Here is a 60,948-nt window from a genome sequence, read left to right as displayed (position 1 = left end):
TTTTGTTGGTTTTTATTACTTGGCCATCGCGACGAGACTGGCGCCAACTTAGGGGAACTGACGTAAGATACCGGAAGCAGTGGGCTGTATTGATGGTACTTCACACGAAATACATATCCCTTTCAGAAAACCAGCATCTTTATTTTAGTGGTCATAGGCGATATCATTGTATTCATACACAGGTTCTCATAGATAACGAACTGAAAATGAGATATGTTGAATCTGGGTTTAGTAGTCATATCAACGATGCCCAATCATTTACGTTGATAGGTGATGGCTTGACTTTGGATATGCCAATGGATATCCTTCTCGCTGTCCGATCATGACGCCATTTACATCGATTCAAATTCGCCGAAACGCAGCATTACGCCAAAACCTTTTCCTTTAAAGGCCCAATATCCGTATCTTTCTTATTTTTTTCATTATTTAGAAGAATGTTGAAAAATAATCCTGTTGTTAATCATTCAGAGACAGGACTAAATCGAAGTCAAGATGAGCGATTATGATTCGGAATATTTTGATAAAAATCAAATAAATATTAAACATCGCTAGGTGGGTCCCACTTAGTCAAACAAGCCGAAGTAAACCGACATTGTAACGTCGTTGCCGAGAACGTCATGTGACTACCGTAACTACGTAACGTCTGTCCGAACTTTCCGACTTCCGTTCAGCAATAATCTAACTTCTATGGCGACCAGTTTAAAATGAAGGCATGCTTATATATATCGACTTTCAACAAGTGCTGTTCCAAAGTTATTAAGATATCATTATAAATATTCTTTAATATATCTTAATTTCAACTACATCTACAAATAGTAACAATCTCGGAGTCGAATTTAACTTGAATTTTTGTTGATAGTTACGTATAGTGTGGCTTTAACAGACTTATTAGACGTTACCGAATGTATGTTGAATTTACCACAGGGACCTGGCACGACTTTTTTAAAACTAACAGTATACATATATATATATCATAGTATCAAGGGTTTTTCGGAACGCTTCTCGAGTTTACCGACAAGCACAACATAACATAATTTGCATAATGTAGTCACGATATGTAAAGTCGAGAAGCGTTCCAAGAGAAAAATGAACATTTCGGTGACGGTTAAAGTAAGTGAGCTACACGATGTTTAAATGGAGTTTCTACAAAGTACAGGCGATGACACCTACAAAGGAGATTGTGGATGAACACAGTTATGGATACTGTTTACCACCACAAGCGTAGATTTTGTTATTTTGGCTTGAGGTACCCATTAGAGCGAAGACGACATTTCGACCGGACAGGGAAATGTCTACCTAGCATATTTTTCGTAAATTTCCCGATTCATCAAGCCATAACTTCGTCAATACTTGGCCAATTTTGTTCATCAAGCACTCATTGGAAAGATAAATTATTTCTCTTTAAGGTAAGATATCTGTCAATGTTGTATAGAACCAATTTATTAAAATAATCACCGTTTTAAAAAAAAATAGGTCCGTTTTTCTCGACCACCGAGTTCTTACCCTTGATACTATAATATATATATGTATACTATTGGTTAAAAATTTTCGTGCCAGGTCCCTGTGTAATTTACCAGCTGAAAATTTTCGCCGTTATTTCGCCCTTATTCAGACATAGTAGAGAGGACATGAGTGAGATTATTGTTCTGTGCCTGCCTTGCGCAGCGTAGAGCTGATCTGTTTTTTCACGATAAATGTTTATACAAGTGTGCCTGCCTTCTTACTTTGCAACTTGTACGACACCAATGATCATCCATAATACTGTCGTTTATTCTAGTACACATGCATACACAGGTCAGAGAAATCACTATATTTGGAAATAAACACGCAATCATGTGATCACTAGTTACCCATAATACAACTTCACATTTCGGCCAATGGCATGAATGAGGTACAATGTATAAGCACGTGACTCGTTTTACTACGTTGTTACTACAAAAAAACACGTGTTTTGTACCATTTGGGGGAATATCCCCCGCGGATCATGGTTTCATTTCCAAAGTTGGGAAACAGATTGAATTTCATAAATACATATTTGCATTTATCTTTTCACCAAAGCGTTTGTTATATAAAGGCATAAAGAATTTTTCATTAGGGTTTTAATGGCCGTGAACTATTAATATTGGTTCAATCTTTAGGATGAAAATCCTCCCGGGACGTGATTTTACCTCTAAAGTCGGGAAACCACATTGAATTTCATAAATATATATTTGCATTTATCTTTACACCGAAGCGTTTGTTATATAAAGGCATAACGAATTTGTAATCACGGCTTTCATGTATACACATACATGTATGTATATGAATAACAGTTACACGTGTTAATCAAGTATAAGAAAACTACCCTCTCGAAACTATATATTACCATATTTATTCATATGGATTTTGTAATTATCTATTATGACTGTTTAAAAAGTAATACTTTGAAAAAAATGCCACGTAAAATGTGGATGATATAACTTTTATTGCTGATATTGTCGATACTGAATGCTTTTATACAATTTTAAATCATATTCACGATATGCATCCCTAATAATTCAACTTTTACTGCACATGTGAGGACAAATGAACACGTATACATGTTCCTGGATTTAAGGAATAGATGTTTATTTTGTTGAGGTTATGAGGGTATAATGATAATGATAATTACATAAAATTTACACGGGCTCCATTATCATTATACCCCCATAATTATATTTACAGTTTTTTAAGTAAATGAATATCATTTTTCCCGCGTCAGTTGCATATTTTTTTTTATAAAAATACCCATATTTTTTTGGATTTGTGGATTTGATGGAAGACCTGAACAGCTAGGAGAAAGATTTTAGGAGTGTGATGGACATTCTTTTAGAGGGAAGGCAAAGAACGAGATAATTAGTCCAACTGTTGCCGCAAATTATTATTTATTAATCAAGTCGATTTAGTATTACAATTTTAAGACATTGAATTTTCTTCCTCTCCTTACCCCCCCCCCTCTCTCTCTCCCCCCCCCCTCTCTCTCTCTCTCTTTCTCTCCAAAGTGTTCTTATTTACTATTTAATCATATTTATATATTTCATTACTTTGCATATCATGTTTGTATTCGTTCTGTATTTTGGAAAGGGTGGCAATATAAGTTGCATAAAACTTGTACCCAATCCTTTTGTATATATTTGCAATAAAATATGTTAAATCGAAAATCGAAATCGAAATCGAACCCATATTTTTTCTCACCCGTCATCGTCAACGAATTCGATTGAACAGCTGATTGGAATCGAGTCATTCATATGGTCCCGCCAAAAGTGGGGTGATGACCTCACGTTGCTACGCCATCGACTATTCACGTAACAATAGAATCGCCGCGCGTGTTGTGCTAACATTATACACCGATAATGATAATACTAGAAAGCATGGTTATTGAGCCCATGTCAGTGCAAACTGTAAATATTATGTTATAACACGTGTGCATAATCAGAAGTCACGTTAAACATGAAAATCGAGGTCTCACGATATCTTACGTCGCACGTGCACCATACCTACGTGAGAAAGGTGAGTGGATTTACAGAATGAAAAGAGAGAATGTAAGGAAGGCAACGACACCACTACTCTTGTTCTTTCTTGTCGAGGTACGCGAGTATACATGTGCATGTGCATTTACATGTAAATGTATCAAAATGTGATGATTCTAAATAAAAAGGCAAACAATTAAAGGTACATATATATGTGTTGATTCTTTTGCTAATGCAAAATCAAAGCAATTCTGATATTCTTCAAAGAAATAATTTACTCTGTTGATTGCTATTTATACAAAAATCCATGCTAAAAAATGGATGTGTACCCACAGAAATCTTAGTCAATCTGGTCTCAATTTCGGAGGTGAAATCACTTCCCGGGGGGATTTTCACTCTCTATGTTAAGATATCAAACTTAATTGTTTAACACGTACACTTTGAACTGTTATTTATATGCATACATACATACATTTTGGTATACATGTATGTACATAATACATGAAAGCCGTAATAACAAATTCGTTAGGCCTTTGCATAAGAAACGCTTCGGTGAAAAGATAGATGCAAATATATATTTATGAAATTTAATGTGGTTCCCGACTTTCGAGATATAATCACGTCTCGGGAGGATTTCACCCAAAGATTGAACCAATAATAATTATACATGGCTATTAAAACCGTATTAAAAAATCGTTATGCCTTTATATACAAAACGCTTCGGTGAAAAGATAAATGCAAATATATATTTATGAAATTCAATCTGTCTCCCAACTTTGGAAATGAAACCACGATCCGCGGGGGGATATTCCCCCAAATGGTACAAAACACGTGTTTTCTGTAGTAAAAACGTAGTAAAACGAGTCACGTGCTTATACCTCATTCATGCCATTGGCCGAAATATGAAGTTGTATTATGGGTAACTAGTGATCACATGATTGCGTGTTTATTTCCAAATATAGTGATTTCTCTGACCTGATACAGGTACATGAATCGTGCGTTGTTCACCGCTCTGGCGACACACACATCGCTCGAGTTGTATGATTGACCAAATATGACTCGGACACTCACAGAATATTTGCACATATTAATTATTTAATATTTACATTTACATATTTAATTACTGAAAAAGGCTAATTCTATATATACAATCTACTGTCGGGTTTTTTTCTAAATAAGAAATGCCGTTTTTATAAGATCAGAAAGAAACCTTATGCAAAATGGATCTAAATCGATGAATTTAAAGTAATGTGTATTGATTTTTCAGTATGTATATGGTCATATCCTCTGATAAATAAAACTAGAATAGTGACAATATGATAATTGTTTTTGACAAATACTTTTGCTCTACTAATATCAATTTGCAAATATGAAATGATTGACGCAAATATTATGAATTTAGTGTTTTTTGCAGTGATGTTATTACCTCTTGTCACATTCCATAACGTACCGTGACGGACCAGCCCTGCGGGTAGGGCGTTAGAATTGTACCTGCTGCCCCTATTGCATGATCGTAAAAGGCGACTAAATTTAGGATCTTATCTTTTCTCTTCTTCCTAACTGACTTTATCTTTCCTAATGCCTACCTTGGCACCGCCTCACTTTTGGCCTTGGGTGGAGCGTTCGCCCCTGTGAGGAAGGCTTTGGGTTCTGTCCCCTGGCCGAGACACACCAAAGTCTATAAAAGTGGTAGTTTCTACTCCTGCTTAGCGCTCAGCAAACAGGGAGTGGGACGACTGGTTCGCCCGTTGTCAGTATAATGTGACCGGGTGGGGTGTGTTGCTTTGTGTCTTCGGCGGTATGCTTCAGTGATATAGCACTATAAAAAGGGCAACAGTTCCACTATACAAGAAGACACAACACGAACATACTGCAGTCTCCCAAAACACGCACCACGCACTTCACACACGCTACACACTGCATACATGGGAGGCCGTCCTTACATGACCCTAGCTGTTAATAGGACGTTAAACTAATCAAACAAACAAACAAACAAACCGTGACGGACAATCTGAATTCTTGACACATGGTTTCGACGCTTTGATTGATCTACATTCTGCACGATGAAGGCTGACAATACTTTGGTCTGTTATTGTGTGAAGGCCGTTATGCGTGACACGGACTGAGCATGCGCGCGCCTTCCACGTGTAAAGATGTACCAGTGCACGTATATAAATACAATGTGTTAAAGTTGTATTTCTTGTAATTTTCGCTGTAACGATATGTCGTTTTAACATTTGATATTTGAATATGGACATGTAACTTGATGATTTAGTTCCCCAATACCATATGTCAGTCTATAAGAGAGCCAAAATCTAGGGATCATATATTCCTGGTTGTGAATAAAACGCCTTCTATCTCCGCCATATTCAGTACCTTCGGGTTTTGTCGGAATTCCGAATCGTATCACGTGCCTGACGCCCACTCGTCCTGCACGTGGTGATCCAAGTAACACATGTGTTTGTTTACGTTTTCCTTCTGGCTAATATGAGCAAATCGTGCTGGTTTATGTCCACAGTGCGAGTATTTGAAACATCTAATTCACACATTGCCGTAATTTAATATTGTGTGTATAAAAAATTGTAATGAGCGAGCATTAGTTTCTTTGTAGATCCAGTCTGCTATTGTCGACCACGTGTTTTGTTTACGAAAAATTGTTGACACTTCTCTTGGTTTCACAACTCTCGTGTTACTTCGAGATTGTCGCGACGACGTTCGGAAGAGTTCGGCATCTTTCGAGCCTATTTTTTACGTGTACACGTAAAAAAGTTTTTTTTACTTTTATAATTAAAATACTTCCAGTGCTGCAACTTGATAAAAAGTGGTAAAATTAGAAAGTTTAAACCTCGGACAGACGGAGAAAAATGTGTATAGCACCTATACAGTTTTTACTATGACAAAAAGAGCGAAAGTGATAGACCATACAACTTTAACATGAACACATAAACATGTTGTTTGTGTTTGTTGTTGTTCAATTGCCGGTATTGCTATATTAAAATACGAAGTAAAATGTGTACGACACGAATGAAAATACTTAAATTACAAATATGTAGCATAAATATGCAATAATAATAATTATTATGTAACTATGATATAGGAGTACATAGAAAAATATTAATATTGATTTTGACATAATAGCATAACAGTTTACAAATGATTGACATGCATTTTGTAGTTTTTTTTGGTCGGGGTTATTGCCCCTTTGTATTTCCCCCCTAACGTGTACATATTCGGAATTTCCGAAAGCTCCCGGAGATTTTTTCAAGATATTGCGATAGGTACATGTAATGAATTTTTGATATATCATTAGATCCAAAAAGAACAAAATTGATCTCTTGCAACTTCTGGCTTTCGAATAGTGACAACATGATCAATCTAGTAAAAAGTATCCATGTAACTCAAAATACTGTATTATTAGTTACAGGTGCGTATATTGAAACTGTACTTTTAAATTGTCATTTGTCAACTGCCACTATGATTTTTTTTATATTATGGAGAATTGTCAGTAATGTTAAGGATTGAATATTTGTACTTAAACTTTGGGAGTTTTCTCAGGCTCCTGGTAGTGGTTAAATTTGGAGGTTTTTATATGATTGAAAGGGAAGTTCGTTCGTTGGATTTTGGGAACGGGGTTTTTTCATGTTTAGTTTCAAATGCATCAATCTTTATCTTTGTCAAATCTAGAATGCACTGTTTGAAAATATGTATAATGTTAAGGAGTATTAGGCTTTTTGAAAATGGGTAAAATACTAATTGGAAGCTTGAACTGTCGGGGTCCTGCAAGTGGTTTGGTTAAGAGACGGGATATTTTTCATAGATGTCGATCAAAATATGATATTTCTGTATTAGTAGATACACACAGTGATGCGAGTAAAGAATCGCTATGGAGAAATGAGTGGAGAGGTGATATTAAAATTTGCGTCTTTTTCTTCAAATAGTAGAGGCGTCGCAATTCTTTTTTTAAAATTCATTTGGCTACAATGTAGAAAATGAATATAAAGATCCAAACGGAAACTTCATATTATTAAATATTATTGTCCAAAACATAAAGCTTACTTTATGTGCAGTATATGGTCCAAATGAGGATAATCCTTTATTTTTAGCAACATTCAAAATAGAATTGAAGCTTTTGGGAACGACTCTTTAATAATAGCAGGGGATTGGAATGTGACGCTTGACTATGAAGTAGACACTGTGAATTATCGCAATAAAAATAATACCAAGGCTAATAATGAAATTCATAACATGATTCAAAATTAAGATTTAGTTGACGTCTGGAGAGCATTTAATGTGGACGAAAGAAAATATACATGGTTTGGGCCAAATGGGAAAAAAGTAGATTCGATTTTTTTTTTGTATCTGCTGATCTACAAAACAACATTCTTACTGCAGGTATGGACATTATAAATCTGATCATTCCCCTATTTTTGTAGAAATTGAATTCATTAAACAACAGTGTGGGAGGGGGGCATGGAAATTCAATAAAAGTCTTCTCGGCGATCCCGAATATATATAAACTTAGTTTAAAAATATCATCACGGAAGTCATCTTACAATATAGAAAAAACGAAAATAATGATTTAAACCCCCCAGAATTTGATATTAGTGATAAGTTATTTTGGGAAACTTTAAAACTAATAATAAGGGGAAAAACCATAAGCTATCATCATTTAAAAAAAGAGAACGACAAAAACAGGAAAATAATCTAGAAAACGAACTACATCAGTTATATAACATAATTCACAATTACTACAAGCTATTTCAGAAACGGAGGGTAAATTGAAAATATTACGAGAAAAAAAGTAAAGGGTTTGATCACTAGAGCAAAGGTGCGATGGAGAGTCGAATGTGAAAAAAGTACAAAGTATTTCTGTAATCTCGAAAAACGACAATTTAACGAAAAAATGATCTCTAAACTTATAAATGACAACGGTGAAGAAATAAACAATTTACAGGATAGTCTTCATGAACAATCGGTTTTTTACTCAAATCTTTATAATTCAAAGGGAACTCTGTTTAACAATATTCACAGTGATTCTTTTCTTTTAATGATAATAATCCATTTATTACCAAACTGACAGACGAGCAAAACATTTCAATGGATGGCCCACTCAATGCGGAAGAATTTTTAAAAGTTTTAAAAAATATGAGTAATGGAAAATCACCAGGTTTAGACGGATTTACTGTAGAATTTTACAATTTTTTTTGGTCAGATCTAAAATCTTTTTTAAATAAAATCCATTAATCAATCTCTTACAGATCAGGAAATGTCAATTAGTCAGCGTCGTGACTAAATTAAATGATTAAATGTATTCCAAAACAAGGGAAATCAAAACTATTTATAAAAAATTGGAGACCAATTACATTATTGAATGTAAATTATAAAATAGCTTCATCTTGTATAGCTAACAGAATTAAAAAAGTTCTAGTTGATATCATTAGCCCAAGTCAGTTAGGCTTTGTCAATGGTCGGTATATAGGAGAATGCACAAGAATTATAAGTTACATAATTGAAAAGACAGAAGAGAATAATCAAGCAGGTATTTTATTAATGTTAGATTTTGAAAAAGCTTTCGATTCCATTGAGTGGGCATTCATAGAAAGATGTTTGCGATTTTTTGGTTTTAGTGATTCTATTTTAAATTGTTTTAAATCTTTATATTCAAATATTTCAGCCTCTGTAGAAAACAATGGTCACCTCTCCAACACTTTTCAAGTTACACGCGGAGTACGACAGGGTGATCCTTTGTCTCCATACCTTTTTATTATGTGTATTGAATTACTTAGTGCAGCAATTAAATTTGAACCCGATGTAAAAGGGATAATTATTAATAACTCTGAATATCTTATCAGTCAATACGCTGCCGACTCCACACTGATACTTGATGATGACGCAAGATCCTTAGCAAAATCACTATATTTGATCGACATCTATGGAGAGTGTTCTGGTCTTAAAACTAATTTTTATAAATCACAGGCTGTATGGATTGGGGTGAAACGGGACTGCGGGGAGGAAATTGAAACAGAACATAATCTTTCATGGAATCATCAAGGGAAATTCAAACTTTTAGGGGTTTAATATGATTTATCAAAAGAAAACATTTATGAAGAGAATTTTACTGACAAATTGAAATCTATCGAATCTCTTCTCTCAAATTGATCTTTTAAAAACCTGTCTATTATTGAGAGAGTGACTGTTATCAAAACTTTAGCATTTCCCATTATTGTACAAATATTAACTGTAATTCCTAGTCCACATTTTAAGATTCTAAAGAAATTTCAAGTATTATTTTTTTATTTTTTTATGGAATAGTAAAGTTGACAAGCTTAAGCGAAATCTTTTAGTTGGTGACTATAATGACGGAGGTTTAAAAGTTCCGGATATATTTTCTTACAGCAAATCTTTAAAACTTATCTGGATAAAAAAATGCTTAGACACAAATAATTACGCAGATTGGAAAAAAAATATTAATTGATGACATTGAGCATTTTGGAGGAAATAGAATATGTAGCTTAACAAAATGTGGTCTAGATGAAGTTATAAAAGGCGCAATTTTGGAAAATTTTGGAGCGAAATTTTGTCTATTTGGGGAAATCTGTACGACATCCCAACCAGCAGCCCCAGAAGTTGTTCTCTCCCAGCCTCTATGGTTCAATAAAGAAATAAAAGTTAATAGAAAAACAATATTTTCAAAAATATTACGCTATGAATGCGTTTTCTATTTTAACGACATAATAGACGAAAACGGAAATATTATGTCTTTTAATAATCTTGTTCAGAAATATCATGTAAATATCAATTTTATGTGTTATAATAGTATTATTAGCGCAATACCTAGAGACTGGAAGAGAATGGTAAAGAACTATGGCAAAAATATTAAAAATGTTTTACATGATAATTTAAAACAGATCAGAATACTTGAAAAACCATGCAGATATTTCTATCGCAAAATGTTATCATCGGTGTTTGTCTATCCTCAGCAAACTCATGAAAAATGGCATGTTGTTTTAGATGTTTCCCTTAGTAAAGATCAATGGGAAAGCATTCATTTATAATTTATAGGTGTGACACATGCTGACATATAGTGCTGATATTTTGTGATCTGCTAGCAGTTAGCCATGTTGAGGAAGCTTTGTAAACATGTGTACTTTCACAAAAGTTGACATATGAATATGAGTTGATGTAATAAATATTTGAATTGTGTCAATATGAAATTTTGAAATAAATGAATGAATGAATTATCTAAAGTGAACACAAGTTTAATCATGTCTCTCTGTGGTTTATATTGTCAATTACTGTGATATAATTATATTTTTCTTACCGAGTCATAATAAAGAGATATATATATATGGATTCATAATTAATTTGATCTACAATGTACATTACATTGTATTTATTGACCTGTAGCATACTGGCCATCATGGACTTCAGTTCATATGGATTATCTTGATCCACAATCAAGATTGAAGGGATGATATATTATAAAAGAATTCTATTTTCTTCAAGTGCATCCTAGATAAAAAAAATGCCTGTCACAATGAATTCAAAATTTTGATAAAAGGTACAATAACAGTGTATCCATTTAGCATTTTGTGTGGATTTTGTATAATTCATATAATAGGTACAATTAATGAGAATGATTAAATCGATAAAAGTGTCATGTAACAAGCCCATCTTTATTTTATCAGGATTCGGGATTCGGGGAGAGATTGGGATAAAAGGGACAATACAAGAGCACTTTTACATGTTGTTAGAGGTGTGTATATTTGAAAACAATCGATTAGGTCAAAATTATGCAAAAGGCAGCAATCTGTAAATATATGTATGTACGTACGTAATTAGTTCCCCCCTAAAAGTGTCCCTCCCTTTTCTGAAATTCACAAAAAGAGTTGAATTTGTATAAATGCCCCCATGCTATGGAAGTAACAATATTTTACAACTTTTGATTTGTATTCCATATTGCATGATCTTGCAAGTCTTTAATAAGCAAAATTATTTAATTACAGCGAATACGGTTTATGTATTCCACTGTTCTTTATATTTGTAAATTATGTTTGTAAATTAAACTGATAATAGCTTAATGAATTTTCTTGTGTAATTGATTTGGTGTTTAAGTGAGGCATTAATAATATAAGCAAGTTTTCAAAGGACTTTTTTTGAGCCATCACTATCCTGTTACATGTACATATAAATGTACCTATAGCTATTGTATAATGATGTCCCTTGATGGAATTTTAGGACACTGCTCCATGATTGGAAAATCAACAGACCATGTCACCAACTGCAAACTATGATAAGGAACACCATGTCTGTGCTTTCAAAAGTAGTTGAGCTGTTATTCCTGTCTGTATATATTGAGAACTGAATGTGCAGCTTTCAGGGGACATAACTCAAGCCTTGTTCGATCCAGGGATTATGGAAATATGGTCACAGAAACTATGAAGAGATGTCTTAGTTGATTGAGTGTTGCTGGTAATCATTCAACACAAGTGTTGAAAGATTGATTTCTTCATGGATATTAGAAACAAAACATTATGATCTAATATTGGATTTATAGTCTTTATTCTATGATATGTATAGATAATTTGATATCAATATGATAGTTTTAATGCTGAATCTTTCCATTGTCAGAACTTTTTCTGAATTTATTGTAAAAGTTTCATTATGTCATATTTGTGATTATGTCAATTCTAACTTCTCAATGAGCAGAACATCTATCTTATACATGCTCAAGTTTTTTAATAAATCAAATATTACATGAATTGATGTTGTTAATCATCATTTAAGGATACAAACTTTTAATAATTAAAAGATGATTTTTTAAAGATAATCTATAAAATGATGCCGCATCAGAGAGTGGATGCCAATTTGCTTTTGTGCTTTGTCTGTTGTCATCATAGAGTGCCGATACATGTTCATACATAACATTTTCACTTTGTATTTTTTTCTGATCTTGGAATGGAATTCAATTTACATTTATGAATGGGAAATATTTCATAAACAATAATTGTTATTTACTTGCTTCTATTAGATTTCTATATGGAATTCATATGGTTTGATTTTGTATAACTTCCTTTAAGCAGCCAGGGGCACATAGTACATTGATAAAAATCACTATCTTGGAAGTCATGTTACCAAGGACCTCAGTCCTGTTATCAGTGTTTGGTTTACATGACATTCATATATCCCCTTGATGCTAATAATTTAATATAGGAATTAAGATCTTTGATTGAATATAACTTAGCGACCTCGAAATTTGATCATTGATCATTTTCTATGTATGAAAATGCAATTTTATTGTTATGAAGTACATTGCATTCAATTATGTGAAGGAGAAATATTTGAAAGTGGTTGCTAGGGTACACAACCTTTCATAGAGTATTTTTTTCATCACAAAATTGTTTTAATAATGAAAATTTATGAATGTCTCAAAGAAAAACTTTTGTGAAAATGCTATATATATCAAATAACTTTGAACAGAATGCAAAATTGAATCCATGTAAGACTTTTGAGATAGAATACTGCTTGGTTGCTATGCAACGGTTGATTACTAATAAAAGTTGACCAAAATAATGTTTTTCATTGAAAAACAAATATTGTATCATCTTCACATGCATAACATGTCTTTATCAGAAAAAAATATACTTTAGATTACATTCATATGTACACAGCAACCCTATTTATACATTTTAGAAAAATGTTGCTAATGGAAACGGTTGCTATGGATTTAACATCCAATATCTTTTTTCTTTGAACGATGACATACCATTTTCTCACAATTTTTATAAAGATATGGATGTCCTCTGCAAAATGAGCATCTTTGGAAAAAAGTTAATTAATTCTTCATATATTTTTATCATGTTGAAATGGACAACACATTTTGCTATATACTAGTGCTGAAAATTGAGGGAAACGTTGCCATGGAGACACTTTTCAAATCAACGCTAGGAAACAATAGATAGATCTACATTGATTTATGTTTGATATTTATTAATAAAGACAAGACATCCATACAAATACATTAATGTAAGAACAAATGAAAAAATCTTATATTTGTATTATTTTCATATAATTTTATTGCATTACATTTACCAAGTAGATGTCCTGTTGTGCTATATTTCTGCGCAAAGGTTTGGTTAAGTTGATGTCAAGATAACACTTTTGAAAAGAGGCTAGCAAAAAACTAGCACAATGACATACACTTTTTTTTCATTATTTTGACACAACATGACCATACAAATAAAGATATCTATAACGGTTAAATGAAAAAAAGTTAATTACTTTCAAACGGTCGAGCCAATATTTTAATATTTTATTCATATCAACCATGTACATCGGTTCTCATCTGCGGTCTTATCTGTATTACCTTTATCGTATAACCTAATGCCTGTTGAGTATATGTGTCACCGCATGAGAATCGGTATACATGGTTTTAAAGCTCGCCTTCCACTTGATAATAAGAGGATCACCCCTTTTTTTCTTCTGATGGTAAATTTGTTCTGGCTCTATAAATACAGATCACTTCCAATTACTGTGTTTTTATTTTTGATTTCTGAAGGCAAAATAAACAACATCTATAGTCAGCAAGCTCTCCATGAAAATAGTAATAAGCAGTTATATATTGTGTGTATATATTTTTGCGTCTGCAGTTTAATATTATTAGTACATTTATGGTTTGCGTATTTGCTATATCAATGTGGAGATGTTGAATTAAATCCGGGTCCTTCTGTTGATAACTCAGACACAATTTCATCATACAGTACTGTATCATTTGATAATGATAATGACTTGTCAATAGTTCACTATAATGTTCAAAGTTTGCTACCAAAAATAGATATTATAATGTCTGAACTTGAAGATTTCGATTTTATCGCTATTACCGAAACTTGGTTAAACTCTATCACTGAGACCTCGGATGATCTGCTTTTCGACAAATTCCATCCCCCATTTCTTAGGAGTAGATATGATCGTATAGGTGGAGGAATAGCTGTATATGTAAATAAAAATATAAAAGTACACCGTCGTACTGATCTTGAAATAGCAAGCTTGGAATGTATTTGGTTGGAAATAAGTGTAAACAATATTGATATTTTAATTGGAACATTTTATAGACCTCCAAATTCCAAAAATGATATATGGCTCCTCATAGAAAACTCTATAGATCTTGCTGTTGATACAAATACTGAGAATATCTTTATAACTGGTGATTTTAATGAAAACATGTTGAACCTGCCAGGTACACACGGACCAACACATATAAAAGATATTCTACATCGTTATTCCCTAACTCAATTAGTAAATGATCCAACAAACTTCACTGAAAGAACTTCTTCTTTACTCGATTTGTTCATAGTTAATAATATGAATATGATTAAAAAGGTATCAGTTGGAGAATCGTTTCTACCAGCTTTAGATAGATACCACTGCCCTATATATGTATATATTGATATTCCTAAAAACACCTACAATTGTACATTTAAAAGAAAAGTATGGCTATACAACCAAGGCGACTATCAGCTGTTCAATAACAAACTTGGTGAAATCGATTGGCAGGTAAATATAAATAATTGCCCTCCACAAGATGCTGTTAACTTTTTAACCGAATCAATTTTAACTTGTGCTGCATGTTCAGTTCCCAACAAAATTATTACTGTTCGTCCTCGAGATTCCCCTTGGATGCATAATAATATCAGAGCTCTGATAAGAGCTAGGAAACGTATGCATAGGAAAGCTAAGCACACTCAAAGTCAAATCCATTGGAATAAGTTCAAAAAGTTACGTAATTCATGTGTTGATGCGATAAGAAGAGCCAAGGCAGATTACAAAACTAAACTGTCAAATACACTTAAACTTACCAAACCATGCACCCGACAATGGTGGAAATTAGCAATCACGTTTACTCGCTTCTCCAAAAAATCTGTTTCCATACCCCCTTTAATATGTAACAATACAGTAATTAATGATGATAAAAGTAAAGCAGACGCACTAAACACCTATTTCGCAGAACAGTCTTCATTAAACACTTCACATGCTACATTACCTACACACAATGTATTCCATCCACCTTATTTAGATATATTCACTATAACTCCCCAGGATGTTAATGACGCCATTAGTGTTCTTGACGTGTCTAAAGCAATTGGTCCCGACTTAATTCATGCAAAGCTTTTGAAAGAAGGCAAAGAGCAATTATGTAAACCACTATGTTGTATTTTTAATAATTCCTTAAATTCAGGTATTCATCCAGATAGTTGGAAAACTGCAAATGTAACTCCAGTGTTTAAAAAAGGCGATAGATCTAATCTAGCAAACTATAGACCCATTTCTCTTATAAGTATTGTTGGTAAATTAATGGAACGTTGTGTGTTTAAATATATTTACAATTTTCTTAAAAATAAAAACTTCTTCACTGAACACCAGTCGGGTTTTACATCCGGTGATTCTGCAATTAATCAGCTACTTTATATTACAAATGATATTGGGAAAGCTTTAGACTTAGGGAAAGAAATTAGAATAGTATTTTGTGACATAAGCAAGGCGTTTGACCGTGTTTGGCATGATGGGTTGATATATAAATTGAAACTAGCGGGCTTATCAGGTAACATTATTAAATGGTTTGAAAGTTATTTAATAAATATGAAGCAAAGAGTAGTTGTTGGCGGTAAATTTTCAAACTTCAAAAACATAAATGCGGGTGTACCACAAGGGTCAATACTCGGTCCTCTACTTTTTCTTATTTATATCAATGACATAGTTGTAAATTTACGATGTAACGTTAAACTGTTTGCAGATGACACGTCTCTGTATGTTATTGTTAATAATCCAAATGTAGCCAGATCAATGTTGAATAATGATCTTGAAACCATTCAAAAATGGGCTGATACGTGGTTGGTGACCTTTAACCCAAACAAAACAGAAAGTTTAATAATATCACGGAAATTATTAGGACCCGATCACGGAGACATTTACTTAAATAACAATGTTGTTTCTGAAGTTACCAATCATAAGCATCTTGGAGTTTGGTTCTCTTCAAATCTTTCTTGGAATATACATATAGACCATATTATAGAATCAGCCTCTAAAAGATTAAACATACTGAGAAAATTAAAATTTACACTTGATAGAGACACTTTACAACACATTTACATGTCATTCATTAGACCCATCTTAGAATATGCGGATGTAATCTGGGACAATATACCAAAATACTTAATTGATAGGTTAGAAAATGTTCAAACAGAAGCGGCCCGAATTATAACAGGGGGAACCAAACTTTCGAAAATAGAGTTACTTTATAAAGACACACAATGGGAAAAGCTATTCGAACGTCGTAGGAAACATAAACTTTTACAATATCACAAAATGGTTCATAACACATCGCCAACATATCTTTCCTCCATATTACCCCCTAGACCAACCGCAATTCATACATACAACACTAGACGATCAGATATGCATCAAACAATTCGCACAAGGACAAATTTGTATTATGAATCTTTTTTACCTTCATCGACTCGTGCATGGAATGAACTTCCATTAGATATAAGAGAAAATTCCTCTATTAAGGTTCTCAAAAACTACTTTGAAACTGAAATCACAAGAACACCGATTAGCTATTTTAACACAGGTAATAGATCAGACCAAATACTTCATGCTCGGTTGCGTCTAGAATGCAGTATATTAAACCAACATCTTTACAGTAAAAATCTTATAGATTCGCCTCGTTGTGCATGTGGTTTTATAATAGAAGATTCCTTTCATTTTTTGTTCAATTGCATCAAATATGCTGACATTAGGCACCAATATCTCTCTGGTATATTCACAAAATATAATATCGTTGACGATTTAAATATCCTTTTATGGGGTGATCCTTCATTTGAAAATAAAATGAACGAGGAAATTTTTGTTTCGGTACAGAAGTTCATCTTTTACAGTAAAAGATTTTAGTAATTCATACCTTGTATAGTTTTCTTCTTTTTTTCACTGGGGTTTCAATCAATATAACTTGTCAAACTACATAATTAATTCATAATTATAACTTTACATTTACTATCACAAAATTATTATTTTAAATGTCTGCAGTAGACGTATACGTAAATCATATAGATTTATCACTTAATTGAAAAGTAACTATAAAATTAATTGTCTATTGACAGTATATTTCTATATTAAACACTTAATGTACTACCAAAAAAATATATATATAGAGAGAGAGAGAGAGAGAGAAATATCTCTACTTACAAATGTAAGTATAAATGTATGGTCTCACTGGTTGTTCTGTTATTGTGTATATGTCCATGTCAAAACGCCGTGCTTTTATTTCAGGAGAGGAATTAGTATAAGCTCTAAGCTTGTTTTCCCATCCTAGCTGTCTGTATGTATTGGTGTATATGTATGTATATATTTGAATAAATATTGTTTAAACTAAACGGTCGAGCCAGCCACCTTAAATCAACTGCAATGGTATTGTACGTATACATCGCCTTCCAGTAGTAGCCTACTGTATACGTATCAGGCACAGGAGTTTGACGTTCTGTCAATAATATATAGTATACATTTATGAAAATACCGCCAGTATATAGGGGTATTTTTATGTATGTATTCTATATATTAGTGACAGAATGTCAAACTCCTGAGTATCAGGCTAGGGTGGCTGGATTTCCGGAGTTGTCCCCCTTTTTACTACGCTCTTCAATTGTTTACAAACAACGGTAACCGGTACGTCGCCTACTTTCGGTATCATGTTTCCATGAAACAGCCGGAATTCCAGTTTTCGTGGAATTTTCCATTAATGATTTATTTGGAGTCACATTGCATTGTAACTTTTTAATAAGATTTTTCATTGTGATACATTTTATTACGCCATAGCTGTAGCTAACTAGTGATTATACCACAAAAAACAACCTGTGAGTAATTATATAATATAGCTAATACATATGACATTTGGAATGCAATAATCTGATAATTTTAACAGTAATTAAGTTACATGTAAGATTATATCAGAAGCACGCACTTGTATATGTACATTTTTATATATATGTCAGGGCATACAGTGGACCACTGAGAGTAAGATTTTGACTCTCAGAAATCAGATTTGATTCTTGAGTTTGGAGCACATGTGTATTTGTCATATGTTTTGACTCTTAAGATATCTGAGAAATGATGATTTGACTCCTGAATCTGCTAAAAGTCAAGGGTCAGCTGGATGCACTGCATGTATATTACTTGCATTTTGTACATGTACATGAAATTATGATGACTATTTATCTGCATACAGTTGTTATACATGTACATGTACATGTACACTTCTGAGGTTGTACAACATAAATGTACATTTACATTATGAAGCTGCATGCATGTATATAGCATATCTAATCCAATAATATTAGATCTCGATATTAAGAAATTCTGATGGGAAATACAATGTAATTATCAAAAGTGTCTCGTCATGCTATACCTCTAACGTTGTTGGAGTAATAGCATATCGTACATGTACATGTAGTTATTGTCAATTATGGTAGTTAATTACAAGTAAGTATATATAAATTTACTACTACTTAGTTGTACTACATTTTGTACTTGATCAGAGTGAAGATGAATGGAGACGACAGCCCAGTGATGGTGTATGCCCATACATCCATGGCCTCACTGGCCCAGGATATAGTGACACGATGTGAGGAACTCATGAATCTAGCAGAGGGACCCAAGAGAAGTGTAAGTTGGAGAAATAATATTAATGATCTGTGCATGTAGTAAAATGCAAGTTCTTGTTATATAGTTATTTGCAAATCTGGATGCATGCACTTCCAATAAAGGAACAAAAACAAAATAAAAACTAGCTGAGTCCAAACTTAGCACAGCATGAATTGTTTAATTAAGTCTCAATTATTTTAGAAAAGTTAATTTTTTATTGTATTATATATTTCTGCATTAAAGATTGTTCCCCCTTATTTATGGTTTTCACTTGAAAAAAGATGTATAATATGTATAAAAATACCCATACATTTGTACAAAATAATTACCTATATATAGAAGTAAATTATTATACAAACCTCTTTACAGTACACCTATGCATTATCTAAATATTTAGAGAGATCTACCTTCAATTATCTAGATGGGTTAGACAATAGCCCTGATGTCCGAATTTGTTCCCTTGGGTAGACAATAGTGGAATTTATGTAAAATAATCTGCTAGCTATCACTAGTACCGTTATATCTTGATGTAGTCATGATGTTCATGTTGAAGAAATGTCACTTATATAATTAACAACTGGTGAAAATTCAACCTAATTCACTTAATACAAATGTAGCTAGAAGCTACAGCTAAGGATTTAATTTAAGAAATAGAACACAGAAGATATTCTCTTTCAATTGTCAATAATTTTCATTCAACAATGTTATGGACATTTGATCCATTGTTGCTACTGTCAGGACTATTGATGATGTAAACACAATGTATACATAAAGACACAGTAGCTTTATATAATCACTTGAAAAAGTTTCCTTATCTTGGGTATCAAACTGTATAACATATATATATATATATATATAGATATATATACAGAAAAAAATAATCTTCACATTGTCCGGTGTAATAACATAGAAAAAAATGCACAAACGACGAAGTCTTCGTTAAGCATTAGCGCTTTCACTTTATCTTCAGATGCTTAACTGTAGTTATGTGGTATTTTAAAACAACTTTAAAATATTTCCATTTTACAAAATATACACAGACACTGCTTTAGAAAGAAAAGAGAAAGAAAAGTATATTATCAAATTATTTAAACCTAAACTAAAAAGTCTAAAGTAATTTAAGATTTACCTCCCCTTTATATATTGTGACGTCAACAAATCTATAACGTCATCATGTGTTGTTGTTGTTATTGTTACCATGCAACTACAGTTGAGCATCTGAAGATAAAGTGAAAGCGCTAATGCTCAACGAAGACTTCGTCGTTTGTGTATTTTTTTCTATATATACATATATATATATTAACAATGTACATAATGTATATATACATATTATCAGGTGATACAAAGCGCTGACACAGTTTCGTAGCATATAGCTTGCTATTATAACGCTTTTTGGATTTTCTTTTGTAAAGTTTTGTTAGTATCACATGCATGTTATTTTATTTTCATACTTAACCAGGACAGGGTAAGTGTATTGTGGCATATTTCTCTGACTATCGCAAGCCTTTTATATCAAGGGGTTTCAAGTTATTGCGTGGGCATTGTTAAATATCTGTAAACAAAACTTTATATGGTAACATGGTAAAAATTTGCTTAAGGGAAAATTCCATCTTCAAGCTTTTTTTCCCTGATTTTTTCTGTATCAGAATACACTGAAGTACCAAATAGATTGTGATTTGTTGAGAGAAATGACTGATATTTTAAGTACTTTCCAAATGAAAGGAAAACCTTGATCTAAGCTTGAACATATATGCACTTTATCCAGTAGTAGTCACACACACATGCCAGAAAAGATGGGAAATCCTAATTTAAGCATTTAAACAAAATTAACATTACTTTCAAAAAAAAACAAACACTAGCAAACTTTTTCGTGCAGTTATATTATAATATACACTGTAGTATTTACATATTCAAATTCTCTTAGAATAATTCTAGTGCATTCCATATGTCTGAAAGTATGCTTTTATCTTTAGAAAAAAAAACTTATTTTTTAATACTACAAGTACAAGGCTAATATAAAATTATTATTAATTTAGATTAAAATTTTTAAAAATATTCAAAAATACTTTGAGATTTCATACCATTTTCTCGCAATTTAGAAATGGCATTGTTCAGTTTATGAATTAAAAGGAGCAATTTTATTATCTACTTGGTATCATGTTTTTATAAATTATATTTGAACTTTTAATTCTCAAAGTCTCAAAATGTATAATGTTACGTGTACCATATACTTTGCTCTAGTGGGTCAAAGGGTTCTGATTATCAGATCAACATTCACCAATTTCAGATACTATAATTTTGAAAATAGCTGTATCCTGAGTTCACATAATCCAAACTGTACAATTGTACGATGTACTCTACCGAGATCTTGCAGGGCTGCCACATGCTACATCCTTCAAATAGTTGCTGGAAACTAGTGAAATTGTTAACTGTCTTGTAGGGACTTTTGACTATGTGACTTTTAATAAAGTATGTTTACATGCATGCTGCTTATAGGTTATTAGAGAGAGTATCTATTAGTATTTAAATACTATACTGTATGTGGTAAAACATAGATATGTAGATCATTTTGATAGAAGTTGATATCAGATTTCAACAATATATTTTCTTTAAGTTAAAATAAATTCAGAAGCAAGTTTTTATATAACTAAGAAGCAAATTACATAAAACTATTTTAAAACTGTTCTACATCCATTATGAAAGGTAATTACAAAGCCAAATATATGAACAAATTCTCGCACTTACTAAGGGAGCGGATGCACTTGCTGGCAGGTGACAGTGATACCAATACTCCAACTTTCATAAGAATCTTTTTATTTCATATAATATGAATTTTAATATATTCTTTGACTAAATTATCCATATAACAACATCACAAGGGTCGGATGTCAAGTTAAATCTATTGTTACATATTCAACATAAGGGGTCAACTCCCAATACTATTTGAAATGTCCGGGTGTAGGCTTTCATTTGATGTTATTTCAGGAATAAACACGGCGCACATGTTTCATACTTTATTCCAATATGGCGGGCAGTCAGCAACAACATCCATAGGCATGTGCAATACACATACAATGTTAGTCGTACTAAATACCACTATGACTATATGTAATGACAATTACCGCCTGGATGATGACTAGTGCAATAATGTAAAGTATTCCATATATCTACAAACATTACACTATTTTAACAACGATGATAGATATGATAAGCATTTATTTTAAAGAGGCAGTGAATGCTATTTGATACTATATTATAATAATGATAAAAATAAATGTTAAATGTGTGTGTCATTTAGAATTGAAATGTATATAATATTATCTAAATAGAAGATGTACCATACTAAATATCAATCTGTCATAAATAAGATAGTACTTTGAGAATCAGACATAGGTCAAAATTCATTTCCACACAATTCATTTGCAGATTTTATATTTTCTATACAGAATCGACTCAAGATTTGTTTTTCTGTTATTGAAAAGAAGGCAATAAACTTTGCACTACCTTATTATATATGCTCATTTATTTTTTTACTGTACAGTGTAAATGATCAATACAGCCATAAGCAAACAATCAAACAATGACCCTCAGTATAAAGGGATATATAATTCATTGATAAGTAATGATTTGATTTGCATATTTGAAAAATGCCAAAGGGAAAAATATAACTTGAAAAGAGACAAATATATTTAAAGAATTTAGTTGCTATACAAAGATGAACACTAAATTAGACCGGTTTTACTGTAAGTTATATGTAAGTTCTGCAGAAAAGTTGTTCTAATTGATTAAGATGAAAATCATTTATGTATTCTGATCTAACATTTCAAATCAAGGAAATATTTTAACATTAGAATATGCTCTGTTACTAATTCAGATAAATTTTCTTTTTAGCTGCAAAGAACACTGTCCTTTGCTCCAGCTGGTCCACGTGGAGTCCAATACCGGAATATTCAGTGGAAAAAATTCAACGACGGTTTTCCAAATATCTTTATAGATGATGTGAAAGATATGCAAGGCAGAGATGGTAACTATATATATATATGTACAGATATATATTCCCTTTCCAATGTGAAGGCAGGTTTAGTAAAAATACAGATTACAGAGGGATATACGGATGGTAATATACATGTATATATAAATTATCTCCCCTTATATGATTACCTGTATCAGACGGAGACATCAGAAACATTATACATGTATTATATGCATTATATATCTAATACAATTCTATATCATTTAAATTGAAAAGCATAAAATAGTTACTACATTCTCCTCTCTTTTGATCTTTCAAGGCAGAGATTGTGAATATATATATATACAGATTATCTCCCCTTATGACATTGCATCATTAACTCCTAAATGTTAATAAAACGATTCAGTTGATATTTTTATTATTCCATAATAATTGATCAATAAATATAATGAATCATTATTCTGATATCATAGCAATATGTTTTAATCATCCGTAACGCAAGATATTAGGATTATTTTGTTAATTAAGCATTTAATTTCAATACTTGAATATTTTGATATACATGTATCTCTTTTCCTTTCAGTGATTTTTATCGGGAGTTTCCATACACCTGATATCATATTTGAACAGCTGTCTCTTCTCTATATGTTTCCAAGGTAACAGTCAACGTGAGAGTGATTCACACTGATTGAAATATAGGATGTAAAAGGAAAAAGTGAAAATAGATTACTTACTGCTATGCTTTAGTTTAGTTTATCAATTTAATATCCTATTAACAGCCAAGGTCACTTAAGGACGTGCCAGGTTTGTTGGTGGAGGAAAGCCGGAGTACCCGGATAAAAACCACCGACCAGAGGTCAGTACCTGGCAACTTTTTTTAAATTTTTTTTTTATTTCTGCTATGCAATCTATAAAATACCGGTACAAGGTTCAGGCAGTTAGGTGGCTAAAATAAGAGGAAAGTTACTCTTTTGAAATAATAACATATTATAATATTAAATAAAAATGTTTTTTGGTTTTAAAGGTGAAGTTTTACGTGACAATGCTTATCTCTTTTTATAAAGGAAAATCAGTAAATTTCTGCAACCTGTTATCAAAATTATTATCCCATATTTTACAGATATTTAGCAAGGTCATTTCATTTCATTCTGCCCTACTTTCCTACTGGAACGATGGAGCGAGTGGACACGGAGGGTCAGATAGCCACAGCTAAGGTCACTATATATAACTATATATAGGTGGTGTTGTAAACAGGAAGATGGGGGATTTAGTGTGTAATATCTCTGTCACATATGGGAGGGTGTTAATTCTCTGTCATATATTAGGACTTGATATCTCTATTATATTCTATGGTGTGATATCCCTGTCATATCATTTTGTGACACCAAGGATAGAATACATGTACCTCTATCCTTCATTATCTTTACATGAAATATAATTCTTCAATTCATTGTTACTTAAAAGTGTTACAGTATTTTCTACTGAAACATATTTATGCAGATATCAATATGTAATATATTTTAATGTTTTAGACTCTGGCCACCCTGCTGTCTGCCATACCACTGACAACAAAAGGACCCGCCCAGATCTGCATCTTTGACATACATGCTTTACAGGAGAGATTTTACTTCTCAGATAATATCATACCTAGGTATCTATGTAAATCCACCTTGTCCGATTTTGTTAAAGGATATACATGACTTATCACATTATGTCAGTCTGACAGTAATTAGTCAGATATTGATTAACCATTAAATCATTTCAAATTTTAAAAAATACAAAACATTTTGTCAGAATAATTAGTCATTTTGTCAGTTTCCTTATGAGACACATCATAGTTTGTCAGAGTTTTATTTGGTAGGTCATCTGAACGTGCGCCATCCGCAATGCGTAAACCTTACACATTTGAACTTCTTCTCAAGTTCTACCGGTGCGATTTGGTTGAAACTTGCCTGAAATGATCCTGATATAGTCCTGACAAAGTGCTGTTATTTTTCGGGTTGATCTGAAATCCAAGATGGCCACCACATTGGTCATCTTGAAAACACATTTTGAACTTCTTCTAAAGTTCTACTGGTGTTATTTATATTTATACTGGTGACAAAGTGTTGAAAGATGGCTACCATGACACCATACCTAATTAATTTCCTATAGCACTATTGCCAAGGTAGTGAGATGACCGTTAAGGCCCTTGGGCCTCTTGTTTCATAAGATACTCTGTGAAACCATTTAACTTCCAATCTGCCTCAATGTGAAGAACACATTTTACCTCAACTTCCATAACAATCGATTAATCCTATCAAAGCAATACGATGTGGTGTAGAAAGCACTAAATTTTATATTGATGTCCTTCTCATAACTCATAAAATGTGAGAGGGATTACATATATGTACATCTATATGTCCCATTTTATCCTGAACCAATTTCATCCATCCATCCATACATCCATCCATCCTGTCCTGGTCGGCATTTGAGTATTAAAGAGGTGGATAGAGAATTTATATAATATAGACATTTCCTTTTTTTGTAATGTTGAAGGGTCTTTGATGATCTTAGATGTTACATATGATCTTTGAAATTGTTTTATATCAGATTGGAGTCAGCCGTGCCTTTATTAAAGAATGAGACAAGCAAGCTCCCTGATGTGGACAACATTGTGTACGCTTTTCCTGATGATGGTGCCTTCAAACGATTTCACCATTTCTTCCCAGAGGAGAACTCAATCACCTGTGTAAAAATCAGAGATGGCAAGAAACGCATAGTCAAAGTTAAAGATGGTGAGTCAAAGTCACGCAGCTGTTAATTTTATATCCAGTATTTGTGATTTGTTATTGCATACCATATATTTGCTCAACAATTTATGTAAATATGCCATTCTAAACCAGTAATTATTAGGTGAAGTTGGAGGTCAGGTTACGGAGTTGAAAGCCGAGGCAAAGAGTAATGTATTCAACTGCAGCATCTAGACTAGTGTGACTTTGATATTAATTGATAGCATTTTGTCTATGGTATGTTACATATTGGCTTTAATTTGCTGAATTTTACAAATCCACTGGCCTCAGGCAAATGAAAGGTTGTTCAAGACTAGACAGGAAGTCCATGAAAACAGACCCATTATATAGCAAAATATGTTAGGAGGTCTCATGTTAGGTCACATAAGACAGGGAGTCGCTACATACAGATGTTCGTTCACACAGTCTCGACTGTACAGATTGTGGAGATTGCTGAAACTGAGTTTACTTTGTTTATCAGGAAATCCGGAAGGAAAACATGTGATCATTATAGATGATTTAGTCCAGACAGGTGGCACACTGAAGGAGTGTGGCAGGGTGAGTATTATATCCCTTATGTTTTCAATATTAAAGATGTATGACTTATTGTATTTTTGGCATAGAAAAAGTATTTAGAGTGTTCTACATATTTTTCTCCGCCTCTCTAAGTTTTAAACTTTCGATATTTACCGACTTTAGTAAAGTTCGCATTCGCAAAGTTGTTAAACAATTAAATTAAAATATTGATTTTTAACATGTGCACGTTTAAAATAGCTCAGAAATATCCAAACTGTTCCGATCTATTCAGATCTGTACGGGTATTGCCGATATTGACCATATGATATGGCTCACGAGGTTCCGATCTATACGTGTATCAAAGTTGTTGGTCACGTGATGTTTAACTCAGTTTTCCGATATTACCTGAAAGTTTGAAACATGGCATTGACTATGGCAGTTCTTTCAAAACGTGGGATATTTCATGCGACATTTACCGCTATGTCAATAGTATTTTGGTGCTTTCATGGATCTGAAACATCATATATAAGCATCCATATTCACACATTGTATGTTTTATGAGAGTGTGTGATGGTGAAAATTACAAGAAATACAATTTTAAACAAATAAATTCTAGCTCAGGTTATTTTAGAAGAACCAGTGTATGTTTGTATGAGTGCTTTATACATATTGCCTTTCAACTTTCCAATTTTTTTTTAACTTAGTTTTAGAAGTACCACTCCAGTATTTGTTTTCTATTTTTTTGTAGACCATATACATGTTATTAGCCCACCATCATCAGATGGTGGGCTATTCAAATCGCTTTTTGTCCATGGTCCGTGGTCCGTCCGTCCGTCCGTCCGTCCGTCCGTCCGTTCCGTCCGTTAACAATTCTTGTTATTTCTATTTTACAGAAAGTACCGAAGGGATCTGTCTCAAATTTCATATGTATGTTCTCCTAGGGCCCTTGTTGTGCATATTGCGTTTTTGGACCAATCGGTCAACAAGATGGCCGCAAGGCAGCCATCTTGGATTTTGATAGTTAAAGTTTGTTATCACTATTTCTCAGAAAGTACTGAAGGGATCTGTCTCAAATTTCATATGTAGGTACCCTAGGGCCTTAGTTGTGCATATTGCATTTTGGGACCACTCGGTCAACAAGATGGCCGCCAGGCAGCCATCTTGGATTTTAATATTTGAAGTTTGTTATCATAATTTCTCAGAAAGTACTTAAGGGATCTGTCTCAAATTTCATATGTATGTTCTCTTAGGGCCCTTGTTTTGCATATTGCGTTTTGGGACCAATCGGTCAATAAGATGAGCGCCAGGCAGCCATCTTGGATTTTGATAGTTAAAGATTGTTATCGCTATTTCTCACAAAGTACTGAAGGGATCTTTCTCAAATTTCATATGTAGGTTCCCCTAGGGCTCTAGTTATGCATAATGCATTTTTTGATCGATTGGTCAACAAGATGGCCACCAGGCAGCCATCTTGGATTTTAATAGTTAAAGTTTGTTATCGCTTTTTCTCAGAAAGTATTGAGAGGATCATTCTCAAATTTCATAAGTTGGTTTCCCTAGAGCCCAAGTTGTGCATATTTTAATTTGGGACCGATCTATTAATAAGGTGGCCGCCAAGGAGCCATCTTGGATTTTGATAGTTACTGCTTTTTCTCAGAAAGTACTGAAGCGATCTGTCTCAAATTTTATATGTAGTATTTTTGAAAAAGTTTGAAAAGCAGAGAAAAGTTCCCTCTTTCCATTGTCAGACATAGATCATTCTTTGGTGGGCGCCAAGATCCCTCTGGGATTACTTGTTATATTATGTAATGCCTGTCAAGATGTTGTTAATTTCATGCTGGCATTGCTAAACTTGTTTATGTGTTGTTAGGCATTAATTAATTTGTTTATGATTTTCAACTGTTATTAAGTTAATTGTATCTTATCAATCTTTGTATAGTACAGTTGTGTGACCACACAACGTTACACGATGTGTGGTGTGCGTTACACGATGTGTGGTGTGCGCACAATGTCTGTATGATAATTAGATTATTTTCAGTCATTGTTTATTTTGTAGTTTGTTTATTTAATTTGTATTATCAAGCCTTGCCAAGTTTATTTACACCATGCGCATTTAAGGCCTAATGTTGGGTTTTTTTTAAATATCATAACTTTTCAAGCATAAGTATATTAGTGTATTTTAAACTTTTCATGCGTTGCCAGAATGTAAGTTTGTTTATATAATTTTTGACATTCTACGTTCTCCTGAGTGGCTGATGACTTTTCATGCGTTAGAGAATGTGTCTATAACTGTTTAAATCTTATTTATAGTCGATTGAAAAAAATAAGCATTGCTTAATTTGTATATATTTTCAGGCGTTACTGGAGAAAGGGGCCAAGTGTATCAGTGCCTATGTGACTCATGCTGTTTTTCCTAACAAATCTTGGGAGAAGTTCATGATGGACGACGTTAAGTTTGAGAACTTCTGGGTAACCGATTCATTGCCCCATGCCAAGACTATATGTGAAAACAAGCCTTTTAAACTGTTGTCATTGCGGGACCCTATCGCTGAAATGTTGATGGGGTATGACCTCATGCCGTATTGCTAAGTCTCTATATCTCTAGCTTACTGTTTTATATGAAATCGTTGTATATGCAATTATCGTAGAACTGTATGTGAGAAGGGAATATTTACCCTAAAATTGTGATGGTTAATTAGTAAATTTTATGTTGTGGAAGTGTTAATCATTGAGAAAATGCCACAGAATGATATTTGTTAAAAGCAGAAATATCCAAAGGTATCATATATTGTAAAGAATGCAAATATACTTCTTGCAAAAAAAAACCAAAAAAAAAACCAACCGATTACAGCATTGCATTTGCAATTGGTATAAATTCCAGAAACATTCAGTTAACGCTGTTAACATTATATTTATGAAATTATGTGATCATGGCGCATCTTTCAAATTAACAAAGTTCTCTACACATTAACTAACATATGTTTTATGTTCTAACAGTAACTGTAGTATCCTTGTGGTGTTTTGACTTTGTAGTGGTGTTGAAGTAGTATTAACATATACTTGTTAAAACAATGAAATAGATGAGTCTCATCAAGAACGCAGATTCTACTGAGACGTCTATAGTTGTATAAAGACCAATATATTTGACTGTGTATTTTGTATTTTTGGGGTTCAGTTTCACGATCATTCCTTAACTTCAGGAAAGCTTTTAGCTTAAAAGTTCCCCTTTTGAAAATATTGCTGCAGCATACGTTAAGGAGAGTTCCTTGAAATGAGATGTTTTAACCTCTGTAATACCAGTAATACATTCATATGGACACCTTGAAGTTTAGGAGTTCCCTTCCGTTCAGAAATGTTTGTGCAACTGTTGCCTGATCGGTGATGAAACGACATCGATTGCCTTGATTGATTTGATGAATTGTTATTACCATTTGCTATGTCAATGTCACCTTGCTTATTGATTTAATACTCGCTGAAATATAACACGCTCTTTTTCAATCATCAAAAACGGTTTCTTGGTATTTGAGGTCGATGTTTTGTTCTCGACAAATATATTTTAATGTTCATATATAAATGTAAGGATGCAAAAGTTATGAACTGTTAATAATACTAAACCTATGATTAAAAGTAATTTGAAGTATAAGCAATTAACTTGTAAATTAATTATTTTATATTTATTTTGGGTTTTACATTCTGATAAAGAGCTATGGTTGTTTTAAATTGAGCACAGATATGCGGAAACCCATATTTAGCCAAACCCTTTTATCTCTCTTTGAAAATGTGTTGTCAAATTAACGAGAATATAATATTGACAAGAATAGGTGTTGCACGTGTTTAGTTTTTACGTATATGTGTGTGTGTGTGTGTTTATAGCCTATTATGACGTCATGATACATTAACTATGATTTGGCGTCATACATGTAGTACAGTAAGTAGCTAGGGCACCTTGATGAAAACGTAAGTGGCGAAATACTATGTCAGAATTTTTTTGTTCTTAATGAAATATTAGATAGATGTACAAAGAAGATTTTTATTAACATTCTATATATGTTACAGTAACTGCAAACAACAGACTTACGTTGATACAATGAAATTTAAGCGCTAAATTGATTTTGAAATAGTTTTAGTTTAATGATTAATTCACACATTCACAATAGTTTTACGTATTTATGTCATGAAGAGAATGTACCCATATTTTATATTTGTCGCACAAAACATTTAACGCAAACATGATAAAAATATGTTCACCGCTATAATTAAATGTATTTTTACAGTATTTTAACAATATCGATGTATACTAGTCTAGTAGTTTTCATTTGATGATTGTGTCAGTATTATAGTACTAGCTAGGTGATGTGTCTCATGCCTTAGTGTTTGCTATATGTTAAGTATAAGTGATATATTGTGTTGTTATGTGTTTTTATGATCATCAAAAATGAACCAGATCCCAATTTAAAATTTTGCAATTAACACTTATAACGATGCATAACTCATAATAGATTTACTTTATTTAAATTGATACTCCTCTAGAGAAATTTTAGATATATTCGATTTTCTATTAGTACACGTTTAATTGTGTTGCATGTACAGTAATATGATGTTATACGGATTACGAGCATTTGTTCGGACTTGTGTTCTACTACAGATAACTGTGTTGTCGAGTAAATCATACCATTTGAAAATCAAGCAATCACTGAATACAAAATTAAAAATCTGAAACAGTGATTTGACAGTTCGATATTCCTTATAGAATGTAGGTTTGACATTATAACAGGAGCTGCCTTATTAGTCGGCTCGTTACTGCACTTCTACATGTTGCTACCGGTTTTTGTGAAGTTCTCTTTTTTTTAGTTATACTGTCATGTTGAATTAGGCGATAATTGTGTTTCTCAAAGACTACAATCATGTATAATTATGAAATAATCGAAATTCGTTTTAAAGCTTAAACGTTTTTTAAGATTGAACGATGGCATGGACACAATGTATATGTAAAAAAAGAATAAGATGTAGTAATGGAGAGGGGTGATTTAGAAATTGAAAAAAAAATCCGTTACATTTAAATGTCATGGTTGAGGCATAAGCTGCAGAGACTTACAAATACAAGAAGCATGAAAAACTCCGATTGGGTTTGTGAACTGCTTGAATAAAGGGCAAAGAAATGAATTCAAATACACGGTATAGGCGTCATTTGAGGTCACATGCCAATGATTTGTTAAAATAAGCGAAATTATATATATATTTGATCGACGTCATTAAGAAAAGTAAGCGCTAGTGCATTTATATTTAGCCTGTGGCATGCTGGGATGAAGGGCTTCCACCTATTTTATTGTGAAGTATTACATTCTTTCAGTGGTGTATGACGCGAAAAAGCGACTAGAATACAGACTTCGAACATGTAGCATGCGTGTTCAGGGTTTCCGGAGTGAAGCAGACATCTATGTGAGAGTTATGGGATGCTAGGATATATGCCTACTAAGTTTATTGAAATTAATGGCTTTAATCTACAATTACGGTCCCGGGCCACATATTAAGGGTTGATCGATTGATAGCCCAGGACAATAAAGGGCTAAACATAAAGGACTTTCCAATTGCTACCTTATAATGACGACAGTTTGAAATATTTTAAAAAAAATGAGCTTGTATCATGTATCAGACTAAGTAAATAGCAGGTGGAGAATGATATCTCTATTAGCCCTCTTTTTGTTTACATATATACTTTGTCAGAGTTTTTAATTTCATATTTTGTTAATTTTAGAAATGTGTTTTTGTAATTACATGTATTTTGCAGTATTTTTACATATTTATTGTAGAATATTAATTTTATAAATATAGCTCATCTGGTACGTGGGACCAGTAAAGATATGGGTTAATGCGACGTCTGTTGTCAGTCAATCCATGTCCGTCAATACGAAAATGAACCAATTTTCTACAGAAAAGGATGATCCGTATAGCTTTAAATAATGTGAAGACATGGGTGCTTAATTATAGCCTTATTCATATTTCATTGTTGAGTGTGCCTTAACACACGAGGTGAGTGATACAAGTCCTATTGATATCTTGCTCTCTTCTGTTTCTTTATACACTGAGGTTGCAATTGATTGCATCGCTGCAATAGAAATGCTTGTTTCCGATATTATGTATCTGTACCTCTTATTCTGTTTCCGTATATTGCCTATATTGTCGACAGGTCAATTAGAGGACCACTTGTTTGATACAAAGGGGTATATCATATACATATGAGCAACATTTGCTGCCATTGTAACAAGATGGAGACCTCTGATAGATCGAACTTTAAGTGTTTGTATGATACGACTGGGGTTATTTGGTGGTCATCTTTATTGATAGCCATTGCAAGAACATGTAGTGCCTGTCTATCGTCTGACAATTCATTTGTGATACATTAAATTATAATACGTGAACAAAAGATGGAATTCTGGGGATTGGTTGATAATTTGTCTGGATTGTCATAAAATACGCGTATATTTCGTTTAGTGGTAGATATTTCCTATAGCCATAAAACAGCAAGTCATTTGTTAGGATGAATATATTTGTATGAATTACCTTAAAGATGCTCCACCGCCAACAGAGTATAAACTATACTCATCATTTGAAGAATAATCGCTGTTTAAAGAGGTATATGTGTGTCTAATTAACACAAAAGACAATATAAGATAATTTATTTTGCTTTTGGTGAATGCGCAATCTATACTTCATTCCATATAGGACATAGTGCTAGGAATTTTTTTCGGGATGCAATTAATTATTTTTAATATTTTCATTTTGTAGTAAAATTAGAAGCTCATGATCAAACTTTTCAATAGTGGTAATGGTGGAAAATAACCAACTTTTGTAACTTAAGAAAAAAAACTAAATCGCCTGCTCCTGTTTTTTATGGAGAATAATTGTCATTTGTCAGCCGTGGGGCATCTTTAAAGTAAGTAAAAATGTGTACTCAAATGTAACTAATCCTGAGTCTCGGGGTGAGACTTAGATGTTTTGATGTACTATTTGACATTGTACTCGTATAATACGTTGATGTCTTATACAAAGGTCTTTGATGTATTTGTGTTAATTTTATGTCGAATAGAATGATGAGTTCTGCAATTTTCCTTATTTTGTTATGTTGAGATTATGTATACTATAAGCTACTCGAATGAAATATTATTAGAAGTATTTTTTATGTGTATTTGGTATTTTTTCTTTTATAAGTTTATGTATCATTCATTAGCAGAAGATCTACATGAACAAATCTTGATGCAGTAATACATGTACATACTATCAGCTTTCATTACGTTTTACTTTGTTACTGCACTAAATGTAATTTTGAATAATTTTTCATGACAACTTAATAGTAACCAGAATTTTGAGTATTTACTGTTTGAATTATATTCCATGGCTATTTCAAACGTTATATGCACATTATATAGCTTACTTTATTAATAATAAGATTGTATGACATATCTGATACAATTATCTAACGCCTTATTGCGTTAGACTTATTGATGTTTTAAAGCAGTTAATGCTAAGACCATGGTATCCACAAAAACCTTAGTGACACTTTGTTTAAGACGTTACTTTCAAAAACAAATGACAGAACAATGGATTCCTACTTCCAAGAGTAGAACGTAGAAGTGTTTAAGGTACATGAACTAGCTGACCAGACCGGGGACACGATCCAGGTACTTCATCAAGCAGTTCACCGGTGTGGCAATCCAATCGATTTACAGCACAACCTATCACGAAAAGTCCGGGTCCGGCATATATACCATATCTGTAAAGAAATACGAATATAGCTTAATCATTGTATGACGATACTAAATACGATAAAATGAGAGCAAATAATACATTACCATCATCATAAAGTGTTCTAACTCACATTTGCGTAATATTTAGTATGTGTTCGACCAAGAATTTATAAGTGCGAAGGACTTGTCACTCGAGTTTTTTGACGATTACGTCGCGAGTGCTTTTGTTTTTGTGCACTAACCATGACTTTGCATCGGGCGACGATTGATTTTCCTTTGATATCCGCCGGCGCAACCATTTATGTACATATATGTAGCTTGCGGGTGCCAGGCTTACCGTCTTACTTTCTGAGGCAGGCCGTCATTTCATGAGCTGTCGTATTTTTACTGACAATTTAATGACATTTCTTCTAAATCTGCCATCCGTAAAACAAGACATAGACATCGTGAACTCTATGAAGCTTCTCATTGGACTTTTCTTTTGACTCGATAAGACAGTATTTGTTAAAAAAAATAACGGTTTTTTATTCCCGGTTTATAGGCGTCTCGCGTGGTGTTTATTAGTGTAAAGAGATCGTGACAAATCCTTCTCACTTATAAATCTTGTGCCTGCTGCCCCTATTGCATGATCGTAAAAGGCGACTAAATTTAGGATCTTATCTTTTCCTCTTCTTCCTAACTGACTTTATCTTTCGTAATGCCTCCTTTGGCAACGCCTCACTTTTGGCCTTGATTTGAGCATTCGCCCCTGTGAGGAAGGCTGTGGGTTCTGCCCCTGACCGAGACACACCAAAGTCTGTAAAAATGGTATTTTCTGCTCCTGCTTAGCGCTCAGCAAACAGGAAGTGGGACGACTTGTTTGCCCGTTGTCAGTATAATATGACCGGGTGGGGTGTGTTGCTTGGTGTCTTCGAGGCATGCTTCAGTGATATAGCACTATAAAAAGGGCAACAGTTCCACTATACAAGAAGACACAACACGGACATACCGCAGTCTCCCAAAACACACACCTCGCAATTCACACACGCTACACACTGCATACATGGGAGGCCGTCCTTGCTTTTTGTTTGTTTGATTTATTAACGTCCTATTAACAGCCATGGTCATGCAAGGACGGCCTCCCATGCATGCGGTGTGTCGCGTGTATGTTGTGCGAGGTCAGTGTACTGGGAGACTGCGGTATGTTCGTGTTGTGTCTTCTTGTATAGTGGAACTCTTGCCCTTTCTATAGTGCTATATCACTGAAGCATGCCGCCGAAGACACCAAGCAACACACCTCACCCGGTCACATTATACTGACAACGGGCGAACCAGTCGTCCCACTCCCTTTTTGCTGAGCGCTAAGCAGGAGCAGAAACTACCACTTTTACAGACTTTGGTGTGTCTCGGCCAGGGGACAGAACCCAGAGCCTTCCTCACAGGGGCGAACGCTCAACTCAAGGCCAAACGTGAGGCGGTGCCAAGGGAGGCATTAGGAAGGATAAAGTAAGTTAGGAAGAATAGAAAAGATAAGATCCTAAATTTAGTCGCCTTTTACTATCATGCAATAGGGGCAGCAGGTACAATTCTAACGCCCTACGTCCTTGCATGACATTGACTGTTAATAGGAAGTTATAATAATCAAACAAACAAATTTTGTCTGCTCACTTACAAATCTTTGGTTCGGCGAAAAATTAAATCGATTGATTCATGTTGCCAAACGATCAAGCAGAACGGTTGCCTAGTATTTATTACATTATCACATTAACATCTTTCCCTTAAATGTTCTTGGTTGTTCAATCCATTGATAATTATTAAATATCAACAGGTCTGATGAAATTTTAAAGAAAATATATATAAAACACTGACACGTGAATTAAAAATTAGAAGATAGGTTGTTCAATAAAATGGAAATTCTACACAGAGATTTTAGCAGTTCATAGAGGGAAGGGCAGACATATGCGAAATGATGTCATAAGTAACTACATGTAATGCCTAGTTGGGATAATATATAATTGTTCGTCAAAAATCACAATCAATGTAATAAAATCTAAATCTTTAAGGATAAATCTTGATTTTTGTGGTAATCTTAAAGCATTATATTATACGGTCCCAGAAATGAATGATAGAAGGGAGAAATTGACATCACGCTTAGTACTCTTGCCAACATCCTTGATTTCCCGGCAATGTTATCTTAAACTATTCTGTACATGATGTATTTGGTTTTTGTTTTGTTTTCTAAAATCGTGCAGGTATACTCCGAGTTTAAACTTTAATATTAGTCATCGAAAATCGTCAAAAGAACAACAAAAAATAACCTGATTTCCCATTTAAGGAGGTGGATCGTTGGTAGAATGTCGTTCTGATTTAAATTCTTTTTTTTGTCTAATCTGCTTTTTAAGATTGATTTATTAAGATGGTGTAGTTACCCGCAGCATCTGTACGCTCCAGCTTGACTACAGGAACAGTTCATACAGGGATCGTGTACCCACGTCTCTCCAGGCTGATATGTCTGGTTATCGAACACACATGTAACTGGATCGACCGATCCTACCGAAAAAACCGAAAGTATGAAAATATAAACATGAATGGGACATCAAATGATGCCAAAATAGTCTACTTCATGAAGTGATATTTAGAATGACCAGCATCAATCTTACGGTGTATAAATAATTTGATATGCCACTTGCTTTAATGTTTGCTCGTTTTCGATATAAAGGAACTTCTGAAATATTTGCTATGTTCACAACCAGAAAATATTCAAAACCTGTAACTGTTAAATTAAAACTTTGGCTCATAGTTGTAATATACTGAATATACGACTGACTCACGGTAAGGACTAGGGCCTGGTATACTTTCGAAACAGTTTGCCGTGGTGTGATCAATTGTAATCAGGAGAATGGCGACAACTGACAGCGTAGGGAAATCCATATCTTGCCTTCAAAGGAAATAAATACCTTCAGTAGTTGATTGTAAATATTAAAGTATACATTATATGGTGTTAAAGGTCCACTACCTTTCTGGAGCAAAATTTAAAGGTTTCTTAAAAACATTTAAACGACAAGAAAATATATACCGATGGCCTAAGATGGGGTTACAACACCAAATTTCTGCGTAATATAGGATAACTATGGAGATTCATTTCGCTGTTTTACTATCTGCCGCAGTGATGACCAACTACCATGCGGTATTTAGGACGGCGGCGGGAAATATAAGACGACCCGCGTTGTGAAAATTAACATTTTATTTATTTTTATTAAATTTTTCAGAAGATGATGATGATTATACAATGTAGTTAGTAACTTTTGTGACTCTAAAAAATCATCGACCGCGTTTCACATTCCCGTTTCGCAAAGGTAGTAGGCCTTATGAACTGAGGACCAATCATTGTTAAGATAAATGTTTAGTCTAATTATGCCTGCAATGAACATTTTCATTAACTTAAATATTCGTTTTATCTTCGCCTTAAAATTTGTTTATGCATAGACTTCATGGATTGAATGAAGTTATTGTTGTAATGAAAGTTCACAGTATCAGCTTTTCTTACAAAAAGAAGAAAACATCAAAAAATAAAATGCAAGTGTACCAAGGTTACTATGCGTGTTTTGTAATACTTTCATAACGCTTCTAAAATGTCGTCATATAACGACTTCAAAAACGGCACAATATTATAACATTAAAGCGTTCACACAGTATAATGATGAAGACGTATCAGCATTTTGTATACATACTTGCAAAAAGAGTAACCCGCAACAGTGATGACGCGTCCTTGAAAGAAATCGGTATATTAGTTCTGATCTTGTTATGTGATTCAATTTATAACTGTTTCATATTATTGTTGATTATAAATTAGAATAAATTAGTATTAACCCTGCGAGCCCGCGTCACATCTGTTTCCTCCTGATTAATATTAGGTGCAGAGGTATCAATCAGAAATGTAAATATCAATTTACATTTATCCAGGATGAAGAGGGGAGGAGGCGGTCTTAAAGGTGCTTTTAATATTTAAAGTCAGCGATAGTTTCTCTATCGTCCATCATACGTAATTGTACATGTAATACCGGCCAACATTTACCAAGACTATAAGTTCTTGAGTCGCCAATGACCATCCACCAGCCCCACAACCATGTCAAGCAAAGTCAGCTTACCTTACGACGAGATTGATTATAGCCAGTCAAGATGCCATAATATTCGCAAATCATTATTTCGGTAAGTAACGTTATAAACCTCCTGTCGACATATACACTTGTATATCTCAACTAGTCTTGTTATAACTCGACAAATCAATTTAACGGAACTCGACATAAAATAACAGAAATACATGTATGCCACCATAATGCAAGGATCAAACAAATGTTCAAACAACTGCTTATCAATCAATTACGATAACTAGCAACATATGGCAACTTTATTTAATGACTTTAACGTTAAGCACGTGTATATCAACAATTATCATAAACTGGATCAAAACCTTTAGTCTTTGTGATGAATGAACTTCTTCATGATTGTATCTAGTGTACAATCAATCATGTCACAGGCACAACAGCTACGTATCCCATTATGCACCTATACATCCAGTTTATGGCAAGCCACTGTTGTTAAAATACAACAGGGCATCCTTAAAGATGCTCCACCGCCGACAGAGCATAAATGATATTCATTATTTGAACAATAATTGGTGTATTATCGTGTATATATATATATATATATGTCCAATTAATACAAAAAATAATATGAAATACTTATTTCGCCGTTGGTGCATGCGCAATCAGTACTTTATTCCATATAGGATATAGTGCAACGGATTTTTTCGGGATGCAATTAATATTTTTCATATTTTAACTTGAAGTAAAATTAGAAGTTCAAACTTTTTAATGTTGGTAATGGTGTAAAGTAAGTAACTTTTGTAACTGAAGAAAAATACTTAATCGTCTTCTCCTGTTTTTGATAGTGAAAAAATACCATTTGTCGGCGGTGGAGCATCTTTAAGACAATTTTGGCAATAAAATGTAATTGGACTTTTTTCATGACCTAATCTTAATGAGAAGCAAGGGATTTATACATGTAATGCGAAACCCTTAGCGTAACTTCCATATTGTCAGATGGATACAACATGTTTGTTTAATTGATTGGTTGACTGTGCCTTATGACATCCTTAACATTCTAAGACCATTTAAGGTAAATAAGAGCCTTAACATACCAAGGTCATTTACGTTGTATTATGTTGCGCGTGTAAAGTTTTTTTTTATGTTTTCGAAGGCTGGGTGTTTTGGTGTTGTCCCTCTTCCTAATAGTGGTGCCATTGCCCTTTGGATAGTGGGATGTTATTTGGTCACAATATACTGAAACCGGACAAACCAGTCGTCCCACTTCCTCCATGTGAGCGTTAACCGAACTGTTTTATTGACTACTACATAAAGTATGTTGTGTCTCAAGAAGAGGGCATAACTCAAAGCCTTCATCACCAGAACAATTGAAGTCCGTTCAAAACTGAAGCCGTGTCTGGAGGATGATTCCAAATTTAGTCGCCTTTTCCAATGTAATTTGGGCAACATGCACAATTAATTATAGCGTCCTACAAATGTACCTACGTGACACTTACAAATTATGGTACAGATGAAATTTATTACAGTTACGAATGTACATGTATATAAGTGTTTCTGTAATTCGACACTGTACCTAACATGGGATGCTAGCTAACGAATTAAAAGAAGATTCTGAAGATTCTGAACATGGTCACACAAACTTAGGTTGAGTAGTGCGTAAATAAACTGAGTATGAATTTGAAAACCAGATTGCAAATAATCTTTAAGTGTGACTGAGGAAAGATGAAATATCTTATTTAATTTACACTCATTTTTATTGGTTAGATCTTTGAGGTTATTTTTCTTAGACCGAAAGAATTGTACGTCATGTATTATGACGTCATAAATACAAAACGTTTTCGCGGGAAATTTTAAAAGCGGCACAGTCATTGGCCAAACTAAATTATTAGATAAGATATCAATGCGCCACAATTCAATTTGTTTTATTGTAAAGGTAAGTCAGATTACGAAAATCTATGCCTAATTAGTGCCTTACTGGGCTATCTGAATTATCTTTTGGGGTTATGAAGTCATAGGCAAAAAACGGCCGGATCTTTTACATAAGTATACATGTAAGCTCACAGGTAAGAGCGAATTAAGCGGGTACACGCGCTCGATTAAGAGGCAACTGAGGGTTATTATATAATTAGTGATACTTCACCCTTTTGTAGTTTTTGCATGCAAATGCGTGTTTAAAGTCGTCAGAATAGAGTATTAATTCTACTTAAGTATTTTGATTTTTTTATTTTGTAAAGAAGAACCAGTTTTATAAGGAAGAACATTGTAAAACATTGAATAAATCTTAACATGTTCTAAATTTCCCTGTGGTGTCGCTGGGATTTGTACCATGTGATCATCCGGGTCAAACAGGCACATAGGCTATTTTCAGACATATACATTTACGTGTTCTATTTATATATATTTTTAATATGCATTTTTGTCGAAATTGTACATGTTTGAACAAAATTAAGTAAAGATAAATTCATAAGGATCATCGATGTCTACTTTGTAGAGCATTCATAAAAAAACATTATGGGACTTTAATGGTTGCTGCCACTCAATTTTAACAAGAAATGATGTTTTGAAGCTGTCATGTTCATTTTTTTGTTGGTATTAGTTTCCTAATGGTTGATATTACATTTATTGTTTCAGTACTTGTGTTTCAATGTTTTATACACAGTTATCATTGTTGTTATCGTTTTTGTCCTTTTTAACTGATCTGATTTTTAGAAGTCATGTGAGTTTAGAATATAAAGTGTTTACAATTATCAGTTTCCATGTTGGTTTTGAAATTATCAATTCGATATTGTTTGTGCAGGTAAAGGTTAGCAGTTGTTTTTGGAGGTGTAAGCTTATGGTGTTCGGAGTTATTTAAAACATCTTTTGATTTGTTAAGATCATAAGCCTAATGATAATTGTCCATGACTTGTGTGTAAATAATATAATATTTATTTGACAATATTATAGCCGGGTCATTTCTGCAGCCGTGAATATTTGTATCACGGCATTTTAGCCCCGCAAGTTGCGATACCATTTAAAATGGTAATTGACACAATACCAGTGGCACACACGACTCTTTCGTTTTTGAAGTAATTAGTTTAGCTGTTGTTTATGAATTTATCGGTTAAGCTGATTATTATGCAGTTAGTACTTTAGTTGTGTTTTGTAGTGACCAGTTTATCTGTTGTTTATGTATTTATCAGTTACTTAAGAGTTGTCGAACCGATTTTCTGTGTGAGAGTGAGTAATTTTTGTGGTCATATTAGCATCACGCCTCACCTAGAAGTGAGAGTTAATTCAGAGACGCAATTTATTTGTTTTCGTTTTCTTTCCCTTTTAAAAAAGATAGACGTTATCGGTAATACATCATTTAATGACTTGTTTACTGAATATCGTGCCCGGTACATCCAATATCTGGATAGTTGATGACGGATATTTATATCGTGATGTTTAGTTGACGTACAAAATAATGAAATCATTTCAGGGGTCATGTTGTAGGACAAAATTAATGTATTATTTACATAAAATGTAGTGTCAACGTGATAAAGGTTGACTTTGTCACGTATGTGTGAGGAAAATATCAGTTTTCGTAATCAGTTATTTGGTCAACTAATTATACAATGATAAAGTCATATAATAAAGGGACATTAGTTTTATGTTCATAAAAATAAAATTCATTAATTTGGTGAGTATTCTACTTCTAGAGCGAATCTTTTCTCTAGATTCTTTATTACAATGATAAGTATAAGAAAAAATAAACAAAGATAACCGAACACGTTTAAGTTTCTGTCATTTTGATGACATCTTGCAATACGAGTCAAAGCAAACTTTTGAATGGCAATATACGATATTATTATTGTTTATTGTATTGTTGATGTATTTCATTTGGTTTCAATAACACTTCTTACAAATATACTGGCTACATTACATTAAAAGCGGGAACACGGTGCGGTGGTCGAGTGGTTTAGACGTCCCGACATATTACCTCAAGCCCTCCACCTCTGGGTCACGAGTTCGAATCCTATATGGGGCTGTTGCAAGATACTGACCGCTGGCCGATGGTATCGATATGGCGTAAAACCACAACAAACAAACAAACAAACAAACATATAAAGCATGACATTACATTAAGCATTGACAAGGTTTATATGAAAACTACGAAAACCTATTATTTTCACTTTGTGTTAAAACGCGATACATATTTCGATTTATATATCGAAATAATTAATTTTCTCTTTGTTAAAGGCTTTCTGATTGGTCTATTCATTTTTTTCATTCCACGATGAAAAAAAATCCGAGAATGGCGCGGAATTCCCGACGTTATCATGACGTCACAATAGAAACATTGACGTTGCGTATTGATTTGGAAAAAATAATCCATTGGAAAAAATCAATGGAATCGTACGTGTAAATGTATTTCATTTTATAAAGTAGCATGGGAAATTAATTATAAGTATTGAAGTCACTATATATTCACACAGTTTGCAAACAAAATTTATTTCATACCCCGATGAAATTAAAAAATAGTGACTTCAATGCTTAAATAAAAAAAACCAATATCGATTTAATGCCATAATCATATTATCGTTACAACATTAAGAAACAAAACTGTTGATAAAATGTAACTAACAAGAAATTAACTATTAGGGATGCAAGAGATGTTAAGGGCAAATGTTGCTTTTATGATAAACATTTTTTATTACATTATTATTATAAGTACTTACGTAATTCAGCATAACTATATCAGTGACAGTGGGTCATATATCAAGGTAATTGTGTCAGAGTTCAAGGTCATTGGATTGCCATCTTGGATTACATGTAATTGCATGGAAAAATCATTTTGGTTGTTAGTGATGATATTTCGATATATGATTGTGATGATGCTTGACGTAATTTGTAAGACTTCATGACGTAAATTCGTTTTTACTTAAGCAAACGGTTCATTGTCACTTGCTTGGAATCATATTTCAATTTTAATTAGTATAATGCATATTGATTGAGAATTAAAGTTGCGTGCGGTAGAGTCTGATACCATGGTGAATCAGTCATTTCAGTATTCTTGCTCCTTCTAGAACACACGCAATAGGGATTGTTGAGAGACTCCGTGGCCTTAACACAGACACGCTACACAGGTTTATAATAGATAATTACTGTATTAGTTCATTGTTAGGCGCTTAACGTAATATATTATCTGGTCATAATCACGATATAATCACGTCAAAACGAGAAAAATCATCTCATTAAAACGAGATACCAACGATATAACTAACGCGTTAAAATAAAATACTGTGCAAACGAACAGTAATAGTGGAGCGGCTAAGCATGAAAATCGTTCAAATTTTGAAGAAAGCATGAAACTTTGCATATGACCTCTTTAGGATATAAGGTTTCAGGAAAAAAATAGACCCCAAAAATTCACGGCCCATGGCGGCCGCCATATTGGTTTTCAAAATGGCCGCCAAAAACCACCATCTGCGACTCATATCTTATGTTCTATACCAACTAAACCCAAACTTTAAACGAGCACATCCATATTATTGATGCTTAGGAACATTCTGGTAGCGTTAAACTTCATGGAGAATGACCGCTATTTTGAATTTCAAGATGGCCGCCAACTTTACGAGCTATATTTGTATAGAATAATCTAATTGGCTAAGCTTACTTTAAGCAATAAACACTTGGAAATAAAGTGAGAGTATCCACACTTTTGTAGTGTTTAATACATAAATAATTTCATTATTAGTTTAATTTAAAAAATGAACGCCATTTTGAAATCCAACATTGCCGTATAAATTCAAGTTGTTTCCCTATTTATCTGTAACAATCAAGTTAACACTCTTAAACGTTTACACCCACATTATTGATACTTATTATTACTTAGGATAATTCTGATAGTGTTAAACTTCATGTAAAAAGACGCCATTTTGTATTCCAAAATGGCCGCCGATTTACTTCATTTACCTATATCTGTATATATAATAATAATATTTAAGTAAATCAAAAAACCTGCAAGTACTGTGAGCATTTATATTTTATGTCATTTGTTACAAAATAATTTGATTGTTATTTTGAATTTCAAAATGGCCTCGAAACTGAAATTTAAGATGTCCGGCAGTTTTAATTAAAGGTATCAAATTGACTGATAATTTCGGAAACATTACGTAAAAACTTCATATTAACTACAAAAATTAGACATACCATAATTCTCTGAACCAATCCAGTGAGGCTAATTCGTTACATAACCATGGAGCAAAATATGACAAAAATATATTGTTCTACATTCCTATGAAACATAAAACAAGAAATAGTGACAAATTCCACCACATTGTTAAGTATTTTGATTAATACCATTGAAATTCCAAATCGTTGATCAATACGATTAAGCAGGTACAACATGTACGCTGTACCCTTACCCAAGTCAAAGTCACTTCATAGCAAGGTTTTGTCGCCAAAGTATGGATATTTACCTCGTCTGACATGACCCCTTGTGGTACGTCTATCAATTTACCAGTAGTATGGCACTAGAATAAACCACAAGCAACTTCCGAAGATAGTCAAGATGATTGCTATGTCAAAGCTTTACAAATATAAGCTCAGCCTCCGAGCTAGAACTCACAATTTCATTGCTTACTTTTTAGGAGATAAGCTGGTATAGAGAACAATAAGCCTTCAAAGAGAAAGTATACATTAAAACTAAGTGCAAGTTGTGTAGATGATTGACAAGACTGGAACCACATATAGACAGAAAACTAACTAAGTCAGATATTGGTCATCTGGAACTTGGTTGACGTCGATATATGACAAAAGATGGGAGCGATACCTGCAGGCTAATGATTGTGCTACCGGGAACTCTTGCGCTTTCTACAATCCCAGCTCAATCGCCATGAGAAGATGCTAAGAAAATTGGCAGACATTGTGAAAAAAAAAAGAAAAAACAAAGAAATCGTAGCAACTAAAAGAAAATACTTTCATCACATTTGTTAAAAGTAAAGAGCGATGACAGATGTCTGTATGATCTGAAGAAGGAATTCATACATACACCTGAGAAAACATTGTGTGGATTGTGTTCTCGGACATCATAAGGTGAAAGGTATTTGTCTAGATGTGGTTATGGATGACTTGACAGTTCCATAGGAGTTACACTGTGAGAAAGGATTTGAAAGGAGGAAGACGAAGGATTGGTAGGAGAATTCAATATCCTAGAATGTAGGAATGGGTGTTCCTGTTTCCTGTATGTTCAACGTAAAAGTTATATTCAACATTGGAAGTAATGAGTAATGGAGAAGGACAAGAAATCAGCTGTGGATCTACCGTCAAAAACAGGAGAGAACACGCCTGATTGATTGCAGAAGAAGTGGCAAGGTGTTATCCGCAGATGGGCAGTGATTTGGACAATCGCTGTTGACATTGCGACATTGAAGATGCTCCAGTTGAAGAGTCGATAAAGCCCATGAAAGATGATCCTCTGATGACGCATGTAGAGTTGCAACTCAGGGTTTTATTCCAATATCACTCGATCACTTACAGAGTGAAATACGGAAACAATTAATTCAAACGACCATCTTGGAATTCAAAATGACAGTCATTTTGAAATTAAAATAAGAATCAAATTATTTATGTATGAAACACTACAAAAATATTCAATACTCTCACTACAATTGCAGGTGTTTATTTGCCTACCCAATTAGATGTCTTTTATTCAGATATAGTCCGCAAAGTTGGCGGCCATCTTGAAATACAAAATGGCGGTCCTTCTATATGAAGTTTGACACTATCAGAATGTTGGTAAGTATCAATAATATGTGTTTAGACGTTTAAAGTGTGGGTTTAGCTGGTATTGAACGTGAGATATGGGTCGCAGAAGGTGTTTTTCGGCAGCCAATTTGAAAACCAATATGGCGGCCGCCAGGGACCGCAAATTTTTGGGATCCATTTTTTTCCAGAAACCTGATGTCCTAAAGAAGTCATATATGCAAAGTTTCATCCTTTCTTCAAAATTTGAACGATTTTGCCGAAAAATCGACCTTAGCCGCTCCACTATAATGTCATTAAAACGAGACAATAACCGCGTTAAAACAAGATAATTAACGCGTTAAACACAATTAGTTAAAAACGAATTAATTAACGCGTTAACCACAATTAATTAAAACGAGATAATTAACGCGTTACACACAATTATTTAAAACAAGATAATTAACGCGTTAAACACAATTAGGTAAAACAAGATAACTAACAAGATATTGTTTTTACATTCGATATAACAAGATAATTAAGGCGTTTTTATGGGATATTTATGGCGTTTTAAAGAAAAGTGTTTTTTATTTTGTTTTGAAAGTGACACTTTAAATAGACTTTCGTTGTAACCGCCGGTAACCAACCGGATTTAAAAGTCATAAACTATCACTGCTCACGATTTCACTTTATTTTTTAAGTTTGAAGACCGATTAGATCAGGGACATGGACGTTGTTGACACAAAGAGGTAGATGGTACGAATAAACACAAAGTACTTCATATGATAAAAATGCGTCCTTTCTAATCTTACACATGTTCTATTGAAAACTTCATGTGGAAATGTGTCATTAAAAGCGAAATAGAGGATGATACACGAGTGGCTATATCCAATGAAATGTATCGACGAGTTCAAAAAATTGATTAAGGCGCGTTGCATATCAAACTGTTTAAAGCGTTTGATGAAGTTCATATTACGTAGCCATGGATGTAGCATTCTATTTACCACATAACTTGTATTTATGGAAAGATAGAAAAAAAATGTTCCTTATATAAAAGGATAGAGATATCAGGCTTGAATTTGACGTTTCCGTCCACCGAGACAATCGTAAGGCGTCATAGTTTGATCATGACGTCGTTATTACACATGCCATCACAACAATGTAAAACACGCGTGTCTTATAGGGCTGTACGGACAAGTTATATGATAAACAAGCTTTTGTACCTTTATATTTTGCTTGTTTCATACAGTAATTTATTAACTAATCTTTAAACAAGCAAAACATTACATGTGAATAGAACACTCACTACATCATTTTCTTCGTTTCTTTTTCGTCTCTGTGGTTAATTTTAACTTTACTTTTGATTTTAGGACTAAACCTTAGTAATATTGAAGGACTTGCTTTTAAATGGTTGTAAGTGAAGTAAGGGATAGAGTCTAGAAATGATTAAGTTAAGTCCATACTTTGAAAACCGCGCCAATTCACATGACGCTAGGCCGGAAGCTGCGGAGGTTGTTTTGAATTCCAGAATGGTTTCCGATACACTACGACATTCACTTGGATATTTTTTCAATACATGAATTTCGTCTGCATATAATATCGTATGTTTAAAAGCATTTTATAAATATAAAATAAAAGCAATGAAGTGAAAATTAGATGATATCTCTTAGGTTTTTCCGGTCCCTGTTGTTAATGGGAATAAGTTTTCAAACACTATAGGTGCACTGGCCTACCCATAATCGGAGCCAGGACACCAGGCTAGTGTTTAGGGATCGGAATTGCGGAATTCTAAAGAAATCGCATACGGATTTTGTTCAGACACAAAAGGAGGGGTATCATTTTGGGCCTTTTTACGGCCACTAAGTAGTAAGCAAAATATTTTGCATGTAGATACATTACGGTCAGCAGCCTATTGTGTGTTATTCAGAATATCCGGTTTTTTCCTGTGCTCATAGTAATTTCAGAGGTCAAAGGATGAAAATCACATTTTCATTGTTTAAGTTCTTATTAATCAAATATTAGAATACACGTTGCATTTTTGCAGATTTATCCTTGTAAATATTGGGTTTATGAAGTTCAGTTCAGAAAACTGATGAAAAATGCGAAAAGTAGGTCACAGTGACCTTGTTAAGCATTTATGCTATTTAAGCATTAAAAACTAAAAATTTTTTGCTGAAAACTATGAATTTTCAAAGATTTGGTAGTTTGATATTGATTTTAGTACTGCAGATGAATCTTGACATGATCTGCTTAAAGCTGACAATGCAAGTTAAAACATGCATTTGAAATTAAAAAAAAATATATTAACGAAATATTTTTTCAAAAATTGTTTCTGAGACATCCCCTAGTTATGACAGTGTGGTATCTAAGGAAGTGGCAGCCATTTTTCTTTTGCTCTGCTTAGTAACCTTCCTTGGCCAACCCCCTATATAAAGCACGGGACACTTGACACACTTGTGTCATTCTAACCATGTCTTGTCTCAGATACACATGCCCCGGTATTGCAAATAACAATGTCAAATTGAAAATAAACACTGCACTCACCTGACAATATTTCATTGAAGTAATAGATGAATGTGTTGTCAGCTATATCCCAACATATGTCCAATACGAACTAATAAAACACTTCAATATACACCAAGTTTTAAACGTACATGTACATCGACACGTGTGTGTCCTTGATAGTTGTCGCTCGTTCGGGTCAGGTACGTAGTCACGTGTACATGGTCAGTTGAGTGCATCGAGTGCGATGATATACGTGGAGATATGTGGACGGCTTATTGTTTGGATTTCTATTCACTTGCGTTGGAATTTTATTTTGAGAAACATCTAAAGAACAACTTAGAGGAGTTGACATGTTTTCTTGCTAAAAAAAGTCCCATATAGTTTTACAGGTGAGGGTTTTGTTTACCTATTTGTAGGTGATATATACTGTGGACTGCTAGGTGTATGGGTACATGAATGAGCGCACGTGTGTCGATTCACGCGCTTTATATAGGGGTCGGTGAGTCGTCAGAATGTAAAACAAAAATGGCTGTTCTCAACCGGGGAATGTCTCATAAACGATTCTTGAACAACGAGTATACTTATTTCTACAAAAATCATTTTAATAATTTTAACTTGCATTGTCAGCTTTAAGGTTCACATTGGCTAGGTCACGTGCATAAATTAAGTCATATTCAATTAATAGTATCAACTGTCCACTAAGCATATGTTGTTTTCTCATGTTTAAAATCGGATTTTAAATTATTTAGACTTGTTTTATGTGCTTAATTTCAAGCAACGCCTACACTGAAGTAGAGTGTTAGAATTATGCCTGATGCCCCACTGCACGGGCGAAAAATTGAAAATTTGAAATCGTAGTTTCATGATTACCTAGATGAAAATAGTTTACTATTTCAACCATTCCATAGCGTTGGGGTGACGTTTAGAGCGTCATTTAGCTTCTGTAATGATCTGGTTATGATTATGGCAGCTTAGAGTCATATGAGCTGGGTGACGAGGATGAATTAGGTCATATCTAATGAAATTTATATTCTGTCAAAGATGTATCTTCTGGATTTTCTATATATATTTAGTTTTTAAGCTATTTACGTATGTTTTATGAAATAATCTGAAGCAACACATGCATTGTAAGCATTTTTTAAGATTGTGCCTGCTGCTCCATTGCATGATCGTAAAAAGCGACTTTGGAGAAAATTATAAATATAAACAGACATAAACCAGATATAATATCACAAACAAAAATTGAAGTGATGTGGAATGTTTTTTTGCGGCATGATTTTCAAAAAGTAGTCAAATATGACCCATCCTAACACTGGATGAAATTGGGGTAGGGTTTAAGCTTACAAAATTGTGAAAATTCGATCAAGGCCTCCATGTTTTTGTATGATATTTGAACAATATATTACTTTGGGTATATCATATACAAATATTGTGAAATTGGCATGGGTTTTCATTTACCTTTTTGCTTATTCGTTCATTTTTAGGGGCGAAAATATGGCAAAACGTGATAACTACGTATAGAAACGGTCCTGGGAAATGACGAATATTAGTAAGCATTGAAAAAAATACAACAGTTTTGTATATCGTTTTATCGTTAAAAATTTAGGACAAAAAGCCAACAGAATTTAGACTGTTCATCCTAATATTACAGAAACCATAATTTTAAGATTTTTTCTATTTTCGGCAGGCAAATTTGTACGGATGGTATATTTCAAGCTCAAATATCTCAAAAACTAGTTCGAGAGCACACATTTTTTACATATTTAAAATATGCATATCATCCAATCAACAAACGTTTTATTCAAATCTGCCAATCAGCAAATGTTTTACCTAGCTCAATCACACATCAAACTTTAAATTCATTTCAATCACCAAATGTTTTTATAGGTCAGAAATGCACCAAACAGTTTTAAATGGGTCAGTCAAACATCACAGGGTCCATCACAAATTTATTAACTTATACATGTGAATTGGCCATTCAATCGTGTAAAATGAATCGGACAATACACTATTCAATCGGTTGGGTGTTCCAGCCGCGCGGGTAGCGTTAAATATATGTAAATAGCAAATATTTCATTGCAAGCAAAAATCCGGACGAAATAAAACAACTTGTCAAACTGAAAATAAACGAAGTCCGTATAGTTTTTATCGTCCACTGGTCGCATTTTAGAAAAAAATATTACAACAAGACGCACGTAACGTCAGTTTGGTATCAAACTTGTCAATGATAAAATCCTAGATGGCCGTGAAGCAACCATTGTCAATCCAGTTATCCCAAAGATTAACACAATATAATTATATAAATGGGAACATCCTACTAAACATCATAATAATATTCCAATTTCTCCAATTGTACAACCAAATTACTATAGGACATCTCACTGCGGGCGCTAATTCTTCAACCGACCCTTAGTCTTCCAGAAGGTCAGTCCGAATATTGGTTTACAATTACAAGTATATCCATTACACTTACATGTACTTTCGGTGAAGCTGTCTAAATGAAAACAGCTAACTTGGCTTATATTTCTCTCAAAGAAAAGGGTGAACTACACCAGTTGGTCAATCTTTTATCCCCACCCGAAATCCATCCATATTGTGCCATTATTGTAAAAAAACTTTCCATTTATATTGATGAACCCATTGTTTTATTATGCTGTTTCTTCTGCATAATAAAGTAATGTCAAGACTTAAAATGTTTCATAGTATCAATTACAGTTTTAAAATCTAGTACACATTTGTCCATATTTCCAAATCGTGAGAAATTTTAATAATTATATATTATATCTATTTTATGCGTGCATTTTATTGATAACAGAAATATAATATTTCGATAACAGTATAAAATATTAGGAATGAAAATGAGGAAACCAGATTCTACATAGCCATTTCTCATTGTTTATTTTTCTTGTTATCTATGAATAAATACACCACGTCGTGTTGTTTTTTTTTTTTGCAAATCAACAAAATTAAGTGAAATGATATAAATACTTTTAAGTCAATGAAGCATGGTTCCGCTATCCGCTCGAGCCATTGGTTCAAGTCTACGCTTAGTACGGTCGAATACAGCAAGGGATGTTTGCTCACAAAAATAAAAGATAAATATCTTTCCATGCTTCTTTCTACACTATAAAATGGCCTGACGAGGGATGTTTGATCATTAAAGCAGGCGACTTTGGCAGATTCCAACAGAGGAATCGAAATGTTCCGCGAAGGAGCCAGAATGGCCGGTAAAGGTGTCCTGGTATTGGTTTTTCTTTATTTCGTTTATGGAGCAAGCGGATCACCTTTATCCGATGAACATAACCATCACAACCAAGGTTAGTACTGACTTGATGCACAGTCGCACTAATTAATTGCTGTCACTGTCAACGATGTACATTGTATTCTTGCGCGACAACCACTACCCATGTGTATATGATTTCCTTGTAAGTGAGGTTATAGCACAGAGGAAATGGAAATTTAGATATCGTGCATTTATAGATATTTTGACAGACTCGCGTTGATGTTCAGTGTTATGTGCCGTTAAAGGAGGAAATAGATTCATATAGGTATGTGTAACAATGGGTGTGAACTTGGCTATGAAATTGTTTATACTTTAGGTGGTATCATTGACCTTAGTTACAGTTATTGAATTAATGTGCATCATTTGATGTTTTAACTACACTACTTGTGATGAACAGAATCGGTGAATATTTATTGGAAGGTACTAATCGTGTGTTCTGTTTATGCTGAAACCTTAATGACATTCAAAACAAAAAAACAAATTGACAGTTATCTACTTAGTTTCGCTCGAAGCGAGACGCTTCTTTGATGCGGAGGAAAAGATTCATCCACTAAATAAGAGTGAATATATATATGGCGAAATAGTGCCCGGGTATTGAGCTAATGAAAACGCGAGAAAAGGTCACGTTATGTACTAAATAGCATATTGACTCAGTGTTTCCAGTTTTAGAAATACCGAATCAATATTCCTTTGCGAACTTCATTGCCCAAACGCGGCATTCGTCAAGGTGGCATTCTTTAACCAATGCTTTTCTTGTAAATAATATACACAGAGATTGTTTATCTTATACAAAAATTAAGGACCTTTGTTTCGATTCATATGGTGTTAAATTGCCCTTGATGAAAGATCACGTCTAGAACGTATGTCAAATGATATAGATTTGATTAGATTCAAATGTATTCACCCTAAAAACAGGTTTCACTTTCTTTGGGAACTCGCTGTAGAGTTCCCACAGTATAATAATCATGTACATTGTATTTTGAATGCTTGTGTAAACTCACGAATATCAAATTCTATAGAATTATGTTAATATTGTGGAATGCTTTTTAATGATCATGTTACCCATATTATTTTGCATTGTGATAAAAATAACGAAATTCGTGACGAGTACTGGTGTTTTTTGAAGAATAATTTTGGATTAGAATTAATGTCATCGCTTCATAATTTAACAGATTTTGATTTATGTAACACCTTGTTGGGTAAAGAATTTGCCTATGATTTCTCAAAAAGTGCCTTAGAGGAGTTTAGATTAGGAAATGTATCTTTTTTGTATAGACTCCTGTAAGCATGCGATCCTTATTGCTTTGAATAATCTCAACTAATTACTAATTATTAGACTTGAACTTGTACATATTTTGTAAATTTCTGTTTACTCTGCTTTGTTTATTGTTTTCATGTTAAATGTCATCTTTATGTAATTTTAATTTTGGAGGAAATAAAGATAATAATGGTTTCCCGCGGGGCTATGGCTTGGCGCGCTTCTTGACATTTCTAAACGTTAGAGGTGGCCGCACTCGTTTAAATGAATTGTTATTGTGATCGTACATAATTGTTCGTCCTATCATTTTTTTTAATTCGTTATGCACTAAAAACATTATTGCCTTCATTTGAGGGCACTATGGTCTCATAGTGTTGTCTTGTGATGGCATAGCACTCTCGCCTCCGCCTCGGGTTCGATGCCATTCATCGACAACACTAGGGGACCATAGTGCCCTCAAAAGAAGGCAATACTATATTATTATGGCCTGGTTGAGGGGGCGCTATTGCCTCATAGCATTGTTGAGGGATGGATTAGTACCCGAGCCGAATGCCATCAACAATACAATGAGGAAATAGTGCCCTCTCAACCAGGCCATTATAGATAAATAGTGCCCCGGGACAGAACTAAGGAAAACACAAAGTCACGTCTTGTACTAAATAGCATATTGACTCAGTGTTTCCAGTTTTAGAAACACTGAGTCAATATTCCTTTGCGAACTTTTCCCAAACGCTGCATTCGTCAAGGTGACATTCTTTGATCAATGCTTTTCTTGTAAATAATATACACATCAGATTGTTTATCTTATACAAAAATTAAGGACCTTTGTTTCGATTCATATGGTGTTATATCGCCCTCGTAGAGTTTAAAATAATGACCTCGGACTACTACCTCATTTATTCTATACGCGGGTGATATAACACCATATGGACTTCAACAAAGTTCCAAAATTAATATTTAGTACATAACATGACTTTTTCTCGCGTTTTCATTGGCTCAGTCCCTGGGCACTATTTCGCAATATTCCCGGGACTATGGTTTCCCGCGGGACTCAGCTGGTTTGGCGCACTTTATGTTACGTACGTCATAAAATTGACGAAAATGACGACACTGTCGCTATTTGTCCTGTACACTGGCAAACAAGCTGTGTGCGGAGAACGTTTTGCAAAACACAAATATCCCGGTTTGGAAAGGAATATTGACTCAGTATTTCTAAAACCGAAAACTGAAAAACTTCTCGACACGGAAAGCCGAGAGGACTCAGCAAAGTCTCGTCATCTCGGCTTTCCTAAGTCTCGCACCAAAATAAACCTTGTATTGTAAGATACAAACCATGTATTCTCTATTTATTCACTGGAGTTCTGGGTCATTTAGAAAAAAAATCCGTCAGATGTGGAACATATTCACGTAATCATATTGACGGATAAAGCATTTCTTAATGACGGATAAATCATTTTGTATTGACGGATAAAGCACATGTTTATCCGACTGCAGTTATCCGTCAATATATGGGACAGTTGCAAGATATTATTTTTCTACGCACAGATAAAGCAGTGTAAAGTGTTAAAGAGACAATTCAGTCTAAGAGAACATTAAAATTTGTACGTATATCGGAAAATACCCAGTTCTAATGGAAATTAGTTCAGTCGGTTTTACTGTGATATGCCAGAAAAGCCCATGGTGGTGAAATGCGTATTAAATGTTCAGACTCGCTCGCTGGCCGCCATTACACATTGTGGTCGAACATCTTGTATGCCGAACCCTGTCTCTTGCTCGTAGAGTAATGCTACTTTTGTTTAAAACTGCTCAAATCGCCCTGACAGTAGTGTGTTTACCTTATAAGGTGAAATGTCTTGACTAAAAAATCATTTTATCACCTCCACAGTGGTTATGTAGTACATTTGTTTAACGTGCGTGACTTTGGCTCGGATATGGGTACAGCGTACATATTATACCTGCTTAATCGTATTGATCAACGATTTGTAATTACAACAGTATCAATTAAAATACTAAACAATGACATGGAATTTTTCAATATTTTATGCTATATGCTTCATACGAAATGTAGAACAATACATTTATGCCATATTTTGCTTCTTGGTTATGTAAAAGAATTTTATTGAGTGAATTGTCCCTTTAATATATTAAGCAATATTACTTGATATGTCCATGAATTATAGTTCCACTAAGCCTCATATAGACACTTGATCGAATGCTTTTATCCTAATTGATGAAAATTTGATATTTAGATTTTCGGGTTATAAATATTTATTTCGCTAAATGTTTAAAGACAATTTTACGATATTTAGACATTGCCTTCTTGAAGCATCGTACCGACAACACAGTGACACACCCATCCGTGACATTATACTCACTGACAACACACATTGTGTTGGTTTGTCCGTGTTTTTGCTTCTGCCTTAAAAACACATCCCGACTACATACATTGGTTTATATTGAAAATCACTATCTTAAAAGCGGCTAAAATATTTAAGATAGCCAGGATATATCTTCCTTGTTACAACACAAAGTATTGTGCGAGGTAAAATATATCCTGAACTTCCAGAACATATATAAACTGTATGAGCTATAAGGGACGTTCTATAGTTACGTGAGCCATTTGATGAAATCGATTCTGTAATAATAATGTTTTAATAGTTTTGCTTGTTTTTCTTTTTTTAAAGTGTTTGAATATTACATCATTGAGTAATTTTGGTATCTCTGAGATGTTTTTGGACTAAATGATGCGTATTTCACAAAAGTAATTATTTGCAGATATTTTTAATGAAATGATTCAACTGTGGGAAGTAGATGATATACTAAGTCAACGAGTAAACCATTATCAAACGTTCCATCCTGTGAAAGGATTGACCTCACAGGTGATCGTCATTTTAAATATACCCGGTAATCGAGAGTGTTTGGGATCGAGTCTGTCCGTGATCGTATCTCGGTGGAGTAAGTTTTTAACGCACTTGTACCCTTCCGTACAAGGTGACAATTGGTGATAGCGAATATTTTACTTGTTGTCAATATTTAAAACCTGGTCAACCCACACTAATAGCAACAAAAACTAGAAACACAGTTAATCATTCGAGAAAATAAGAACCCTTATCGAGATTATTTCAATTCCATTACCACCCTTTTTAGTAGTGCACGAATCGCTAACATTTTACTGCTACTGTACCTAATTATGGTGGTGGACTACAAAAGCCCTGTGTACGATGTCGTTATATGTAGTATGTTATAACAAAGGCATTTGACTCTTTAAATATACGGACACCTTATATGTGTTATACTAGTATATTTACAGTTTGCACTGACATGGACTCAATAACCATGCTTTCTAGTATTATCATTATCAGTGTATAATGGTAGCACACGTACAACACATGCGTCGATTCTATTGTTACGGGAATAGTCGCTGGCGTAGCAACGTGGGGTCATGATCCCACTTTTGGTGGGAACATATGGATGACTCGATTCCAATCAGCTGTTCAATCGAATTCGTTGACGATGACGGGAGAGAAAAAATATGGGTATTTTTATAAAAAAAATCTGCAACTGCCGCGAGAATAAATTATATTTATTTGCGTGAAAAACTGTAAATGTAAGGAATAAATTTTTTATTTTGTTGAGGTTATGAGGGTATAATGATACCCTTCGCCGGGGTTACATAATTTACACGTGCTCCATTATCATTATACCCTGATAATAACCTCAACAAAGCAAAAATTTATTTCTTAAATATTAATGAATATGAGAAATATAGGGCAAAGAAGTAGTTCAAACAGTGTGGACAAAAAAATGTCGAATTTTCGAGGCGATCTGCCCCTTTTTCAAGACTCAAAAAGAACAAATAAAATTACATTTTAAGGACAGTCACGGACGTTCACAAAAACATAAACAATGACCACATATCTCAGATAAACTATTAATACTAGTAGCTATGCGTCTGAATGATCACTTCTGTCATTTGATATAATAAATCGAAGGTTTATTTAGTTAATCTATTAAAAGGTATATCAAAATGGTGTGTAGGTAAAATTGGTTTTATATTAAAGATTATTTACATTTGTACATACGTAAACACTTTATAAATGTGTGAACAGCGAGGCGTATCAAACCGATAAAGTGTCAGTCTGTTTTAGAGCTACGATTCCGTCCCATTGACCGTAGTGTTGCAAAACATCCAGCGGTGAAAATGTTGCATTTCACGTGTGTCATGTAATTTTGTAATTAAATTCAACGATATCAAACATTTTAAACATAAAATGATTAGTTATTTACCCACCTCCATGTCTAAATTATGTTTTAAAGCACTTTTGAATGGCTCACATCTCCGACACGGCTCACTTGGCCGCCATGATGCTTCTCGTTAGAAAGTCTCGCGCTCCAAATATGGCAACTAGTACCATATATGGAATGACCTACAAATTTTCACTACGAAAGAAATATAATGTCACAAAGTTTTTAACATGAATTTTAAAAATTCTTTTTCGCTAAATTCTAAATAATACTTACATTTGTTCAGTTCCACCATGTTTATTCTGAGTTTGTTGGCTTTTTAAAACTTTTAAACATATTTTACCTGCTGAGTGTTTCATTTCGTCACAGTTTCCGGTAAATCAAACATGGCGGCGTGTTTGAACAGAATTATACATGTGCTGTGTTTGCCTTAGAATTTACTACTAATTGTTGATGAAACATTATAATCGAAAGGTTTATGAATTACAGTTACATAAGCATATTACCCGAAAAATATAATTTTATCAGTCTCAAAGTGCGCATGTGGATCACAGCGGGGCTTGCAACACTAGTACTAGCGGCAACGGGGTGGAATTCATACCCTGCCGGGAACCGGAGTGGAGGCAGGGTATGATTATTCGTTCTATGAAATGTCCTGTACATGTGAATCTGTATGTGTAAGTTATTTGATGACGTACATGTATGAGAGGCGAGTGAATGGATTGGTTGAGTGTGTCACTTTGACCCTGCATGACCCTGTCCTTGTACGTGCACGCCCACCCTTGTGGAAGCGTGTCCGCACATTACCTGAAAAATAGGACATACATGTACACCACCTATAGCCAGTAGCCTGTACATGTGTGTTTTACGGCCACAGTACTGAAAGGTATGTTTATTTAATATATAACTAGAAATAAAGTAATTAACTTATTATTCGTTATGCAATATAATTAATATGCTTTATAGTTTTCTGTTATAACTTCATTAGATAACTTGTCCTTGAACCTTTATATTATGTATAACAATGGCCGCACGTGGTTGGTTAGGTTAGGGAAAGTGACTGTAAATTAAATGTTATTAGTAAATATATGTAACTCTGAAATCAAAATATAATTTTCTATTATAATATAATAAATAGATACCTGTTTATATTTTATATCCTACAGTATTTAAGAAGATATAGTAGTCGGTTCATTTATGTGTCCCTATGTATTGTCAGGTATTGTTCTTTTTATTTCAGTGCTATCTGTCTCCGTTGCGTATAATAATTGTTGTCAACTGTCAATAGCTGTTGGAGTCTATTTATATACGAACAAACCCATATTAATTCACTCTCGTGACATATAAATTCATGTTGCGACTGCAAAATATTGCAACAACTGGATCCATTTGTTCAAGATAGTAACGTCATCAGAAAATATGTTTCGTCTGTACCGGTACTTTTCTACTTTCACTTTCAATCTCCGTCTGAATCATTATCGCCGGTACATTGTACTTAAGTTAACCAAACCAAGTACATAGCTTAAACATTTCAGTCTGATAATGTTTAGATAAACTACGATCCGACGATGTGCCGAGGAACTCTACATGTACCTGCATTCGACGGCACTACTAGGTGTTCCAAAACATTTTTAAATTGAAAATATGGTATATATAGAGTCTTTTCCTAAAAATATGTGTTTATCAGATATCAAGACTAATTTCAACTCTGTATTCAAGAACTCTTTCCGGTAACGTCAGTCCAACAGTAGCTAGTTCACACATGTGGCCGAGTAAATATTTTATGTTATTACGCTATATATTAACTTTTAGCAAAATTGAATATATATTTAACGTGAAGAGTCATCATTCGGTGTTCAATTGAGTAAGCTCCTTTCACTTTTTCCGACTTTTATTGAATAATTACGTCACTTTCAAATGACGATTTTATTGCATAAAATATAAATAAAAAGTCGTATGAGTGTAAATATAGGGTAGCGCCCCATATTGAATATATTCTTAGAAGAATTGCTCGAACAAGCATGGTTAACATAAAAGCGAAATCCAATACGTATATGGTGTATTCCAGAGCTTTTCGCCTATCAATTGTATGAACACTCTCAATATTACTTAACTTGATACATCCGCATAGCAAAACAACACGTCACTGTAATCTCTAGTCTTACTCCAATGGAGGATACAAACAAAAAATTTATAGGAATTTTTCAATACATGTATTACTTTTTTCATTTTAAGATTCCATTATTTAAACTTTATCACGTTTTTCTAATAGTGCTGACATTGGTGTCTATCGCGGTACTACTCAAGTTTCATTGGCTATCTCAAATCAATCAAACTTAAATCACAATAAACAGCAGAAAATATACCGCATTGATTTTATCATAAATGTATCGATGTATGCTTATAACGATGTGATTGTATTGGTCTCCAGAGGTTCGCTTCAAACTTGTTTTACTGTTGTAAACAACTTTATCACGTCGTTATAAGCAATGTAAACTACGCACATATCATTGGTATATTATCGAACTTTCACGGGGAATGGAGCTTACTGCGTTATAGTCGTCGTTGTAAGAGTGTTTGTTATAAATGAACTGTAGATATGATTGATATGCACAGTCCAAAAATATGAAGTGATTGTTCTTATTTTGTGTTGTTGGCACAACTATATCGATTTTTTGTTTGGTTTTATTGTTCTATTTTTGTTCTTTTTAGGATTATGGAATATAGAAAGAAAACTGGAGAATGCCATTGACAAAATTGTACAAGAAAATAAGAAAGACGTACCACAACAAGAACGCATTTATAAACGTGGGCATCCAACAATGCACGATGTAAGTAGATATTTACCTGTTATATCTCGTGGATTTTAGCTAGTCGAAATCTAACAGGACGCATTCGAGTAATATACATATCTACAGTTCGAGAAGTATACTCCATTGATAATAATAAATTATTTTTATACTGTAATGATGAAATGTTCAACAACAGCGACACATGTACAAAGGTACTTCTGAAATTATAAATAAAAGAGTACGAATGAATTAAAGGATTTTCAAAAGTATTTTTCTGGTGGTTCTATCACAGAAAAACCTGAGTAGGGTACTGCTATTTGCAATGAAAAGGCTTTTGCAACGAAACCCTCAAAACATTGAAAACATACTATATGGCGTGGCGTAGAACAAAACAACAAAAATATGTCAGGCAGTACTGTAACATTGACCATAGGTACGGTAGTCAAAGAGGTACAGTAGTAACATTGATCATAGGTATGGTAGTCAAAGGGGTACGGTAGTAACATTGATCATAGGTATGGTAGTCAAAGGGGTACGGTAGTAACATTGATCATAGGTATGGTAGTCAAAGGGGTACGGTAGTAACATTGATCATAGGTATGGTAGTCAAAGGGGTACGGTAGTAACATTGACCATAGGTACGGTAGTCAAAGGGATACGGTAGTAACATTGATCATAGGTATGGTAGTCAAAGGGGTACGGTAGTAACATTGATCATAGGTATCGTAGTCAAAGGGGTACGGTAGTAACATTGACCATAGGTACGGTAGTCAAAGGGATACGGTAGTAACATTGATCATAGGTATGGTAGTCAAATAGGTACGGTAGTAACATTGACCATACATGTAGGTATGATAGTCAAAGGGGTACGGTAGTAACATTGA

At 33.7% G+C, this 60,948-nt stretch overlaps 2 protein-coding genes across 4 annotated transcripts; one reads left to right on the top strand and one right to left on the bottom strand.

The window, feature by feature from the left end:
• The first annotated feature begins 18,080 nt into the window (after positions 1 to 18,080).
• Positions 18,081 to 33,614, top strand: LOC138304915 (uncharacterized). 3 transcript variants are annotated; one of them, XM_069245306.1, is made up of 9 exons: positions 18,081 to 18,206; positions 19,076 to 19,202; positions 23,073 to 23,205; positions 23,738 to 23,810; positions 24,275 to 24,368; positions 24,687 to 24,805; positions 25,747 to 25,931; positions 26,407 to 26,483; positions 28,797 to 33,614. In XM_069245306.1, the coding sequence occupies exons 2-9, from the start codon at positions 19,083 to 19,085 to the stop codon at positions 29,028 to 29,030; spliced, it is 1,035 nt and encodes a 344-aa protein (XP_069101407.1). In that variant the 5' UTR covers positions 18,081 to 18,206; positions 19,076 to 19,082; the 3' UTR covers positions 29,031 to 33,614. The 3 variants fall into 3 exon arrangements, with proteins under 3 accessions (XP_069101407.1, XP_069101406.1, XP_069101408.1); XM_069245305.1 differs by lacking the exon at positions 18,081 to 18,206 and adding an exon at positions 18,214 to 18,394; XM_069245307.1 differs by lacking the exon at positions 18,081 to 18,206 and adding an exon at positions 18,286 to 18,306.
• A 462-nt stretch (positions 33,615 to 34,076) lies between these two features.
• LOC138304916 (uncharacterized) lies at positions 34,077 to 49,117 on the bottom strand. Its single transcript, XM_069245309.1, has 4 exons — positions 48,526 to 49,117; positions 36,997 to 37,103; positions 36,595 to 36,715; positions 34,077 to 34,212 (listed from the first exon to the last, which is right to left on the bottom strand). The coding sequence occupies exons 2-4, from the start codon at positions 37,094 to 37,096 to the stop codon at positions 34,077 to 34,079; spliced, it is 357 nt and encodes a 118-aa protein (XP_069101410.1). The 5' UTR covers positions 37,097 to 37,103; positions 48,526 to 49,117.
• Between the last annotated feature and the right edge of the window lie 11,831 nt (positions 49,118 to 60,948).

The sequence above is a fragment of the Argopecten irradians genome, chromosome 12 (genome assembly GCF_041381155.1).
Source record: "Argopecten irradians isolate NY chromosome 12, Ai_NY, whole genome shotgun sequence".
NCBI classification, from domain to species: Eukaryota; Metazoa; Mollusca; class Bivalvia; order Pectinida; family Pectinidae; genus Argopecten; species Argopecten irradians.
This window is presented reverse-complemented; position numbering and strand designations above follow the sequence as displayed.

Coding starts and splice junctions, on each gene's coding strand:
- LOC138304915 (XM_069245306.1), top strand. CDS start 19,083: ATGAATGGAGACGACAGCCCAGTGATGGTGTATGCCCATACATCCATG. Junction 19,203..23,072: donor CAGAGGGACCCAAGAGAAGT/GTAAGTTGGAGA, acceptor TTTTCTTTTTAG/CTGCAAAGAACACTGTCCTT. Junction 24,806..25,746: donor TCAGATAATATCATACCTAG/GTATCTATGTAA, acceptor GTTTTATATCAG/ATTGGAGTCAGCCGTGCCTT.
- LOC138304916 (XM_069245309.1), bottom strand. CDS start 37,096: ATGGATTTCCCTACGCTGTCAGTTGTCGCCATTCTCCTGATTACAATT. Junction 36,716..36,996: donor ACCAGGCCCTAGTCCTTACC/GTGAGTCAGTCG, acceptor TTTTTTCGGTAG/GATCGGTCGATCCAGTTACA. Junction 34,213..36,594: donor GGAGCGTACAGATGCTGCGG/GTAACTACACCA, acceptor ATTTCTTTACAG/ATATGGTATATATGCCGGAC.